The 72,089-nt window shown below is 42.5% G+C and overlaps 1 protein-coding gene across 5 annotated transcripts; it reads left to right on the top strand.

The window, feature by feature from the left end:
- Nucleotides 1-17,527: 17,527 nt before the first annotated feature.
- Nucleotides 17,528-63,776, top strand: PWWP2A (PWWP domain containing 2A). 5 transcript variants are annotated; one of them, XM_075009371.1, is made up of 3 exons: nucleotides 17,528-18,590; nucleotides 40,970-42,670; nucleotides 60,659-63,776. In XM_075009371.1, the coding sequence occupies exons 1-2, from the start codon at nucleotides 17,803-17,805 to the stop codon at nucleotides 42,654-42,656; spliced, it is 2,475 nt and encodes an 824-aa protein (XP_074865472.1). In that variant the 5' UTR covers nucleotides 17,528-17,802; the 3' UTR covers nucleotides 42,657-42,670; nucleotides 60,659-63,776. The 5 variants fall into 5 exon arrangements, with proteins under 5 accessions (XP_074865472.1, XP_074865474.1, XP_074865471.1 ...); XM_075009373.1 differs by lacking the exon at nucleotides 60,659-63,776 and adding an exon at nucleotides 50,214-52,970 and having other exon boundaries at nucleotides 40,970-41,940; XM_075009374.1 differs by having other exon boundaries at nucleotides 17,530-18,590; nucleotides 40,970-41,940; nucleotides 60,659-63,775.
- Nucleotides 63,777-72,089: the final 8,313 nt, after the last annotated feature.

Raw genomic sequence — 72,089 nt, 5'->3', positions numbered from 1 at the left:
GGCCTTTTGTTAATCCACAAGCGGCATGACTTTGAACAAGCTTCTGGCTGCATGGGGGAGGAGGGGCAGGGCTGAGCTCCCACATCATGTGCCAACAAAAATCAGCTCACGTGCGACTCTTGGCATCCATGCCAGGAGTTGCCGACCCCTGATTTAGTTTATGAAATGTTTTTAATTCCATGTTGAGCCTAAAATCTTTCATTCTTTATCGTGTTATTGACTGTCGATTAGAAGAGATCTTTGCTCCTTTGCCTATGCTACTTCAGTTTCTCTCTTCTGTCTCTTCTTGTTCAGGTGGTTGGATGCTTTACTTTATTATCACACAGGACAATTTTTATAGTAGCTCAATTATCAATTGTGTTGAATACAGGTATGTTATTGTATTGAAATGGCAACGAAGGGTCCTGTGGCACCTTATGGACTAACAGAAAAGTTTAGAGCATGAGCTTTCGTGAGTTAACTCACTTCTTCAGATGAATCTGAAGAAGTGAGTTAACTCACGAAAGCTCATGCTCTAAACTTTTCTGTTAGTCCATAAGGTGCCACAGGACCCTTCATTGCTGCTACAGATCCAGACTAACACGGCTACCCCTCTGATACTTGTGTTGAAATGATTACTGGGGGGAGAGAAATTTAGTGACCCTGTTCCACATCACAGTGCAATTCATATAATATACAAAGTAGTGCCTACCATCCAAATGGCTCCCAATGAACAACTAATTGATAGCACTGACACTTACGGTAATCATTTCACGCACCACCAATTTATAAGCAATTGTGTAAAATGCACACATGTTGCCCTAGGCAAAAATGACTGACTGCAAGTCCACATCCAGGTGAAATTATGGAAGAAATCCAAACTCCAGACTTCAAACACAGAGCAGCATGGGAACTTTGTACGCAAAGCAGATTGCTTGTAAGCAGATACCATGCTTGTGTAGTTTAAAACAAACCTAATTACAGTAAACCCTCAATTTTACGGCCCCCAGTTTAGAGGACTTCGGGAACAACAGATGTCCGCCAGCCCCACGCTTTTGTTCCTGAAGGCCGCTAAATCCACCAGCCCCCCACACCCACCAAAGAAAGTACATAAGGCGACTCACCTCATCCACTGGAGCCACTGCTGGAACCCTGGCTGCCACAGCTGGAACCTCTGCCACAGCATGGCCCGACACAACCACCAGAGCCGCCATGTGCTCCTCCCACCAGCAGTGGGGCACATAGATGGATGCTGTCTGCTCATGTACATGCCCCACCACTGGTGGGAGGAGCACGTGGTGGCTCCAGTGGTGGTGGCAGCTCCTTCAGGCTGTGGCGGCTTCAGTCACGCCAACTCCTGCTGCCCCAGCAGAGGCCCCAGCCATGGCAGACTCTCCATCCATGGTGGCAGACGTGGCAACTCCTGCTTCTGCGGCAGAGGCTCCGGCTGCAGCGGCAATGATGGCAGCTCTGGCTCCAGTAACTCCAGCAGGTTCGGTAAGTCTCCAGCATTTATGTGGGGGCAGGGGGACTAGAGGAGCCTGGCTGGAGGGGGATGCTAAAATCTTGGACTGAACAGACTTTTGGTTTTAACAGACAACCTTTCCCCCCATTAGTCCATTAAATTGAGGGTTTCCTGTGTTTTCATATAGTGTAATGGGGTGTACCCATCCCACACTGGCTGGCGGGGTGAGGGCCAGCCTTATTGTATGGGGAAGGCCCCACCCCCATGGCTCTGCTGGGCACACTGCAGCTGCAACCCTGGTATAAAGACCAGAGAAGCTGGTCAGTTGGGGCTGACCACCGGGGAGAAGGCGCTCCTGCTATAACTGGGGAGCAGCAGCTGCCAGAGAAGGACCAGCCAGAGCCTGAGCGGCACATCACAACTAGAAGAAGTAGGAAGTAGCCCAAGGCAGGGAGCCAGGAGGGGGCTTGTGAGCATGGCATGTTGTGGAAGGATCCCTTACTGAGCTGGTGGTTGGGGGACGCTCACCACCAACAGGCCCTGGGCAAGGGCCTGGTGGAGAGGGAGGGCCTGGGCTCACCTACCTTTCTGACTCCCAAAGGATGGGGAGCACTGACCTGCCAAGTCTGACTAGGCCACTGGGGCTTGACTGACTAGGCTGTAGAGGTGTGACTAAGGGTTGGAAACCCTCAGGAGAAGTGTGGGGCAGGAGGCCCCCCACACATAGTAAATCATATGAACTCGCCTTCTGCTCTCATCAGAAGAAGTTTTACTAGGGTCTCAGAGTGGTTTCCAGCCATGTTGAGAGCTGCAGATATGATCTTCACAGCATGGCAGCTGCAGGAAAACCACTGGGAGCAAAATTGAACACTGTATAAGGCTTTCATGGACCCTTTGATTCAGGGAATCGCTGTGCCCGCTGGATTGTACTTTTGAAGACTGGATATTCTAATAAATACATCAGTGTCCTAAAGTTGCTTCATGACGGCATGAAAGTGACTGTTGTGAGTAGTACTGGCTCCCAGAGTGAATCTTTCAAAGTACAAACAGGAGTTAAACAGGGCCGCATCATTGCCCCCCACCCCCTGGTTGTGGTTTTTATTGCCGTCATTCTTAATCTAATTGCTGGGAAGCTCCCGGCTGGCATTGAAATCATTTATAGAATGGATGGAAAGCTGTTATGTGCTTTAGGTACATTACTGTAACTTCTACATGTACTGCTTCAGTAGACTTCACATTCAGGATGGATGCTGACAACCAGGAGGTGGAACTCTGGTATATGATAAAAATGTAAGTGTTTCAGCCAATTAAATTGAAACTTCTGCATCTTTGGAAGTCAGTTGCCCAAAGGAGGAACTCCAGAAGTCTGAGTCTCTCTGATTCTGGCTTTCTGACAGGTATTTTTGCAGCTGCACATATATCAAGTTCAGCACTCAGCCTCCCTGTGAGACCCAATGGGCACAGTGTTGCTAGCAGTGTTTGTGAGATCCACCTCTCTGTTAAAGTGAGGGTAGCTCTATTCTGTTCTACTTGTTGACTATTAGATGCAGATCTTTGCGGTATAGACAAAACGTCAATGGAGTCCTGAGTAAGCCAGTACAGCAGCGAAAGGTATGTGTGTGTGGAGGGGACCCATAGCGTCAGATCTCCAGCAGCCTGCACAATCGTTCAAAGAGGCTATGTCTACACTGGAAGCATCTGTCTACAGAAGTTACTGTTGGAAGAGATGTTCTGACAAAACTTCTATCCACAGATCCTGTCTACACATAAAAGCGGACCGATCTTTTGATCCGCTCTTTTGACAAAAGGTCCCCCCAGAGCATATACATGGTTTGTTTGTTGATCGTTTCTGTCAATAAAAAGCCTTTTGTGTGTAGATGCTCCATGAATTTTGTCTACCCAACCCCAGTTTTGTCTACAAAACTCTGTACTGTAGATGCGCCCAGAAGGTAAAACTATAGCACCCTCCACCAGGAAAAGTACGTTGGCTGACTGACAGCAATTTTCACAACTCATCTCCCTGCAGAGTGCATAGGTATATTCCCATAACAAGTGACAATTTAGATTGATAAACTTGGCATTTTTCTTGTGCATGAGGGACCTTTCATTATTTTCATAAAAAGTGCAAAAGTACGCTAGGGAGGAAAGAAGAGCAAACGTGATGTATTTTTTCAGCATCAAAGGTGCTCGAAGTGCTTGTCTGTCATAATATCCTCATTTCTTGGCTTGGTAAACTATACACATCAGCTGAAGCCTGAAGAAATAAGGGTTGGAAATAAAATGATGCTATGGACTCTTTAAAAAAGTGTCAGAAATAAATATCTAGGTTTCTGAACACAGCAAACTGCATGTTTTTATTCTAATTTTAGCCACAGCAGTGGGACATCTGATAAAGGGATTAAATCTGTCCATCCATCTCTGAGACACTAGCATGCACAAATGGGCCATGACCTCTCCAGCTGTTATTAGTAATTTTTTTGTCTGGCTGCAAAAACGACAAGGGCTAAATTCATTCCTGATGTAACTCAAAGTCAGTAGAATTACATAAGGGATGAACATGCCCCGATTGTCTTTGTGTCACTGTGATTATATGGAATCAGAAGCAGCCAACTGTACTCAAAGTGATTTTTTTCCCTCACTTAATAACTGTCTCAGTCCTGATCACCAGCTATTTTTTTAACTCGATGTTTCAACTGGTTAGTGCTGGACGTTGAGGGTTGTGTTATAACCATTTGATATTGCTGCTGGCTGAAAACTGGGCAAGGGTCTGAAGAAGAGTGGTCAATAAAGGAAAGGCCTGAAAAAAAGGGGCACAAATAGTCATTTCCCCATCCATTTGAATTATCTTATAACTTTGCACCCTAAATGGACAACGCACCTAGCCAAGGCAGCAGGAAGTTTTTAGCACCATAAAGGCCATTTAGAGCATCCACAGCTCTGTCTCTTTGTTAGACTCACAAAAAAACAAAAAATGATTTCCAGGCTGTGAACTGAGAAGACCCAGTTACAAACCATATGAACTGAAAAAATGCCAACCTGCAGAGCTTGTGAATGACACAAAAAAAGTTGTTCACTGTAATTTGTGTGAATATCAGAGTCAAAATGAATCCAGAAGTGACGGACTATTACAATGCTTTTGAAAATCTGCTGGCAAAGGCAAATAAATTGAACTTTGCCCAAAGGTTTCTGAAACTTTACAGAGGTGCATGCTTCTCTGTTTTGACCCTGCATAACATCTAAACTGTAGAACTAAAAGGCTTGGCTCGTATGGCTAAGATAGTCAGACAGAACACATTTACTTTGTCCAGCCTTGCACATATTAATTAGCAAGGAAGCCGAGCATTTAAAGAGAAAAAGAGAAATTAATTTGCAATTTTAAGAACTAGACATGCCTAAAAAACTAATTCACCAGTCACTGGATCTTTGTTAATGACAATGCTTTATGCTTTCCATTTTCAAGATTTACAAACATTAACTACTAACCTCATACCACTTCTGTAGGGAAGGAAGCATTACTGGCCTTGTATCACAAATGGGGAAATGGAGGCAGCAATTAAATGACAGAATAAAGGTAATGGAGAAAGCCAAGGTCAGAACTGGGTTCCTAGGTCAGACTTGTCTACTTAGCTAAGTACAATGTTTTTATTTGATCACTCATGATTTTATTACGTTTTAGATTTTTAAGCTTCTGAAATGTGGTCGCTAAGGCTATGCCTTCTCTTCAAAGAGGGGTATTTTTATCTCCCAACACAGCTATCACAGTGTAAATCCCAGTAGAGACTAAGCACTGTCACTTTTTCTGGTGGTTAGTCATGAGCACTATCGCCCCTCCCTCCCACCTGGGTTTAACATCCACTAGCTTCATTAAGTTAACTCCTGTGTCTTGGTTCCACCTTTTACACCGATAGCTAGCTCACATTATGTAGCTCAATATAAAACATACACCTTCTTTTGCAGTGAAGACACAGGGATCATCTACAGTTGAAATGCAACATCGGTGCAGTTATACAGCTGTAGCACATCTGGTGAAGATGCTTTGGTGGTATGAGAGTATGAGGATATCAGGATGGGAGTATCGCCTGCCAGGATAGCACTGTCCATACTGGTGCTGACATCAGAGTAACTTGTGTGGTTCATTAGGTGATTTTTTCACACGCCCACGAGGTAAATTATATTGATGTATGTGGTAGTGTAAACCTGTCTGTAGCCAAAAGTTCAGGCTCTGTTGGTCTCAGTGTTAAAAGAGCGAGACTGCAGATGTCGACTATAATCTCTGGATACAATGTTATGCTTCTACAATTGGAGCCAGAAATACATAGTGCCCTGATGGTCTGTTGCTTGCAGGACACAGGAAGCTTTTGTAATTTGCTGAGAGAGATTTTCAAAGAAATGGTAAACCAAGACTTCAGCAGAGGGCACAAACAAACTTACAAGTGCTATAATGACAGCTGCACAACCTTTCAATGAATTTTTAATAGCACCTATAGGCAAACCATTGTTCTCAGTTCTGTACAGGTCTATATTGAGAGACTTTCCCACCCCAAGAGCTTGCAATCTATATTATAAAGCAGGCTAAAAACAATAACACATTGTTTGAATGAAGCCTCCCCACCTCCACCCCTTCCACACCTCATGGGTGCTTGGCAGCTTTGCTGCCTATTTGTCCAATACTGTCTCTATGCAAATTAGAGAACTGAAGACTCTGTCTACACTTATACTTGCTGCACAAAGATTTTGTTGTTCACCGGTTGGGTGCTTAGACCCACCCTCCCATGAATGACAGAGTTTTGCAACTGCAAGGGCATGTGTGAATTCTGCTTTATTGGCATGTGAAAGTGTTTTGTTGCAAAGGTACAGACAAAAAGCATTCATGTGCACCTACGTATAGCAATAGGGCTGTGTGTGGACACAGCCTTGTTGCTAAAATCTGTGTAGTATAGGCACACCCTAAGTCGGATGCAGTTCTGTGTAGGAGCAGTAAAATTTACATGCACATGCAAAGCTATTTAATGAATGTTGACTGATATGCAGAGATTTTAATAAATAATGGACAGTAGCACAGAGTCAGTGCTTCTTGTGCTCTCATTTCATTAAAGGACAGAATGTGATATTCAACAGTTGATGTTTCATTTCGTACAGGTCAGGGGTTAGTAACCCTAGGCATGGGTGCCAAGGGTGGCACATCAGCTGATTTTGATCAGCACATGAGGTAGGAGCTCAGCCCCACTCATCCTCCCCCATGCTGCCTGTGGATTAACAAAAGACCAGCTAATGATACCAAACACCACCTAAATGGTAAAACTCTGCATTGTAATTTATTTGTTAATGAAGCTCTTGCAAGTAGGACTATTAGTGACTTTAAAAGTATCACTAGCCCTCAGATCACATGTAAAGGTCAAAAGCTCAAATTTCAGCACTCTGCCTCGGAAAGGTTGCTGACCGCTGCTATGGGGTGAATAGGTTACCCAAAACAGGGAACTATTCAGAGACCCAAAGAGTCTGTTTTACTGCAAATGCTGCCCTTGCTTCCGGCATTGTTGGTCCTTCTCATTTTTTCAGAAACACTACTTCCACCAGTTTACTTCTGAAAACGGCACTGCAGCAGCAGGAGGTGGCTTGGCTGATTGAGCAAAACAATTCCCAGAACAATTGCTTTTCGGAGGCAATGCTGTCAAGAATGATGTTACTGCGCAAAGGCTCATGGAGCACAGCAATGTCACAGTACACGATGATACATCTGCTCCGTGGTGGACAGTAACATCCCCCTGAAGTGCACACGTGTCTCTAAACTTTTCTTTTCGTGAATTTAGTTCTGGTTAACTGTCCTGGATTCAGCACCCTAGAGCAAAACCCCATGGAACTGAAAAGAAAGGAAATGTACAGAAATTAGTAGGGCAAGTTTCCTTTCTAGAGCTACTGTGCCTCCTTCCTCTCAGGAGATGAACCTAGTTGTATCTTGCGTAGATAATCTTTTACTTATTTGCTGGAACTACCCAACATGTGCATCAGTCGCCTACTTGAGTGCAAGGTTTTGATGATGTGGCCATTTATCCATTATGGAGTGACTGGAAACATTGATTGACTTCCTATAAATCATTAATTGGCAACAGTTTTGGGTCACTATAATACTAAGCTGCATTCTAAACTGTGATCTAGGAATTAAAGGCTCTGTTTAGCTAGCAGTCCCTCAGGCTGCACAGACTATGCCCCCCTAATATTTTTACACTTACTCATACTGTTACTTGAGTGCCAACAATGTATTTGGCCCTGTACAGGACTTAGCAAAAAATTCTCTGTCCCATGGATTTTACCATCTTCATCCCTGTCTTGTTTAGAAAGATCAGTAGACTGAGCTGTTCCATTGCTGGGCAGTATGTAGCTATGTAAATTTTTCTCTCATTCACATTCATCTGGTTCCAGCTCAGAGTAATTTCTGGATCAGCTGTAGCTCCATTCATTGAATACCATTGTGAACACATTTCATTTCCAGGGTAAATTTAGGGCATGCTAGGAGACCCAGAGCAAGGTATTAATTTAAACAATGTCTCCTCTCTCCCTTTCTCTCTTTTCTCTTACAAAGTTGGCATGGGAAAGGCATTTAACTAATGTGGACAATCTAAATTATTGCTTTGTGAAGCACTTTAAGATTCGGTGATTGTAATGAGTAATTTAAATACCAGCTCAATGCAATATTTATAAGTAGGCAGATAATTACTAACTCCACTAAAAATTAAAAAGCATTATTTAAAAAGGCCAAAACTTAAATACATGACCTCAAGAATTATGCAAATGAACTAAATATACTTGAGAGATGTTGATCTCTGGTCTGTTTAGAAATAAGAAGAGCTTGTTTAATGCCCATCTTGAAGATAATTTGTACATGACTAAGAGTAATCTTTATGACAAAAGTAACTAGACAGAAGCTGGTGTGAATAACAGCTATTTATATGGTACAAGTATAGGTACCGAAATAAGGGAATTAAAGAGAGTGGTCTGAGAAAGGACCTGAGGCTCAGCTGCTCAGTTGATGTAAATCCACATAACTCATTTAACTTTCATAGAGCTGTCCTGATTGACACCAGTTGCGGAACTAGCCTTGGTCATAAGACGTCCTGGATGTTTTTTAACAACAAAAACAACGAGAAGTCCCGTGGCATCTTATAGACTAACAGATTTATTGGAGCATAAGCTTTCATGGGCAAAGACTCACTTCATCAGATGGATGTTTTTTTACCACTCTGGCAATGTTTTGCTGCATAACTTTCAGCAAGTCACTGGCTCCAAATTGTCCAAATGGTCAGAATTTTGGGTGCTAAAGATTTTCTGTGACCAACTTGAAGCTTAAGCTTCAAAAATGCTGAGCACCCAGAACTCCATATAAAGCCACTGTGAAATGAGTGTTGTCCCACAGGAATGTGGTGAGGTTTCACTCATGTGTTTGTCTGAATATTGCTCAAAAAGAGAGCCATATGTTCATGTAATGTAAATAAAGGAGGGGAAATAGGGAACAACTTATACCTCCAGATCAGTGGCATTGCTATGGGCACCCTCATGGGTCCACAGTATGTTAACATTTTTATGGCTGGCTTTAGGCCAACATTTCCTCAGCACTTGTCCCCTATTACCTATCCCTCCTTTACTTACACTACACCCATGACATCTTTATCATTTGGGCCCCTGGTAAAGAGACTCTGGAAGAATTCCACAGAGATTTTAATAACCTGCACCCCCACCATCAATGTCAGCCTTGACCATTCCACATGAGAGATCCATTTCCTGGACACCACAATACAAATCACTGATGGCCAAATCAATATCACTGCCTACCAGAAACCCAGTGACTCCTACACTTACCTGCATGCCCCCATTTTTCATCTAGGACACACCACACAATTCACCGTTTATAGTCAAGCCCTTATATACTACCGCATCTGCTCCAATCCTACTGACAGAGACCAAAAACTTCAAGATCTCTACCAAGCATGCATAAAACTTAATTACCCACTGAGAAAAGTAAATAACTAAAAAAACCCCCAAAAAAACGAAAACAGGTTGACAGGTCTAGATGAATACCCAGAAACCAGTTACTCCAAGAATGTCAATAGCAGAACACCACTTATCATTACCTATAGCCCCCAACTCAAACCCCTCCAGCACATTATCAACAACCTATAACTATGCTGGAACATGATACTACACTCTGAGAAGCTCTGGGTGAGAGGCCTGTTCTCTGCTACAAACAGCCACCTAACCTCAGGAAAATTCTCACTAGCAACCAAAAGTCACACCACAATAATACTAATCCTGGAATTCTTCCTTGCAACAAACCCCGTTGCCAACTTTGTCCACATATTTATTCTGGAGACGCCATCATTGGACCAAATCACATCATTTCCAAGATCAGGGGGTCATGATCCTGTACCTCATCCAATGTTATATATGCCATCATGTGCCAGCAATGCTCCTCTATGTATGTTGGACAGACTGGACAATCACTTTGTCAAAGAATGAATGGACACAAAGCAGAAGTTAAGAGTCTGAATACACATAAACCTGTCAGTGAGCATTTCAATGAAGTGGGCTATACTGTTAAAGACCTGAGAATATGCATTTTAAAACAAAGAGACTTTAACACCAGCTTATAAAGCGAAATATCTGAACTGTAGTTTATGCTCAAATTTTATACTTTGCTCCTTGGCCTCAATAGAGATAGTAATTACCTTAGGCATTACAAAGACAGCTTCCCCACCTTTGATTTTTGAGGTGATCTCAGGCAAATCACTTAACTTAATAGACACTTGCAGCAAGTAATTTTCTCCCCCGTTCTACTGACCCTTCACTCCCCGCCTTCTGTCCTATGTAGCTGATTTGTCAGTTTTCATTTCAATTTTTTTTGTTTGTATCTCTCTGTTATATAATCATCACACCAATGCACTTTCATTTCCGATACCGCACTATCTCTGGAGCTGAAGAAGTGGATCTGCCCCACAAAATCTCATAATAAATTATTTTGTTGGTCTTTAAAGTGCTACAGCTCTGCTTCTGTGTTTTGTTAATACACAGACTAACATGGCTACCTCGCTGTTACTATATTTGTATGCAGTGTATGCTGACTTTGAAGTGGACAAAGCCTGGTGGTAGTCAGAGATTTTGTCTACAGTGCACTATTGGTATGAAAACGTTTGTCCTTCAGGAGTATGAAAAAACAAACACACTGAATGACTAAAGTTTTAATGACAAGAAGCGCTGGTGTGAGTACCGCTTTATTGGCAGAAGCCACTGTCCCATTGACAAACTTCCTTCATTTGGGATGGTTTTATTTTGTCATCAGGAGAGCTCTCCTGGAGACAAAAACCAGTGTAATGGGCATCTTGCACAACTGCGCCACTGTGAGGTGCACAGAGGAGACACAGCCTAAGGCCAGATCTACGCTAGACCTGAAAGTCAATCCTAGATATGCAATTCCAGCTATGACAGTTGTGTAGCTGGAATCGAGGTATCTTGGATTAATTTATCTGGTTGTCTTTAAAAAGGACAAAAAAGTTCTCCTGTCAACCTCCATTACGCCTTGCATTAATGAGGAGTACGGGGGTCGCCTGTTAAGCCCTGATAGTTTGATTTCATCTGTCCCCTCTAGGTGCAGGAAATCAAACCCTTGAAGAGTGACCCTGACCAAGTCAATCTCCCAGTAAGTATAGACATACCTTCAGTGAGGTAGCTATTATGCCAATGTAACACCTTTAAATCCGAAACTGCATCTACATTAGGAGGGCTTGTCAGTACAGATATACAAGTAAAGTTATGCCAGCAAACCCACTGTAGTGTCACCCAGGCCTACGCTACCAAATTTCGTCTGTGTAGTTGTGTCAGAAAGGATGTGAAAAAAGAATACGCTCTACTTGATGTAGCTATGCCAGCAAAACCACCGACATAGATGTAGCTGTAGTTTTAGACATGGCCCTAGAAAAGATATCTATTAACCTACCTTTGCCATTACCCTAGTACATACAATTTCCATGCACCCCACCTCACACCATAAATATCCCCTATAAAACCATACATAAAATACCTTTGTCTTGTCTGTATTGATCTTATTTGCACGGATGAGTGTTTCCCAATGACAGTGACATGTGTAGATGTGCTGCCTCACAGATACACTCCCAGACTTTCTTTTTCTACATGCAGTTCAACTCAGTAATACTTGATTGCTATGACAAGCTTCTATGCCAGTGTTGCTACTGTACATGTACATCTGAACACAAACTCACACACATACATTCACAGTCACACTTCTCGGCATACACACAATCATCTATCTCTCTGTCTCTCTCACATAAATACACACTCATATCTGTGTCTTTAACCCACACTACACCAATGGTCAATCACTCGGCATGTTTATACTACTATGGTTGACACAAATTACATGGCATAAAGCTGCCACAATTAGTATATTGCTCGTGCGCATGCATACTTGGTTCCTTCCTTTAGCTTGGCACTTACTCTCCAGAAGTGCATATGTCAATGTATAGTGCAATGCCCCATGGGTAGGTGTTCCACGGTACAACGTGTTATCATCCATCTCACTGTCTTTTGAGAAGTTCTGGCAATACATGGTGGACCAGAAACAAGTTATGCTGGTGTGACTGGGAGCAAAGGCTCAATTTCCCATCATGCAATTATCTCCATTCCTCAAAGTCATAATTTTAATGCCTTTTAAAAAAATACCATGATCCAATGGCCCTCTTTACTATCATCTGTAACATATGCTAAAGCCTTCTGCACGGCTCTTCATTATGATCATAAACTGTGCTTTTTTTTGTGCCATTACTTGCTGGTACAGAAAACTCTTTCATATCTAGCATTCTATCATCTGGAACTCTCAAATAACTGGCATTTTAACCATAAATAAATTTTAGTTACATTTTCCATAAGTGCAGTGTAGTGAAAGTAAATACAAATAGGTACAGCAAATCCAGTATAAGTTTACAGTGTACAATACTCCTGTTGTTGGTAAGTGAAGTACTCTGCATACATTTTTGCTTGTTTCTTAATATCTAATCTTGTTTAGCTTTAGTGTTATGCATTGCTAGGTACACCTTTCTGTTATCCAGAATATTAGCATATCCAGCAACCTCCCGGGCCCTGGGGGTGCCCGATATGAAAGAATTTACTGTACTGACTATCAGCACATTGGCAGACCCAGCCATGGGGTTGGTTGGGACGGTGGGAGAGGAGGGCCACTGAGTGCTGGCTCTTCTTGTATTTTTTTTAAACAAAAAAATCACTGGTCATAAGCATTGCAAGCACAATACTTCAGCAAATTTGCAGAGTCATAAGAAGAACCAAATCTGTTGGGGACGTGATCATTTATTGGAGGACGAATTGCTGTGATTGCTGCTGGTTGCCTGTAGTGCTGATAAATGGTGGAGTGTCACTTCTGGGCCTGAGAAACAAGCACTGGCTGGTGAGATTGTATTGGAATGCGGGTTTGAAATGATGAGCAGTGGGTACTGGAACTTTTTGCGCAGGGCCACATTCCTGGATGTGTGTGCCAAGCCTCACCCCAGCCTTCAAACACAGCGAGAGCTGTACTGACAGTGAAGGAGCAAATGGTGATGACATTGTGGGAACTTGCATAACTGGTGTGCTTGTGATCAGTGATAAGTCATTCTGGAATTGGAAAAGCCATTGAGGTGGCCATTGTGATGCTAGTGTGCAGGGCTAGGAGTCATCTCCTGCTATGTAGGACTGTGACTTTCAGCAACATGCAAGACATGAGTCTCTAGCAATAGGATTTCCAAATTCATTAGTTCTGTTCTCTCCCTATAAAAACTAATTTCTTTTCTTCCCTTGCAGTCATCAATATCCTCCTCCTATTTGCTGCTTTCTGTATTATTCACATCATAGCAATGCCTAGGGACACTAAGAAGAGAACAGGGCCATGCTGTGTTAGGTAACACAAAAAACAATCCCAGCCTGAATGAGTTTTCAGACTAGGTTTATTACAGGATGAAAGAGCAGGATGAAGCAGGAAGGTGATGGTCAATGTGCACCTAAAGGGACAAACACAGTAAAACAAGAAAGTTCTTGCATAGCAAGTCTCTTTATCACTAGCCTCTGGCACAACATACCTCCAAACACACGAATAGTCTGTGCTACTGTATTCCTGCCTCTGCTGGTAGATCACAGTGGCATACATATTTGTTTACATCTTTTCACAAACACTTGGCTTTTGAAATGTAAATGAAACTGTAAAAATCCTTTTACATTCATTCTCAGGACTGCTGGAAACTCTGTTAAGTATAATTGATGTCAATGTTAGCATTGTTATAGATGCTATATGCCATAAGCAACACTTCCGGCAAAGGAGGGTGATTTCTGAAAGCAACGCTGCTGTTTTGGAAGAGGAATTTTTCCATGTTACTCCCATCCTTTGGAAGTCTGAATTTAACATAACAAAGAGCCTGTGGGGCTGAGCTACTGGATCTCAATGTCCTATTAGTTCAATGGTCGAGTAGCCTTTTGCATTGGTTGTTGACTTGCAGGCTCAGAAATTATTGCTATTCTGTTCTACTATGCCCTGGCTACTCTACAGAAATGAACTGTGGCTAACTGCACTGATGGGATATCTCTGGTCTAAGCACCAATGGTACAGTGTATCCACACTAACCATGTTGTTTTGTGATAAAAACCAGGCCAGTTTTGGCCTCATTTGCAGAAGTGGTGTTTTACAGCTTTGCTATTGCCCTATTCCCTGGGTACCTTTCACAATTCCTATCATAGACTTCTAGAATTTATTTTTGTGCTGCTTTCACTGATGAGTAATACCTTGCCCTGCTACAGTTGCTTAATTGAGTAAGGTGGAAAGCTCCTGATTGTGGTGACTGATCTGAGTTTTTTAGGAGTCTCTCATTTGTTGTCACAGTCCTGGGGAGCAGACATTAAATGAGAAGGAACAGCAGAGACCTATTTCCCCTTTCATGACCAACCCTCAGCTCCTGTGTCCTCTGAAAAGAAAAATATTTCTGAATCATTCATAGCCTTTGAAAACTTTCTGGGGCAGTGTTATTTTGTTCCCAGCACACATACCCGAATATACAGAACAATTGTGAAATACAAGACGGCGATCTCACATCAGAAGTGAAACTGAAATCATTGCACTGGAGCAGGGTTTGAAGTTAAGGTGTTAGTCATTCAGCAGCACCACACATCTCATTATTCTGTGGAATACTGGGAACAGACATATTTAGCTCTGGGGGTTCCTAGGTGGTTGCCCCTCTTTCAAAGCATGGTAGCCTCAGGAAGGAGTATGCATGCCTTTAAAAATATGGCCCAACACAATATTTAGAGATGGTTTAGGCACTAATATTAACTCAGGACCTACATTTCCAAGGGCATTTTCTGTCTTTATCACTTTACAAACTATGTGAAGCTGCTGAAAGCACTACAACGTAATTCACTGTTGCCCTGCAGCTTGCACAGTCAGTAACACCAGAGCAAAGTGAATGTAAAGCATTATCAAATTGGAAGGGTATTTTATGCTTTCCTTGCATTTGAGCGAGTCACTATAAATGATGGAGGGCACTGGGAAGGTGAATCAGTCCCATGGTCCTTGTGACTACAATGGGACTATGTACGAGGCAGAATGCTGTGTTTGGCAGCATTTGCAGGATCAGATTCTGTTTACATACAGACCTCTCCAGCTCCTCTCCCTCTTCTTTTGCAGAGGGAACCTGCGAAGCCCAGCTTTTGGTTTATAAGGTTTTATAAGAAAGATTATGTGCAATATGTACTGCTATAATTTCATGAAACTCAATTTTCCCAGTGTGGAAAGATTAAAGGCAGTGTATACAACTAGACTTTGAAACTGCAGAAGGATTTGCTCCAGCATTCTTTTGTCAGAATTTTACTATTCCCTCACTCCCATTGTTTTAGATCAGTTGCTTTCTTATTACTGCCTGAGAGGTGGCTACATTTCAGTGATGCTATAAACCACTTTAGAATCCTTCAAAAATAACTGTACATTTATTATTAAAATTATACATTTAAAAAAAACTCAAAGTATTAGAGATTCGGGTTTTATTTTTGCACACTTTCACAATTTCACTCTGTGCTGCTAATCTTCTCTTCTCTTGGTGGTCACTCACTAATGAGGACGTCTTCTTGTCACCCTCCTATTTGTGAGTCCGTTGATGGCTGACCAGCCAAATTCTGGAGCTGCAGGTCTTATCACAGAAAGGACAGGTGTTGATAGCTGTTGGAGGGGTGCAGGACAGTTTTTGCCACTCTTTCTTCTTCTCCACCTCTCCTCATCTGCACTGTGGCAGGACCTCTCCAACTACGTCACTGCCTCATGGATTACTGCTCTCCACTGGGGATGGTCCTTTGAAAGGTTCTTCCAAGTGTTGACACTGAAGATGCACTTTTTCATGTGTGCCTTCAGCATGTCCTTAAGTCACTTCCTCTGACCCTCAGTGCTCCTCCATCCTTCCTTCAACTTGGAAAACAGAATAGCTGGGTCTACGCTACAGAGCTCTGTCAACAGAAGAGGCCTTATTTCAACAAAAGCAGGGAGCTTCCACACTATGAATGTGTTGTCGAGAATCTGTTGACAGAATGCAGCAGTCTTCCCAGCAGAATTCTGTCTTGACTGTACAAGGCAAAGCACCTCTTTGTCAACAAACAATAGTGTAGACACTCTGGAGGGCCCTGTGTCGACAGATTGGGCTTCCACTTCTTCAGGATGCCCTGTTTGCAGAGTTTCTGGTTGGCTGTTCTATCAACAGAGGGCTGGGCAGTCTGGTCGTTCTCTGTCGACAGCGGGTGTTGACAGGGGGGGCCTGTATTAGGTATGGACATGTTCTGTAGACAGAAGCTCTGTCAGGAAATATCTCATGACTGATTTCTTTTGACAGAACTCTGTAGTGTAGATACAACTAATCTGTTTTTGGAGGCATGGATCAGACCAGTCCAATGAAATTGTTGGTTAATGGTAATGGCTTCAATGCTGGTCATGTTTGACTCTTCCAGGATGCTAGTGTTCATATGCCTATCCTTTCAAAAGATATTTAGGTTTCAACACCAATGATATTGTTCAGATATGCCAGTAGTTTATTCCTATAATTGCATTGGGAGGGGAGTTTCAAAGCCTACAAATGACTTTCATGCTAAGCATCTCTCCTCCTTGTATCCTTTCTGTCATATATCTTCTTCTGTCCTTTAACCCTCCATCTAGCTTCTCCTCTTCATCCCTCCACATGCAGTCCACTTATCAAAATATAAGATTACGGCTGATTTACAGCATTCCAAGGGTGATGAATCTGGGGAGGAATAACCAAAACTGGCAACGCTCACATAGTTTCTGGGAAGGCTGATTCAAAGAGTCATATAAGCTAAACAGTACAAGAGTCATTTCCTTTCTTTCCCGCCTTCTCCTTTGACGGAGTCTTTCCTACATTTCCTTTTAGTGTTTAATATTTCACCTTTTAGAAAATATTATAGTTCACGTCCCCTCTCCCTGCTAGACAATCTTTTCCAGCCATTCTTCTTTACTGATTTGGCCACTTATTTTTGACTTCAGTATTTTTTCCTTTTCTGGTCCCATATCTCTCCATTTCTGGACCCCTTTCGCTATGAATCTTGCTCACCCTCCTAATGTGTCAAGTATCAGAGGGGTAGCCATGTTAGTCTGGATCTGTAACAGCAACAAAGGGTCCTTATAGACTAACAGAAAAGTTTTGAGCATGAGCTTTCGTTAGCACAGACTCACTTCATCAGATGCTGCATCAGATCCTCCTAATGTGGGTGCCCTAAAACAAGAGTTGACAGATCATTGTTAGTTGTGTGGAAGCAACACCAGAATGAAAATCAGGACACCAAGGTGCTAGGTGCTGCATGGCCAGGAACACACAGTCCCTGCCCCAATAGTCTCCTAATCTTGAATATTAGTCTACCACCCTCTACTGCAAGTGAGTTAACGCCCCACCTGCCCACTCTTGTCCCCCTTTCCCCGCTTCCTCTCCCTCCCACTCAGCCAGGAACCTCCCTGGAAACTTCACCCCTCGTCTAAGGCGCCCCCAACTCAATTTGATAGACGTAACTCTGCACCAATTAACAGCCTCTCAGCGGGCTGATGGAGGCGGGGAGTCTTCCCCCCCACCAATAGCAAAACACTACTGGCTCAAGCAGGCCCCTTTGATCTTTAGAGGTGTTAAACTCGGCCCTTTCTTCCGCTTTCCGACCTCTGACTGAATGAAATCTCTGCTGCCCAATGGGAAGTTTTGTTTAGGCTCGATGGACTTTTATTCTCTCCAATGGGCGCTTAGAATCTTGCCGCGGCCTCCAATGAGCTGTCAATGATACTCTCACGGGGCGGGCTCTCCTTCCTAGGCGGGCGGAGAAGGCCGCGGTTATCGATCCGGCTGCTGGAGGGAGGCGGCGGCGAAGCAGCAGAGAAAATGGCGGCCATGGCTGCGGAGGCGGCGGCGACTGCCGCGGTCCCGGGTGACGGGGCAGCCGGCGAAGCTGAGCCCGAGCTAGAGCCCATCCCGGGCAGCGAGGCCGGCGCAGACCCCCTCCCCGCTGTCAGCGAGGCCGTGGAGTCGGCCGCGCCTGACGGGGATGAGGCCGACGGGGCAAAGCCCGCGCCGGGGGAGGCCGAGGAGCCGCTGCCGCCCGTAGAGCTCGCCCGGAGCTCGGCCAGGACCCAGGAGCCCCAGCCTGAGAGGACGGAGCCGGAGGCGGAGCTGGGTTCGCTGCAGGCCGAGCCCAGAGGAGCGCCCAGCCCGGAGCCGGAGGAGGCGCCGCAGCCCTGCCCGCCGTCTGCTGGGCACCCTGAACTTCCCGAGGAGGAGCCGCAGCCCTGCCCGCCGGCTGCGGGGGCCCCCGTGGAGCCGGAGCCCGGGGAGGAGCCGGGCCGGCCGGAGGAGGAGGAGCCGGATGCTGCTGATGCTGCGGCTGCAAAGCCGGAGCCCCCGGCCGCCGGCTCCCCGGTGGTCCCGGCTGGGATGGAGGCGGAGGCTCCGCTGCTGCCTGGCTCGGAGGTGCGGGTCACCCTGGACCACATCATAGAGGACGCGCTGGTGGTGTCGTTCCGGCTCGGGGAGAAGCTCTTCTCCGGGGTCCTCATGGACCTCTCCAAAAGGTGAGATGCCGCAGGGGAGCCTGCCCGGACCCCGCCCGGCCGGGAGAACAGCTGCTCCCGGCCGGGGGCGATGAGCCCCGCGGGGGAGTCCCCCGCCCTGAAGTCGAGACCCTCAGGGGAGAGAGCGGGCCCGGGCTCCGCAGGTCCCCATCGCCGTCTCCTCCCCTCCGCGTTGGGAGATGGAGTTGGGGGAGCCAGGCTCTGCGCAGTCCTTGGCCCGCCATCCTTCCTGGAGATGGAGGCGGGGTGCTTGGAGCCCCTTCAGCTCTGCCTCGTGGTGCGAGGGAAGAAGAAGTGCCCAGTATTAATTTCTCCCTATCTAAACAATCCAGTCCTCACCGCAGGGTAAGTCCGAGGCTGCCGGCCATGGAGGGTAGGAGCGGTGGCCCCGCAGCCTCGTTGCACTGAGACAATACCTAACAGCACCTTCTCCGTCCGCCAGTTCTGATGCGCTGTAGCCTCTGCTGCTGCCACGCACGCTCTCTGGTCCTCTGGCCTACTACTGAGTTAAAGGTAAGGGAGAGGACCTTTCCTTTGAAGTAATAAAGTAAGATAAAAGCTGGTCGCTGACCAACACCCATTCCTTCCTCCCCCTTCCGATTGTGTTGACTTTTTTTTTTAAATGAAAAGAGCTGTTGTTTATGGGAATTAGAAAATATGAGACAGGCAGGAAGAGCACATGGTCATTTTCCTTTAACACAGGATTCATCTTGGGCCTCCCTAATCCTACCCTGCTGGTTACAGTCATGAATTTGATTTGCAGAGAATTGGCCTTAGCCTCCCCCGATCACAGGTGTTCAGAACCAGAGTTCTGTTTTGGGTACTCATCTTTAGCTCACAACTTGCCAAGTGACTTCATTGTTGTAATCCAAAGAGACATAGGGTTTTCAAAAGTCAACAGCCTTCAAACTGAAGGCTATATTGGAACCCTGAGTTGTTTACTACTAGAGTTGTGCCTTGTGGATGGGGAGAGGCTAAGTGTTTTTCCCATGAACCAGACTTTCTCTTAAAGGAGTCAATGTCCATTTAGTAAATCTGGGCCTGAAGAGACAGTTTTGTCAAGTCCATCTTTGGGGAAACTCTCATTTTGATGGGAGAAGAATTGTTCAAAAAAGGAAGGTATCTGAGGATATAAATGCCTTTCTTTCTTTGGTGCTTGTAGACTTCAGCATTAAGCAAGTACAGAACAATATTAAAATAGCCCAGTCATTCTCTCTACCTGTGTGAAGTGAAGTGCAAAGAGTAAACAATACAAACCTTGCAGGATGACAAGTATCCGAGAGGTAGCGCAGTTTGTCTGTATCTTCAAGGACAGCAAGAAGTTCTGTGGCACCTTATAGACTAACATATTTTGGAGCATAAGCTTTCGTGGGCAAAGAAATGGGCCCATGAAAGCTTATGTTCCAAAATATCTGTTAGTCCATAAGGTGCCCCAGGACGACTTGTTGTGTTTAGACATAAACCTTGGAGAACAGGATTGCAAAATTTCTTACTACAGTAAATTCTGTGTTTTATCTGGTATTCGATCAGCCAGAACTCTCATCTCACTGGCATAGCTCCATCAAACCCCAAACCCTGATGCGACTTCTCTGACAGAGTAAGAAGTAGAGCAGAACTGAGCGCATGAGCAATGCTCTGCCCCTTGGAGGCTGGTCCACTCAGCACGTGTCCTGTGTCCCTCCATGTTACATGTGTGTGCAACTCTCCTGCCTGGTGTCTGCATCCCAGAGCTGCTCCTTGTGCAGTATGGCCATGTGCAAGCCCCACAGGTGGCTCTTCGCCATCAGGACCAACAAGGTAGTGGAATAACAGTTGAGCATGAGTCCACGCTTGGGGTTCGGGGGGAGAGGGGGAAGCTGAATTTTGTTGTTTGATGGGGATGCTGATCCCCAGTTCCCACCTATGTCTCCCCCTAGCTGATCTCTCTTAACTGGAATATTTGAACATCTGGCACCGTCCAGGTCCTGGGGTTGCTGGGTATGAAGGAATTTACTGTATCTGGTGATGCAAGATAGTGGTATGGCATAAAGAATTTGTATCAGCTTTAAGAAATTATTCACCTATGCAGTCTCTCAGTTCTTAGTGCTTCTTCTAGAAATCAGACCAGTGGTTTCGTGCAGTCTTGCTTTGGGCTCAACTTGGATTTTGGGGGAGTGGGGGGGGGCAGATATATTTAGAGAGGTTGATAAGTTCCATGAGCCAGTTACAAACATCATAACAAAATGTGGAAGCTAATTCTACAACTTGAAACTAAACCATGCATTGAAAAGTCTTAGACATTTTTACGTTTCATTAAATTGCTTTAAAGCTGATCTTTAAGGGTGCACATTTCTAGTGTGAAATAGTGAAAAGCCCCAAAATAGTGATGGGCATAACCAGCTGCGATCTGGTTAACTTATTTTTTAATTCTATTCTTTTGTAGATCTGAAGTCCAGACCCTCTGAGTTGCTGGCCCTCACTCTGTTCATTTACTTGCACTATGTGGGTGTCAAAGCACTTTCTATTAAATGACTCTGGATCCTGTATGTATAAGTAAGGAAAATCCTGATTTCTTTCCCTCCTGTACAAAAAAACAAAAACAAAACAAAACAAATTACTTTCTTTTTTTTAAATACATACATTTGACCCAGTGAATCCACTTAGATGTAAATGCCTTGGGATTTTTGGGTACAAAAATTGTCTCAACACTGATGATCCTCCAATGTGTGGATCTCAATACTCCTTTCTGGCACAGAGCTATCTGCACAGAAGCACTGTGTCTTAATATGAGTGAGGAAGTGCTCCTTGATTCCTTAGTTGTGTGACTTCAGTGGATGCATGCTTCCAAATTGTCCCAAACCCCATCACAGAGGGCTTTGTGGACAAGGTAATATAGCAAAAGGGTTTGTATTACCTGTTCTTATGGGCTGATGAGGGAATGAGGTATCTTCTGTGTCACGTGTTTGCCCATATGCATCCTGGGTTTAACCCAAAGAGGGACCATCCATGGATATAGGAGGTGCAGTTTGGACTCTTCTTAAAACAAAAACCTGGGAGTGGCTAGGGATGAGAATTGGATTTTCTAGCATACAGGCTCTGCTGTGACTTGCTAATATTACCAGTGAATGTGAGTTGGCAAGCAAGTTCTGGACTCAAATCCCCAAAAGAAGAATAGAGGAGTAAGTTTAACTTTTTTAGAAATGTGCTCAGCACTTGTTCTTTATAGACTACTTGAACACTTAAGTGTTAAAAACATCCTCCTAGATAAACTCAACATTTGTGCTATTTTTGTCTTGCTGCATTTGCTTACCTAGATTTTTATGCTTTGGTGGCCTGTTATTGCCTTAGGATGTTGCTGTCAGTATCAGAAAACTCTGGTGTCTCCGTTTCTTTTATGGGGGTATATAATTTAGCAGGACTTGGTTTAAACATCAATAGTTATACAATTTTTTTAACTAACCTCTTTTTTGGGAGTGTCTGTTTACTAAATGGTGCAGTTTTTTACAGGACTTTGAAGGGCAAACCTAAATCAAAAGCCACACAAGTTCTAACATGGGTTCACTTGAAATGGAAGAAATCTTGATACAGAAAATGCCTGTTGGCATTTTGCTCCCACCAGTTCATCTAGATGTGTGGGAATTTTTCTAAACTTCTGTAGTTCAGATATGGCCATTGCCTGTAAATCTGCTTGTCCTATAGTGGAGATCGTAGACTTGTCAGTTCCTGTGAAAGTCAAGTCAATATTTATAAGCATAGAAAAAGGTAATCTAGTTCACTTTGGGTTTTTTTGTTTTTGTTTGTTTTTAATGGTGACCAGTATCTTCAGTTACAGGTGTTAACTCACAGTGATCACCTTATTCTTTGCAGAATCAGGATTAATAGCAATTATGTTCTAGCACTGTGGTGTTCAATTGAAATTTACTCAGTCAACGTTGCCCTCTAGCTAGGTGTGCCCCTTCCTGGCAGATTACTTATGTGGTACAAGACACACTGGGGCTAGAACTTCCATGGCTGCCTGGGGCCAGAGCCACAGTGCAGTTGGAGCTGCGGCATGAGCTGCCCAGGGCCAGAGCTGCACCTCAGCTGGAGCCACCAGCGCCAGAGGAGCCACTGTTGCTATCTCGTGCTTGTCTCACCACGTGGTGGGACACGTGTGGCGGGGTGCCCCACGAGTGCAGCTCTCCTCAGCCCCATTCACCACCCTACGCTGCCCTGTTTGCCACGTGGCACACAGGGAGCATATGGGACACCATGGTTCCAGCAAATGGAAATGAGACTGCTGTTTGCTTCGTAGCTTGGCAATGAGTGTGAGGGTTAACTTGTATGTAAAAACACAAAACCAAAACAAGAACAACAACAACAAAAATCCATGCATTCTCTTCAGGCAAGTTCAAAACCAAAAATTGCTGACCTCATTCTCCTTCTGCTTACGCTCCTGCACAGCCTGCTGCTGATTTGAATTCCAATAGTTTTGCTGCGATTATCTGTATGTTTCCTCTTGATATCACTTAAGGAAGGTAATGCTTGAGAGCTCCTTCCCTAGTACACAAATGGTGTTATCAGACTAATGCATGAGATGGGAATTTCACCTCTCAAAAACAAACTGATTGTGCACTTAGTGACCTTTAGAGAGGTTTTCTCTGACACTTCTTAATTCTAGTAATATCATTTGCCATCTGCAAAAATTGCTGGACACAGTGTCCTTTTAAATTAATGCATTTCTGACCATGGCAGCCATTCTGAGAATTTTATTATATGGCATGCAGGTGTATTGGTTTCTGATACGCTGGTACCACTTGCTGGCTCAGAATTGCTTAAAGGCTCAATGCACCTGGAGGAAGCAGGCATTAGGAAGTACAGATTGAATTTCTGTAATCTGGAATGCTCATTTGGCAGCATTCCTAATCTGGCATGATTGTAGTTAGCCGGATGACCATGTTTCTCACACTCCCATAAAGTTTGTTTCCAGCCAGCAGTCCTGACTCTGTGTTCTGTATTATTGTTTAGCTGTAGCTTACCCGTAAATGTCATCTAAGAGCTCAGTAAGCAGTGGAAGTGTTGGTAATGTGTTAGACAATATCGACTGCTTGATGAGAGAGGTTCAACATGACAACACGTCTTTATCTTATGAGGGCGTGCAAGAGTTCTTTATCCTTTTGGAACACTACTTCAGGATTGAAATCTTCAGTGGGCAGGGTCTTAGACTTTTTTCAACAGGGAAGTCGTAACTTGTCCCTCCTGTCTAGTTTAAAAAAAAAAAATCCACTTATGAGCAGTCACAGAATCTTTAGCCTAACAATAGAAAGCTTTTGTTTCTAGCCCTGGTATATCATGGTATACTTAAACTTAGAAATCGCAACTCTGTCATGAGTGTGTTTTCCCTTTTTGAATTTCATCATAGCAGCTCTGGAAAGAACAATTTTGAGAACTAGAAACCAAAGTCTTCTGCCATTTGAAAACTTAGGATACCAAAATTCAGAGGAGAGAGCATTAATATCTAAAAGTCTGAGATACTGTCAGACAGAGTTATATGAAAACATGTAAGAAAATGATGTTTAAATGATTTTCAAAGTAGAGCTGTCATGTAACTTACCCTTTTGGCTTCACTGAAATGTATAAAATATTCAACTTTTTGTAAAATTACTATTTTGTTTGGTACAGTGTTCTCTCCCAGTGATATCACAACAGTGGTTAGCCTTAGGTCTTCCTCATCTTGTAAAACTTCTGTTTCTGTGCAGAAGGATATTGTAGACTCTGGTGAGATTACATGAACTGTCACAGTTAGTTCAACAACTGTCAAACATGGCAGGCTTGTGTTTAAGTAATGCATGAACTTTGGAAAGTTAAAGTGACTTTTTCTCCTTTAACACCAAGCAAAAGTGAAGAGTATGGTTAAACTTGAATATTACACTTCTAATAATCGAACATTGTAGTAATATCGGTAAATTCTTCAGAATGTTTTTGTAATTGAAGGGGGTAAAGAAATTTCTCCAGGATTTTAAAAAATTAAGTTTGTTTTTTTTTTTTAAAAAGCCGATATGAGAAAAGTTGTCCAAATCCTATATTGTGTTGAACAGCTGCTTAGATTTTGGTGTGGGTAGGAGCTACAGTGCAGGTTGATACTGTCTTAGTTTTATTTAACTAGTGAAGTTTTACAAAGTTATTATTCAGTCACAAAAATCCGTGGAGGAAAAACACCAACAACTGTTCATCTTTTGATTTTACTGCTTCTCCTTCTTTCCTTACCTAATCTGCAAGGTGTCACTCAGGCTTGGTCTAAACTAGCCAGGTAAGTCAATTGTAAATACACTCATCCCTCGCCTTACAAGCACAGTTGGTTCCCAACTTTCTGCTCGAAGGCAGAAACTTGTAAGGGGGACACTAAATTCCTATTAAATTACATGTAAAATTTCTGATTAGTTCCTAGGGCTCCCAACTGGGAGAAGGAGTGGCAGCAGGTGGCGCTGCTTTTGAAAGGTGAGTGAACCTTGGGTTGGGGAGGCTTAAAGGCTGGGGGTAGTTTAGGGCTGTGGGGAGGGAGGGTTAAAATCTGGTGGCAGGCTGAGGGGCAGGGCAGGCTGTCTCGCTGCGGGCTGGTAAGGGGGTCTGGCTGCCATGGTTTGTGGCTGTGGGGCCGGCAGGGGTCAGGCCGCTGGGGTTAGAGGCGGGGGGGAAGGGGGTCTGGCTGCGGGGCCGCGGGGGTTACAGGTGGCTGCAGAGCCATCTGGCTGGGCAGGGGGGATGTCTGGCCACGGGGGGGTACAGGCAGCCGCGGAGCGGTATGGGCGGCCACAGGAGGTCTGGCCGCAGTTTACAGGTGCTGATAGTGGTGCGGGGGGTTCCAGGCAGCTGCCAAGCAGTACAGGCGTCCGCAGGGGCGTCTGGCCATGGGGGGTTACTGGTGGCTGGGGGGCGGGTCTGGCCTCGGGGCCATGGGAGGGTCTGGTCCCGGGGCCGTGGGGGATACAGGCAGCATGGAGCATTCTGGCTGTGCTGGGGGGGAGCGGTCTGGCCTCAGGGCTGGGGGGGTCTGGCCTGGGGTGTACAAGCGGTGGAGGTGGAGGTGGGGGTCAGGCTGCGGGGCATACAGACAGCCTTGAGCTCAGGCTGCGGGGCCCGCAGGGGGGTCAGGCGGCGTGGGGGGATATAGGCTGTGGGGCCGGTAAAGCAGGTCTGACTGACACGGAGTAGGGCTGTGGGGAGGGGGTGTCAGGTGGCGGAGGGTTCTGGCCATGGGGCCAGAAGGGGCATCAGGCTGCCGCAGTTTGGGGCTGTGGGGCTGGTGGGGGCAGTCAGACTAGGGTGTTGGAGCCGGGGGGAGGAGGATAAGGCTTGTGTGAGTGGGGGAAGTTCACTTGTAGAGTGAACTAGGGTAGGTAAGTGTGTCCCTCATTTAAGCGAGTTCTAGTAAATGAAGTACTTTAACATGGGATGAGTGTATACAGTTCTCGCTATGGCAGCTGAGTAGCTAGAATCAGCTTATTTACAGTCAATTTACCTGGCCATCCTCACAGAAGGAAGTTGGAGTCTCCCATTGACCTTCCTTACTCCTTGCAATATTGAAGAGTAAAGGGGTTGCATGCAGACCCCCGGAAGAGATGTGCAAAATCGAACTATCCGGCATGTGAAATCAAACTCTGAAAGATCAACCCTGACCATAGTGTAGACTGTAGATGTACCCTAAGGTTATGGCTGCACTGCAGTTTAACATGGTATAAATTATGTCACTTAAGTTATGACTTAGCCACCTGGGTGAATGATATAACTTAAGCACTGCTGTAGACAGCAGTACATTGCTTCTCCTTCCCTCACTATATACACTTACCATGGCTTGCGGGGCTTAGATCAGGGGTTGGCAACCACGATAGTACGAAGTGCCATATTTTCCAGTTAGGTGAAAAAAAAACACCTCAAATCAAGAGCTGCAATGCACATCAATGAGAAGGTACACAATAAATAAAATCAAACCATACTTTTTTAACCCCTATTTTAAGAACAGTGCACACACATTGATTTGTAATATGATACATGTTTACTGCAGGGTGTTCACAAACTTCTTACATAGTCTATTTCCTCATGCTTTACATGTGTTTCTACCACTGCCTTCCTGACTTTTACTCCCAAACCTTCTCTCTCTCTCTCTCTCTCTCTCTGGAGGATGCTACAAGGAGTTATCCAGTGTTTTGAGATCACATACTGTTTGCTGTTTAGATATGTGGGGTGATTTTTGGGCTTGTAGATGTTTGCTGTTTATCACAAATAATCTGGAAAGCTTTTTTTTTTTACTTTGCAGTTATAGTGTTGGGAGCCATAAAGAAGTCCTTAAAGGGCTGCAGCTTGCAGACCCCTGGCCTGGAGTAATTAAACTGAAGGGAGTCATTGACTTAGAGCAGCTGTGCAGGGAGCTTATGGGGCACAGCTGTAGCTCAGTAAGATCATGAGTGTAGCCATAGCTTAAGAGTCACAGTCTCTTTCTGGTGACTAAAAAATATGGAAAAACACAGTTTTTCGGATTTGTGAAAAATCCAGGTAGGACAAGTTGTTTAGCAAATATCCACAAAATATCAGGCTTCTCTGCAGTGTCTGTTCTTTGTTCCACCATTAAAATGGACGGTTGGGTGCTATTGTAATGCAGATAAAAGTACTCATGGAGATGTCAGTTGTGGGTGGATTGGCTCTTTCAGTTAAAGTGAAGATGCATGGAGTTGTCTCCACTATGGGATGGAGCAGTGCTGCAGTGATTGCTCCAGCGGCAGTTGAGGAGTTGACAAGTTTTTTTTCCTGTTAATTCCCCACAGAGTGGACCCCATGGTAAGTAGATTTAACCTACATCAGTCTGAGTTACGCTACTAATATACTTCAAATTGCATAGCTCAGATCACCCTGCCCTATGAAAATTACAACGTGCTCTTCCCCAAAAGCCTAGCTCCAATTATAAAGCAATGTTTTTGGAAGTTTAAATAAATCAGTTTATCAAATTAAAATTAATTTTAAAATGAGTCTGAGATATTATGTGCCCTGGGGCAGGCAAAATACAGCCTGTGGGCTGGATCTGGACTGCCAGATCCAGCCCACACCACCACAATACAGCCCAGTGAGAGTCTGTCTGCCTGCCACATTCCTACTTGATGCCCAAAGTGGCCTGTTGTGGGGGCCATGTGCTTACTGTGTGCTAGTGGGGATAGGAGGGTACAACTTCACATGCTGTCCCTGCCTTCAATGACATCTCACAGCTCCAAATTGTTGGGAAGCTGGCCAATGAGAGCTGCCTGGGCTGTATTTGCAGTGGAGGTAGTACACGGAAGGCTCTTCCCCAGCGTGTGATATGCTGGAAGCATATGAGGCCCAACAGCCAGCTGCTTTGAGCAGTATGCGGGGATGTGACAGGTTGGGAGGCTGCCTGAGGATCATGCAGGGCTGCTGATCGGGAGTCACTGAAGGGGAGCTTGCTGGAGTCTGCACATGTCACCCCACTCCCTTTTGTTTACCAACTGCTTCCACCTGCACGCCCTACCTCAGGTCACAACCCAAACCCCAGTTCTTAGCTGCCGTCCGTGACAGGTGTGATTTCCTAGTCTGCGGAGCAGCAAGGAGCTGGGAACTAGGTGACAGCCTGGTTACCCTCCCCTTTCAAAGTTGAGAAACCATTCCTGTCCAGGGCAGAAGCAGCCTTGGTCAGTTCCCCAGCTCTTTAAGGGAGGGGAGCCGGGAGCCAGGCAGCAGCCTGGCTCCCAGCTCCCCATCCCTTGCGGGACCTGGGAAACTGACCAGCTTAGTTTCCCGGGTCCCCTGAGTGGCAGGGAGTTGGGAACCAAGCGGTCGCCATGTGCTGATCAGTTGCCTGGGTCCTGTAAGCAGTGGGGAGACTGAACTGACTTAGTGGGCTGGTCAGTTTCCTGCCTCCTGTAAGCCCAAGGGAGCTGGGAACCAGGATGCGGTCTGGTTCCCATCTCCCCTTGGCTTGTGTGAAAATTTGAGTTATGTGGGGGGTTGCAGGAATGCAACCGCCACATAACCTGAGGTTTTACTGTACAATGCTAAAAGTTGAAAATGAAGTAAGAATTCAGTTGACGTTAATTTTTAGGTCCTTAAAATATTGCAGGGCAGCATTTTCGAAGTTTCTGGAATAATTATATATTTTAATTAGAAAGGAAATTCCCAGACAAACTACACTGAGGTGAAGTGAAGGTCAAGCACATAAGTCAGTGATTTTTTTTTTTTTAAATTGGTTAAATGACTATAATCCATGTAACCTGTTGAACACACAAACCAGGGTGGGAACCCCTGGCCACAGTCTGCAGCTGGCCTGTGACTGGCCTGGGTCCAGCACCCAAGGCTCAGGTCTCCCCTCCCCAGCATCTAGCACAGGGCAGGGCAGAGGATTGTGGAGCTCCAAGCCTTGCGGGTCAGAGTCAGGGAAGGCAGGGCTGGATCCAGCCAATGGTCTCTTCTTGGTGAGAGCAGGAAGTGGCATCAGTGCTGCACTTCCTCCTCCTCCTCCTGGGGGAATAGCAGCACAGCACTGCCTGCACGCTTTTCCCTGCCTCTCTGATTGACCAGAATTACATCCAATCAGAGCAGCGGTAGCAGAGAAGTGGCATGTCTGGGAGCTCTGGGGGGAAAGCCTCACCAGACAGTGCTTCTGCTTGCTGCTGTTCCCCCAGTTGGGGGGGGAGGTGGTGCTTGTAGGTAAGTACTCACCCTCCCCCACACCCAAAATCCATACAGTTCCTGCAACCCCCCTGCTCAGACTTGTCCCCGCCGCTTGCTCCTGCTCCTCTTCTGTCCAGACAGCCCCATCCCCATTCTGCTTCTGCACCCTACCCCAGCCCCCTTTTTCCCTGACCCACCATCTTCCCAGCAGCCCCCCCACACACACTCTGAGCCCCCCATCTTGTTGGTACCAACACCAAGACTTGAAAAGAGTCTGGCCTGGGGAAACCTCAGGCCCCCCCACCCACTTCCCTGTCCATGGGGCTGGAGTGTGAGGGAAGTGAGGTGTCTCAGTTGGGGCCATATCAATGAGATTTTGTTTTGTTTTTGGTGTCTCACTTTTATGTAGCCCCCACTCGTGTGTGTGGATCAGTGGCCCCTGACCCAATAAAGATTCCCTGCTCCTGACTTAACCCAATTAAAGAATGTCTGCTAAAAGGTGTTGCACAATTTTAACAAAACCACCTTACAGTGATGTCAAGTTAATAGGTGTGAAAGCTGTATCAAATCAGAGTCCCTACTACTGTGTCATGACAGAACAAAATGGGTGTACTTGGTATCCAGGTTAAAGTTTAAAAATAAAAAAAAAAAAAAGGGTTTCAGAACTGATGTATTTTTTACTCAGTGTCACCTGGCTTCCAGACATGCTCATGTGGAGATACAACTGCAGAAAACTTTACATGTGCCTTCCTTCCAGTTTTTCCAGGAGAGGGGAGGGGCTATATTCACACACATGAGGTTAGGACCCACCTCATACACACACCCTTCAGATTTTTCTGAGGAAGGCCTGGTTTCTGTATAGTGAATGTGGTTTCATGATGCTGCAGTTGGCTGCTGCCTGAGGGGTCCCCCTGTTTCAAAGATCAGAGGGGTAGCTGTGTTAGTCTGGATCTGTAGAGCAACGAAGGGTCCTGTGGCACCTTATAGACTAACAGAAAAGTTTAGAGCATGAGCTTTCGTGAGTTAACTCACTTCTTCAGATGCTGGATGCATACCAGAACAGACTCTGGTATGGCTGTGGTCTGAAGAAGTGGGTCTGTCCCACGAAAGCTCACCTAATAAATTATTTTGTTAGTTTTTAAAGTGCTACTTGACTGCTTTTTGTTTCAAAGAGGTTTGCACTCTGAAATAATACAACTTCTATCTAGTTGTTACATAAGTATTTTCTATGTGTAGTCATTATGCTACTTGCCTGTCACTCTTCAGCATGGCAGGATCTTATGAGGGTGGGAATGGGGCAGAGACAGACATTTATTCCTTTGTACATAAGGAGAGCTACCTGCAAGCAGCTTGGTGATTTCTAAAAATTGGTGTGCTATGTAAAGCCCAGTCTTGACTTTCAGAAAGCCCTATTGAGTTTTGAGCCATACCCTTTAGACAAATGTAACTCTTAATCTCTGATGCAACTTCATTGAAACACTCAACTCACTATTTAACAGTAGAAATTGTTGACATCAGTTGGAAGCTGTTGACATGCTCAGAAGTTATACCAAATAAAGACTTGATTGTCATTTACAAATTAGTGGAATATGTTATCAAATGTTTTGTTTACATGTAAAGTCCATCAGTCCAATGTTGTATGTTCAATGCAGCCATAATTACTACTGGAAAATCCTAAAAAACAATTTTTGGAGTGGTGAAAGGCGTTGGCCCCTTATGTGCTGTTTCTACAAGAATGGCGATAAATAAGCCATCTTTTTGCACCTTTGACTAAATTAAATGCTGCATTTTCTGACTTGTGCACTTTGATGCCATGATGTTCTTGGTAGAAAGAAATGCGAAAACAGTGAACATCTACTCAGTACGTTATTCAGGTGGATACTTAGTATATATTTAGGTAGATAAATTCTACACTACACAGAATAATAGTGAAATATTTGAGGTGTGTTCTAAATGTGTGTCCTATGCTTGGTGTTAAGTAGCTAACATAATACCTATGCACATGCATGTTCCATATACTGTGGAATATTTCTGTGCATAAACAGACTGGAGCTTTTCAAACCAAATTCCTTCAAATTTTAAGGAAAATATTTCAATGTGGTACATACATGAAACCATTAAAGGTGATCAGAATTAAGTGGTGCTGAATATTTTGCCGTGCAGCCGGAATGTTAGAGCCTGTATGTTTGAACCTTAAACCAAATTATTCTTGCCTTGGCTTTTATAGAATACATATAAGGAATACGGTACAGGGGTTGAACAACAAAAACATGAATGACAGAATATTTTAGTTTATAAACAGCATTGTGTGCTGACTAGTGATAGCATGCTAGAGGTCAGTTGTCTCCTTGTAAATGATGTGTTAAATCAAATCTGATACTTCCCTGAAATCAGTTTTATGTCAAGCTAGTATGAAATTGTAAGTCCTTTTAAGAAACTGAGGACATGGCTCACATTCAAACATTAGATTTAAAACTAGTCTCTGCTGGAGGTGTTGTTACTTTTTTCCTTTCACTCCCTTCCTGCCCCCAATGTAGTTTGCAAGTGCTGAAAAGGTTCACTTAAGTCCTACCCATTAAAGTAAACCCCCATGCCATCATGCATTGTTTGCATATTTGGGTGCATATGTTAAGATTAAAGAACACTGCAGATACCTATGAAGTCCTAAATAGGTTGTAGAACCTATAACCTATACCCACATTTTTTTGCTCTATCTTGACTTAATTTGGGTGCAGACAGAGACACATATATTTCATGTTCTTGGGGCAGCTCGCACTGCCTGAGAACAAACTGCTGAAGTTGAATATTGTTTTCTCTTCACTATCCTCCAGAGTACTTGAATTTTGATAAACTGCTATGACACCAAAAAGAAGCAAAGCTTACATAAATTTATAAGAGATCTCTGCAGCTTTTGGGTTTATGGATGCCACATAATCAGTGTATGCATAATTAAAAGGAACACATAGCTCAAAGTGCTCATTAACTCTCATACCTCAAATGACTTGACCAGTGGTGACTTAAAAAACTTAGTGACAGAGTAAGCTTGGCAGCGTTAGAAATGGCCTTTCTTTTAAAAGTAAGGCTGTTTATGCTCCTGTAAGAGCAGGTCTACAGTAAAGCGGAAGATCAAATTAAGGTACGCAACTCCAGCTATGCTGATTATGTAGCTGAAGTGCACATGCTTTCATTCGGGCTTCTGTGACATCTCCCAGTGATTTTTCCCTTATTCTAATGCATGACAGGAGTTCTGATTTAGGTGCCCTATGAGTTCGATTTAGCCTGTCCTGGGGCGGTAAGGAAAACTCTGGAAGATTGCCAGCGGTAATATTGATCTTCCTGGGAGTGTAGACTTAGCCTAAGTGTTCTTATTTTGGCTGTGCCCTACTTGTGCCACATCATGTTTGAATCATTCTTTGCTCTTCTCTAGATTTACTAAATCTCTGCATTCCCCTCGTGTCCTAAGTTAGTGTTTCTCAGACTGGGGTCTAGGTCCCTAGAGAGTCCAGGGGTCTTGCTGATCAATTCCCCATCCACGAATGCTTAAAGTCTGGCTGCGTAGTGGGGTGAAGGCAGCTTTGTACCTGCCCTGACTCCGCATGTCTCCAGAAGCAGCTCGCATGTTCCTGTGGTCCCTGGGCAAAATGGGGGGGGTCTTCGCATACTGCCCCCCGCCCCAAGTACTGGTTCTGCATCTCCAGTTGGCTAGTGACTGCAGCCAGTAGGAGCAGTGTGGGTGGTGCCCATTGACCCCTGTTCAGGAGCCACTGCCAGGGGCATGTGTTGCATTCATTTTATGGAACCACAGGAGATAAACACTGTCTGGCAAGAGCCTGTACCTGCATCCCCTTCATATACACCAACCCCTGCCCCAGTCTGGAGCTTGCACCCTGCTCTCCCTCGTGCATCCACACTCCCTCCTGGAGCCTACATCCCACTCTGCATCTCAGATACCAGTCCCAGTCTGGTGGGGGTGGGGCTTTGGAAAGGGGTGTGACAGGGACTTGGCCTTGGAAGGGAGCAGAGAATGGGCCAAGCAGGGGGAGGTGGAGTTCAGGTATCCCTGGAAAAAATTAAATGAAAATGAAGGTCCTTGGGTTTCTGTAGTTTGAGAACTGTTGCCCTAAGCACATCAGATCCTTAACAGCAGTAATGGTCATGCATCCAGTTCATAATCTCAGAGGCTGAAATGACTTTTGACTGATATGTAACAGAGAGGTAGCCATGTAAGTCTGTACTCTAGCAGAAGTGCAGCACTTTTGACTGATATATTAGGCTTCTTACTTAAATGTAGCGGTGCATTGCAGTAAAATGTTCATAAGAATAGTAAAGTCTTCCTTTAGCTTTATAAGGCTGAAATGAGAGGATGGGTGCTGGTTCCTGGTCTGTCACAACCCTTCAGGAAAGCCAGTGTACCCAGCCCTCTGACAAGAATTCCTTAGTAGATGACATGTGCTGGCATAGCAGTTTCATTTTCTACATCAGTGCTTCCTGATCTAGGTGACTGTTGGTGTTTTGTTTTTGACAGAGAAAGGCCCAGTACACATCTTAGAGGCTCATGTCAGCTAAAGATCGGATCTGTATTACACCAGGTATTAGCCATGACCTAGCTAATGTTCAGGTTTTTGGTTTCCAACCATACAGTTTGTGTCTTTTTTGCCTCCCCTCTGCCTCCCTCAGGCTCTGGGAGGGAGGGCCAGAAATGAGGGCTGGGAGGGGGTTGCTGGGTATCAGGATGATGGGGATGCAGAGTTTGGGCAGGAGGAAGGGTGCCAGAGGGATCTAGGGGTGTGGGGTCTGAGCAGGATGGCAGGTGCTGAAGTTCCCTGAAGTGCAGGGTCTGAGTGGAAGGGTGAAGGAGGGGCTGGGAGTGGAGTTCTTACCTGATGCAACTCCCTGTCGTTGTTGAGTAATTACATCAAAATGAACAAAAATCAGTGGATGATATTGTCCCATCAACAATATTAAACTGCCATGAGTGCAGTCAGGTACCAATACTAAAGTTTACTTTTGTTTTTTATCAGAAGAAAGTAATACTGTACCTGAGACAGGTTCTTTCTGCTGGGAATGCTCTTGCTTAATTTTTCTATTGAATTTGGGTAGAAGGACAAACTTTAAGCTATCACTTGCAGTGTTTGTCACTTCACATTTATTTTAAACTGAATGGATAGACAGGCCTTATTTATGAATTTGGTTTTGGTTGTTCCTTATAACCTTTAGATATACATGATGTACTTCAATTGAGAGCATAGCTCAGTAAAGGTGTCTCATGATATCAAGGCTAATCTGAAGAGTGGTGATGCACTTGTGATCCTCCTTCACCTTTGCTAATGCTAATTAACCAAAACACTTTTGTTTTTACAGTTTGCATACACGTAGAAATTCTACCAGAATTTAAAACCATTTGCTCTGTGGTTCCTTTGAAACACTCTAGTTTACATAATGCAAAGAAACTGTGAGTGAAGCAAATAGACTTAGCAGAACAGTTTTTGAGGTCTTGTGAATAGTGAGTGACCACAGAAATACAGTTGGGGGTTGATTTTTATTTTTTTTATTCAGTATGTTGTGGTATTTCATGCTTTAAATTAATGAGAACTAAGTAATATTTGGCAAGTTACTTGATTAATTATTCTTACTGTATTCCTTAAGTTTGCTAGATCTGTTCCCTTTGCTTTTTTCTCTTTTTCCCTGTCATGTAATGGGAAAGAAATGCCACATTTGTCATCCTCAGTGTTGTCCTTTCTTCCTTTATCTGTCACCCCTGTACTCCTTCCAGTTCTCTCCTTCCCAAGCCTTTCCACTGCAATTCTCTTTTCTAATTTCTTCTGCCACTCTCTTCCTTTCTCCCACCTGCACACTCTCCCTACCCAGGCATCCAGACGTAGGGTTTGGGAACTTTACTTGATGCCTAATAACAAACAAACTAAACCAATTATTGACAGAAAGCTAAAAGAGATGGATTGTAGACCGTTTCTGTGGAGTAATATTCATGTAAAAAGCCATCTCCCCTCTAGCTGTTGGGGAAAATGGGCTGTATCTGAACCTGGGTTGGGAGCTTCATCTTTTAAGTAATAAGGGGCCAAATTGTGGCTCCACTTACTTCTGTACTAGAATGGTAGACTCTTCAATGGTGTTGCCTTATCCCATGCTTGAAAACATTGAGGGAAGTCTTGACTAATGTTAAAATACTGTAAACCATGTCTTACCGTAGAAAGTTACACCAAACTATGTAATGCCCCTTCCTGGTGTATCCATTAATAAGCACTGAATTTTACAAAGAAGAACCACAGCTTCAAAGTGGACTCTTGAGTTGGTCCGACCCTTCGCAGAGCTGACACTTAGGTCCAGTGTTTATTACCATGATTATGCGATGCTTGTCTGAAACAAACACAAAAAAACCTAATTGCATGGAGACACACATCCTCAAAACTAGCTATTGGTGCTGTTTCCAAACTGTCTCCTTGGAATTGGAGGTAAGTAGTAGACCTGGGTGGGAAATAGTTTTTTGTTTGTTTGTTTTTAATGTCAGATGGGGAGTGAAACCCAGCAAAACAGAGTATAATTAATTCCTATATTAAGTTGCAGTCCTTCATTGTTTTTGTTTGGGAAAGAACCTCTTAAATAACCCAATATCATCTAATGTCGATATAGTTGTCCTCTTTAGGAAACATACATGGGTTATTTGCTCTCTAAGGCAAAGAAAAGTATAGAACTGGAACCAGGACCTAGGGATGAGTTGAGATGGGGGAGGTAGAGTGTAAATGGCTACTTTGTGATCCTTTCCTATCCAGGTGTTGCATCCTGACAATGTAACCATCTCAATCTGGCCTGGTAGCTCCTTGGGGCTGAAACATACCTGAAACAGGTGCATGAAGGAGTACGTAGATGTGGGATGAGTGAATGTAACTAAGAGAAGGAGGAATTGAGGAGACAAGATAGGCTTTTTACAATGTACAGATAATTTTTGTGGTTGTAGAAATGTAAGAGAGAAATATGGATGAAACGCACAGTTGTGCCTGTGGTTAAAGGATGGCATTCCTCTGGTGTCAGAGGTCAGCATCTGGCTGGCTGATTAACCCTATGTACCATATTTGAGAAGAGACCTGGGTTAATCATCTGTAAATTGAACAGCAGGAAATGGAGACAGGGAGCTAGCCAGCAGGGCCTGGAACTACTGTTGGAAGGAATTGCTCCAGGGAACAAAATGGACAGAAGGAAGAATGAGAAGTCCTATTATCACAAAGATTCTTAGGTAAAAGTTCAGGAACTTACAGGCTTGAGGGACAGACTTAGAAGTTTTGTTTTTGTTTTTGTTGAGATTTTGAAATAAAAGAATCTGCAAGAACTGATCCTGGTGGAGATGACCTCCTTGGGACTCTGTGAGAAGGTTCACAGGGAGGGTGCTGACCATAATAAGCCTGGGTCCATCCAGAAAAGAAGGCTATAAGATAGATCTCAATCATCTAGTAAAAGAGGTATAAAGAGAGAACACAAAAGATTTTCTTCCTGTTTGTTCTAATGTCTTAAAAATATTAACTAAAAAAAAAAACTAACCTAGGATTTTTAGTTACCATTGTCAAAAGTACAGCTGTCTTGTCCTTTAAATTACATGGCCATGGCAGTTTATTCCCTACTTTATGTTGTTTGGTAGGAGTACTTCTTTGGGTAATGGCTATAGCTAATATCTTATCTCTAACTGATCAGAAAGTGGATATAGAAACTAAAGTTTTTTGATGGCAATGACAAATTTTCCCTCTAATCTTTTCTATCCATGTGCAGAATAAAAATTTTGTGTGTCGTCAGGTATGTGTGAATGTGCACCACCAAGAGAAACAGAATGAGCTGTAGGTAGTCTGCTACTCAGCTGAGTGAAGTTTGAATTTCTTCTGAGCTGAAACACAAGCGCACAGTTTACAGTGAACTCTGGCAGTGGCTGTGAATGCAGTCAAAAAATCCATTTTAAGTATTATGAATTTAGTGGTTAGTTGATACTGTAAACACTTTCTTAAAATTTACCTTTGCTGTGAACAAGTTAACTCTAAGCGTCAACAGGTCCAAAAGTAATGGTTGATTTGGTGGAATTTTTAAGGCAGATACTCAGATTTCTAAAATTAGTCCCTAGCGGATTTATGCCAAGTGTACTCTTTCTTGAAATAATTGTAGAGGTATTTGTCCTTTTCTCTGTGTGTGTGTGTGTATGGTACTGTGTCTGAAGCCTTCAATAATATATTAGAGAAATAGTTAAAATGAACAGTGTAGTTCTGAATTAATGGAAGAGCATCTCAACTTTAGATCGCAAGCAGGTATTTCAGGGGGCTCCGAATTTTGAAGAGAAGGCAGTGTAATTTCCTTTCCTACACATCCATTAACGTGTAAAGGTGCACTGTCGTGCTTAAACTGTTATGTCAGGTGGTGTTTTGGTAACAATCATGACTATGTCAATGTCAGTTTTCTCTGTTTTTGGGTGTTCATTTTTGGTACTTTTTTTTGAAACCAAACTCCATTTATTGGTTGCTGTTCTCTGTGCCATTATTTATGGTAGGGGTGAAGATCCTATAGCCCTGGCCTCAGCTTGTCTGGATCTGGTCTGCGAGGCTCAGACCCCTCCCCCATGTACCTGCAGTGGGGAACCCAGGCTGGCTTGCCAACTTTCCACCCCGCAAGGATGGTGTTCTTACTCCAGCTGCCTACTGCCTGTTCCTGTACCTTCCCTCCCACGCATACCCCCATCCTGCTCCGTGGCAGTCCCCTTCTGCACATTGAACCCTGATCTCCCCTCATTTTTGGACCCACCCCAGGTCCCTCAAGAGCTTATCTGACCTAGGGGGAAGTCCTGAACCTCGGTCCGCCCTTCTTCACCCCCAGCCATTTGGGCTGGAGCATGGGAGATTGAAGTGTCTCAGTTGGGCCATAGCAGTGAGGGTTTTTTCCCCCTCTCACTTTTATGTGGCCGCCCAACCCAAGGAAGGGTCCCAACCCCAATTTATGGTCTATGACTGGGAGGAATAATTGCCCATGTGAGTTTGGATAGGGTGCGTTCATTTCAGCAGTGTTTTAGGTTTGCTTTGTGTGTAACATGCAACTTTTTTACCACACTTTATCAGTATGCCGTAGAGTAAATTATTAAAGACTTGTCTTGACAATGTAAAGAAGCTTCTAGCACATACAATATAATAAAGCAGCAGTAAATAAAAATCACAACGTAGGCATTTATTTAAATGTCCTATTTCTTACAATAGTCTGAAACATTCAGCATACTTGGCATTTAGTTAAGTGACACTGGTCTGTTAAATACCCAGCTTCATTTATTGCAATTATTTACTGCTTCATGTTGAAAATAAAATGGTACAGCCAATGCTATGGGCTTGTCTTAAACAGCAACGTTTAGCTTGTTAGTTTACTCAGTGAGGTTGGATTAGCAACCAGTGATTGTAACTTGTATTATCTTCATTTAGCTTGTGTGAAGCTCAGTAGCACTTAAGCTTGAAACCATAATACTGCTAAGTCACTGTTTCTTAAACGTTTTGAGACCACACAACACCAAACAATAATATTTTTATGCAGAAAACATTCTTTAATTAAAAAAAAATGGCAACATATATAGCAAACCAAAATGAAGTAATTTAATCAAGTATCTAGCAATGAAGAAATAACATTGTGTTTGGTTTTAATAACAGAAAACATATGCCATCAGTGTATTTTTCCAAATGGTCATAGCACACCTGCAAGTTGTACACAGAACACCAGTGTTCCGCAGAGCATACTTTAAGAAACACTGATCTAGCAAGCTTGAGTTTAAAATGCCATGTAAGTTAGAAATCTTATGTGTGGATGAGACTGAAAACTTTAGGGAGCAAAACTTGAGTTATACCTTAAGCTAATTTTCCATAAAGACAGTCTGTGTATTGTTTATTTAAAATGTAAGCATAATGGGAAAAGGATTTAACATTACATGAATTAGTTTTCTTTAGGAATAGTTGAAAGTGAGTAGGTGGTTATGAAACTTGGAATTTTATTAAGTATTGATCAAGTACTGTTCTTAATGAAGACTTATATGAAGCATGAAGTTTGCTAACACTTAAATTTTTCTTTATTCATTGTGCCAGATACTAGCATATACATAGTGAATACTTTTGAAACCTACTGAATCTGCTTTGAGAACTCTAGAAAAAAGTTAGTTCTAAATATTTTTGTGCTGCACAAAATACTTGTAGGAGTTATGTACATTAATTGGATTAGAATAAAATTTAATTTGTACTGACTTTCTGGGGAAGTGATAAATCCACTCTCCTTTGGAATTGGATATCTCTCAGCATTCATTTTCTGTATAACTACAAAAGTAGCTTCCATTAGTGAGATATTGAGACTGGAGTACTCTGTGGCTGTGGTACACTACGGTACTCTGTTGACAGAAGTCACTGTCGGAAGTGATTTCCCAACAAAACTTCTGTCAACAGAGTGCAGCCACACACAAAAGCCAATCAGAAGAGCACTCCGCTCTGTCAACAGAGCAGTCGGACTGACCAGCTGCTCTTTCAACAAAACAGACACCTGAAAGCGCAGGAGACAGGGCTTCCCATTGTTCTGGATGCCCTGTCTATCGAGAAAAGGCCCTTCAGAGCATCCACACAGCTGTTTTGTCGACACAGTCCGTCGACAGCAGAGTTATGTCTCAGGGCTGAGAGGCAGAATGCTGCCAGTAAAAGTACTGAGTTTTGTCAACAACCTGTTGACAAAACACGTTTGGTGTGTGGATGTTCCATCAGTTTTGCTAACAAAACCAGGGTTTTGTCAGCAAAACTTGCTAGTGTAATTGCAGCCTTTGAGTTTAGAGCTGCTTGTGGTAATCACTTAAATTGTAGCCATTGCACAAATTGTTACTACTGCTTGAGATTTGTTCATGAATCTTGAGCCTGTGTTTGACTTATACTAACTATATATTGTTAAACAGACAAAGCCAATGTGGTCTTTGGAGGAAAAATAAAATTATATTCTTAGAGAATGGATAGCATTCTGCCCATGGGCCCCATACCACCTATCAGGATTCTGTGTGTGACCCATGAAACATTTTGTTTGTCATTGCCTGTGCATATGATTGGCAGAGGTGATTTATATCTGTATAGGTGGTTTTCTTTCTTTCCCACAGGTATTACTAAAGTAACACATAAAGCAAGGGCATGTGAAGGGAGGTGCATGTTCATTGCATGCAGTGTTGACTGTAAGACCTGTGCATTCTGTTTGCATTCATTTAAAGCATTTGTGTGGTTCAGTCGGCACACCCTGCAAAGCACAGTTAGCAAAACTACTCTGTCCTGGTAGACCATCTTTGTTACAACAATCTTGTGGCCCGTTGAGATGGAGGACCACTCATGGTGCCTACTCACTGGTGGTGTTGCCTGTAAGATGAGCACTTGAGCAGCTACCCAGGAGAGATTCTGGTGCCACCAAGCTGATCAGCAGAGTGCCCACAGCAGGCAGCATGTGTTTCTGCTGATGGTGCACATCCACACATGCCTTGGTACACAAGACAAAATTTATTCCACCCCCAAGAATGGAAATAATTAGAGGGAAACACTGCTCACTAGTCTAGATTACCCACTGCTGTTCTGGAGAGGTGGCCAGAATGTTTTATGGCTAGAATGTTTCTTAAAATAACAGTTCCTTAGCATGGCCATCTTTTAAAAAATATGTGTTTCAGTGTAATAAAAAGTGAAGGCACTTAAAATTCTTTTTTTTTTTTCTTCTTTAAGGTTTGGACCCCATGGAATCCCTGTGACCATATTTCCTAAAAGGGAGTACAAGGATAAACCTGAAGCCATGCAGCTACAAAGTAAACCATTCCAAGATGACACCCAGTTTAAGTGTGAAGCCAGTGGTGCAGTCCCTGATGACTCTTCGTCTCCCATTCAGTCATCAGAACCTAGCCTCGCTAAAAGCCTATGGACTTCTAAACCACCTCCCCTCTTCCATGAGGGAGCGCCATATCCTCCTCCTTTGTTTATCAGGGACACATATAACCAATCAATACCTCAGCCTCCACCCCGAAAAATTAAGCGGCCCAAGCGGAAAATGTACAGGGAGGAACCCACTTCTATTATGAATGCTATCAAATTACGACCCAGGCAGGTCTTATGTGACAAATGTAAAAACAGTGTTGTTGCAGAAAAAAAAGAAATTAAAAAAAGTGGCAATGCAAGTGACTGCTCAAAATATGAGGATCACAAAAAGCGAAGAAATGAGAGTGTGACTACTGTGAATAAAAAACTTAAAACTGACCACAAAGTAGATGGAAAAAGCCAAAATGAAAGCCAGAAAAGGCATGCTGTGGTCAAAGTTTCAAATGTTGCCCATAGTAGAAGCAAAGTAGTTAAAGTTTCTGCCCAAGCAAACACTTCAAAAGCTCAGTTAAGTACTAAGAAAGTTCTCCAGAGCAAAAACATGGATCATGCAAAAGCTCGGGAAGTTTTGAAAATGGCCAAAGAGAAGGCACACAAGAAACAGAGTGCAACTTCCACTTCCAAAAATGCACATTCAAAGGTCCACTTCACACGGCGTCTTCAGAACACCAGCTCAGGTTCCCTCCCACCCCGATTGCGTTTAAAACCACAAAGGTACCGAAATGAAGAAAATGACTCCTCTCTCAAGACAGGACTTGAGAAAATACGGAGTGGCAAGATAGCAACTAAACCACAGTCTCGCTGCTCCTCCACCCGCTCAGCAGGTGAGGCCCCTTCAGAAAATCAGAGCCCCTCAAAAAGCCCTGAAGAGGCCAGCAGTGAGGTTCAGGACACAAGTGAAGTGCATGTAACTGTTGATCAGGATGAACACCAGACACTGGGCAAGAGAGGCAGCAAAAGCAATATAACAGTTTACATGACCCTTAATCAAAAGAAATCTGACTCTTCCAGTGCATCAGTGTGTAGTAGTGATAGCACAGATGATTTGAAATCCACCAACTCTGAGTGTAGTTCTACTGAAAGTTTTGATTTTCCTCCAGGCAGCATGCATGCACCTTCCTCCTCTTCTTCCTCCTCTTCAAAGGAAGAGAAAAAGCTCAGTAATTCCGTGAAAATGAAAGTCTTTTCCAAAAACGTCTCTAAATGTGTCACACCAGATGGCAGGACCATATGTGTAGGTGACATTGTTTGGGCCAAGATTTATGGCTTCCCTTGGTGGCCAGCCCGTATTCTTACTATAACTGTGAGCCGGAAAGATAATGGCCTTTTAGTTCGACAGGAGGCCCGCATTTCATGGTTTGGGTCCCCAACAACATCTTTTCTTGCTCTTTCACAACTGTCCCCCTTTTTAGAAAACTTTCAGTCGCGCTTTAATAAGAAGAGAAAGGGCCTTTACCGCAAGGCCATAACAGAGGCAGCGAAGGCTGCTAAGCAGCTGACTCCTGAGGTTCGGGCCCTACTGACTCAGTTTGAAACGTGAACGTGGAAAGTAAGGTAGGCAAGAATTTGGAAGCTCCTCAAAATTTATAGCCTAGCTAGAGAACTACCATGATGGACTTGGCCAATTCAAAACATTGCACTCAGTTGGCTGCTCTTTTTATACTAAAATTGTTCTGATTTGTAGCAGTTTCTTAAAAGTTAAACTAAACAAATTGAACATGCAATCAAAATTAATCTAAAATAAGAACACCAGTATTTTTCAAGTGAGTATCTTTTTTTAAATTAAAAATTCCTCAAATATCCCATGCATAGGAGCCATAGCCTCAGCTGAAAGGCAGTTTATTTGCAGGGAATTTTTAGTAGTTTCTAGTTGGTATGTACCTAGTCACTATGTGGCAAAGGGTAAACAAAGGATGGAAGTAATAGCTGTGACCTGGGCAGCCCACTGGGGACGTGCAGAAGCTTACGCCCTATTTATATTGGCCTTTAAACCTTGTTTCAAAACTTCTGCATTAAGTAGCTTCTATACATATAGATATTCAGTATGAATGGGGCCAAAGTGAGTTTGGACTGTATTTAAAAAAAACTGCTTGGTTCCATCCACACTGACCCGTTTAAATCATGTTGGAAATCAATTTAATTAAACCCTTTAAACAGAGTTTAAAGACCAGATTAAATGGGCCTTGTGGACCACGTTTTTTCCCCCAGACACTCAGCCGTTCTATGCACACAGGGGCACAAGTATGACACTTCAGGGTCTGACAAGCCTGTTGCCCAAAGGCGAAGCTGAAAAGTTACTCAGTATTTTGGGATCAAGGGCTGTTAATGCTGCATAGGTGTGAATCATAACTTCCTGTCTTTCTTCCACTGAAAAGTCTTCCAGGCAACTTGCCTGGGAGTTTAGAGCAAGAGAGGTTTTGTTTGAATGTGTAAATATTTGATTGCTAAAATAGTCAGTCAGATTTTCTTCTGACTGTTTATTCCTAAATTCTTAGGATACGTCCTAGTAAATTACACTTTGTGAATTGTCAGATGTGTAATTGTTGCATTTTGGATGTACCTAACTTCATTTTTTTAATATTTCCGTTTTAAGGTATCTGTTTGCAGGTCAGAAAATGAGAATATGTAATTGTGTAATGCTCTGAAATGTACAAAAATTGTAAATAAAATTGACTAAATCTGAATTACTTGTGTGTGTTTCTCAAAAAGCTTTGAAAATTTTTAGGTGTTAGTTTTTGTGTACGAGATACTTAGAGGAGTCACCCCCTTTAAAATATAAATTTTCTCTTTTAGCACTTTAAAAAGATCATTTGCTGTAAAGTACTGTTGGTTTCTAATTTTGAGACTAAGGATTCATCTATTTAACCCAAAACTGGCTCTTGTCTGAAATAAAGCTTGTCAAATTATTTCTCCAGAAATTCAGTTCTTTCATAGATTTTGAATAAAGACAGAAAACATGACCTATACAGTAGAGAAATGTTTTCAATCACCATTTTTTCCATCTGTCAAAAGCTAATCAAATGCATTCTCCACTATTCTTAGCTACTCTTGCATGTGTGTTGCTCAGTTTTGGGCACTTTCATGCAGTTGATTTACACTTTTCTTTCCTAATTTTGGTCTATACCTGACCATTTGAATTAATATCTTTTTTTTTCCTGTTCAAGCTTTGCACAGTCTTGTGAAAAATTTGGCTGTCTTCATTCCAAAACAGTTCCTACCCCAAGTTTTCTGTTTTGCCCATATAAGCAAAGCAGAGATGAGGAATACAGATTTAAACATGAATTAAATATAGTTGTAAAACTAAAATACAGAGAGCTAGGTTTTAGTGATTGAACCCGTTAAAGATTTTTTATAGTGATTCAGTTTTAGAAGATTAAAATGCTGCCTTGCAACTGCCAAGTTAGTTGACTTCCAAAACTGTGAATTTCTTCCTACCTTGTTCAGTTACTCTGATAATCTGGTTTGCATAACTATTAAATATCTAGTGTGTTTTGGAAAAAAAAAAAAGACATGTACAAATGCTGGTCCAAATGGTTTTGGCTCAGCTTTCCGAAGGATCTGACTGTAATCTCTGTGTTAGATGCTGTTTAACATTCCAACTAGTTTTGGGGAAAAAAACCTAACAGTTAAATTGCAAGAGGTCAGTCAATGCTTTTTGAATATAATAAACACACAATGAAATTTTTCATAATGTGAAATCCTGTTTCACTCTTGTATTTATATATTCTTTCCTGCAAACAGAAACAATTACATTATTTCAGTAAATAAGCCTTACTTTGTGATTTAAAGCAGGTGGTTTTCAGAAGCCAAAAAATTCACACAACGTGGGGATTTTTGTCTGTATAGAGCAGATTGATATCTAATTTGTCAGGCAGCACAAAATGAACTGATTCCGCATCATAAAAAGCTGTATGATGTTCTGAGCCAAAGATCTGAGGTAGACTACTTGGGTAATGAACCAGCTGCAACTTCTTTAAATATTTAGACCTTTGGCTAGTATCTTCTGTAATACCATATAAGAGTAGCATAGCGTATATAATCAGTGTGCTCAAAGACTTTGTTCACTGAGATGGAAAAGAAACAATCTTGCAACTTTTAAGTTCACAAGAACCTTTGTGTGCATGTCTTCTCTAATGTCTGGTCATCATGACACACTCTCTAGTGAACTTTTTTCTCTAATACAGATAGCACAAATATTGCACATATAATTTAAGGAACAAAATCTGTTCTTCAGGCTAATACTTGATCTCAAGCTAAAACTTGTCAGTTCTTTGCACCACACCAATATAAATTACCTAAAATGCTTGCTTAGGTGTACTTATAATTTTCACCACTCTTGTCTTGTAAATCATGGGAAGGTAGTTGTGGGTCCTGCATCTGTTCAAAGGTTAAATGGAGTTGGGGGAAGAGCAAATGTCAAGGATTATTAAAATTTTTAAACAGCGTCTGTCCCTCAGACATTATTATGCTGTCCCTGGGGATTATTACTTCATGGAAAAATTAAGGTTAATCCAGTGCTCCCTGCTCTGTGACTGCCAGAAATTCTTTAATATTCTCACCTGATCCCAATGGATATTTTCACTGAACACAGGCTGTGCTGTACCTGTGATTTTCAGTATATTCACAGTCTCATCTAAATCATAGATTATTTTAATGATTCACAAATAACTGATGATGGATGCGTTTTGCAGTGCATCTTGGTAATTGTGTACTTGTGGTAATTAATCTGTGTAATTGTTAGTGCACATGGTACTGCTGGAATCCTAGAATGATAGAAGGGACTGCAAGGGTCATCTAGTTGAACCTCCTGTCAAGATCCAGGATTTGTTGTGTCTAAACCATCTAAGACAAATGGCTATCCAGCATCCTTTTCCAAACCACCAGCGACGGAGCTACCTCTACCTCCCTAAGCAGTCTTTTACTTTGTCATATTGTTCTTAGGACATATTTCCTGAGGTTTAAGCTAAATCTCCTATGCTGTAGTTTGACCCTAATGCCTCTTTTTCCACCATCTGTGTGGCAAGAGAGAGAACTTTTCTCCATCTTTTTTTATGGCCAGCTTTCAAGTATTTGAAGGCTGCTGTCATGCCTCATTCAGTCTCCTCTTTTGCAAAGGTTCCATCAGCCTTTATTTGTATGTCTTGCATTTTATCCCTTTGATCATCTTTGTTGCCTACCTCTGGGTCCTCTTCAGTATTTCCACATCCTCTCTGTGTATTGGTGACCAAAATTGGACACTGTACTCCAGCTGAGGCCTAACTGACACTAAAGTGAAAATGTACTATTTGATTATCTCTCAGCAGCCTGTGCATTATGAAGGATTTGATTATCTTGCCGGCCTGCAAAGCCCAAGAATATACATCACAGCTAGTGGATTATGGGGTTTGCAGTTCTTCCTTTCTTTTTCAGTACATTTATCATCTACCCAAATTATTTCAGGTGAGAAAATAGGCAGCTGTCAACCACGAGTGAGGATACAAAACATAACTATGCTTCGAAGGAATTTCTCTGAATTTAGGCGAAAAGCACTAAATGTGAATGGGGAGAGACTGTAATCCCAATAATTACCTGTAAATGCCATTGTCTGATAGATTTGGAGTAAAAATATGGTCATTTCTCTGCATACAACATTGAATGTGAACTTTGTTTGCATCTTCTGTAGACCACACTCTACAGGAAATTAAAAAACAAATGTAAGAACTACTTTAAATCTCTTTGAACTATAAGTTTCAAAATATGTCAGCATTTAAATTGGTTCATCAGATTTGACTATGCCATAGATAATTATTTAAAAGACAAAATTCATGCTACTTAGCTTCTAACATCTGACTAGTAAAACAGTTTCTTCATTTTCAGCATTGAAAGGATTTTTATTTGACTAAACAGTATGAGGTCACAGAGACTTCAGCAAGATGCTTTAGGGTACAACAAAACCATGTTATCTTTAAAAAGTTGTGTTTTAATGAACTCTCACCTTAATGAACTATCGCAAAGGAAAATTGACATGAGACTTGAAATGTATAATGCAGCGGTGGGCAGCCCGTGGGCTGCATGTTGCCCACTGGGACTGTACCTGTGGCTGGCAGAAACCTGGCTGGCCCACATGCCTGTTGTGCACTTGGACACTGGAGCCCCACACTTTCTAAGCCTCCTCCCTTCCCCCAGCACTTTTGGAGTGCGTGAATCACCTGATTTGTGCTCCGTCCCCACTCCTCCTCCTCCCTTCCAGAGCCAGAGTGCCATGAATCAGTTGTTTGTGGCATTCCATCTTTGGGGAGAAGGGGGAGGAGCAGGGAGGAAGCATGAATTAGGCAATTTGTATGCTCCAAAAGTGCTGTGAGGGGAAGGAGCAGATTACTGTGGGTCTCTGCTGCACAAGAGGCATGGAGGAGGTAGTGAGATGGTGGGCCACAGGTGGAGCCCCAGTGGACCACAGGCTGCTGTGGCTTACTGAGGTGAAGTAGGGCCACTCATGCAGTCCACCCTCTGTTTCTGGCTGCCCTTGCCTGGTGTCATGCCTACAGTGCCGTACAATCTACTCAACTTTCTTGAATTTTGAAATGCCATGTGACTTTCTGTACATGCTGTGCTTCTTCTTTTACTTCTGGATATACAACAGGAGCACTTAATTGGATCTGAGTAGCAATAGGAAGGTGTTTTATGATGTCTTCAAGAATTATTACTCAGCCTCCTGGGTGTTTTCTGAAGCATTCTATGGAAACAGAATTGGGCTGTTTACTGAGGAGAGCAGGAAGCAAGCTAATAAACAAGAACAAGCAATGAAGCACAAAAAATTAATTTAGCTTCTGTCTCCTTTCATATACAACTTCTCATTCATTCAAATGGATAATTACAAGAAGGGACAAAACATACTTAAGCTTATTCAGGCAAATACATGAATAGGACCACCAGAATGACATGCAGGATCAAGAATGATATTTGAAGGAGTGGTTTTGAGTGGCTCACAGGGGAATAGTTTGTTACATCGTCAGAAGCTTACTGTGCCCACTGCTTTATCAGCAGAATTTCTTAACTGATCTCAGAAGTGGGGTTTTTTATGCCCACAGGAGAACTCCTGTCAACATACAGCATCTTCACCATATGCAGTGCAGCAGTATCAGTACAGCTGCGGTGCTGCATGTGTAGACGTGGCTTAAGATGACTCCTTCATTTGTGGAGATTGCCCACATCACTCTTCTTTGTGCTGGGGGAGAGCTCATGCTTCAGGGTTGCTACTACTCATACTGTGCAGGTGCATTCTGGATGTTGATTTTTATCCCTCCCCTCTGCACCATGTTCTTCAGCCTGGTGATTGAAGTAAAGCATTGTAAGGTGCAGTTTGGACCAAAGGGGAAGCAGGTGTCAAATTGTGACTCTGCAACTCCATGTGGTTCCCAGTGTGCTCCTGGGGTAGCCCAGAGCTGACTGATAACTCGTCTGTGGGGTGGAGTTTCAGGTCCTGCTCCTGAATTATCTGTCATCAGTAACAGAGTCTGCAGCTGGAATGTGGTTGGTGATGCATGAACTAAATCCAGCGTACTGTATTTTCTTTGCAGTGATGACAGTCTATAAAACTGTATAACACTGACTTACTCTGATGTAGCACAAATCTCTCGGGTAAGAAGATGCCATTTTACAAGAAGGCTGGAACAATTTATAGTGGGAAATGCTGAGCTGTACCTTCCTTTTATCCCTGTCCATTCCTTTGGCCAAGAGTGGAGACCTGGAGCCAGCGGCAGTGGGGCAAGAGGCTGGGATTCTTAGTAGGGGGGTGATGGCTTGGATCAATATTCCCTCTAACCTTCTCCATCCATGTGTGGAATACTTTTCTAAGTACCCTGAGACATGCAAATATGCACCACCAGTAGGTGCTTTGCTAATCAGTTGGGTGGCATTTGAATCTCTTGAGGTGCTGCACAAGTGCATAGCTTGCAGGGAAGACTGGCTGGGACCATAGGTGATGGAGGATCCCAGACATGGCTTAGTGGTTGAGGGCCTGGTGCAGGACAACACTGGGCACAATGTCTGGGGGCTGCAGCACCCCTACACATCCTACTTTTTATCACATTTCATGTTATTGCTTTTTGGACCCTAACTCTGCCCAGAGTTTTTGCTGGGATATGGAAAAGATATTTCTGTTTATTTGGGATTTGATTATGCCTGTTCCACATTTCATAATTATGGATATTATGAAATAAGTTCTGATAGTTCCTCTGAAGATGAGTCAAATTGTAGCTGTCTAAGAAGTATTAGCTGGAGTCTGAGCCAAGGTGTAATGATGTCTTCACTAAAGTGTGGTCAAACTGCAGCTCCCAAACCACTTGCAGCTCTTCTGCGGTTAAAGTTTCACATCATCCTTCCCTGAATCTCCACCTACCAGACAGGGTGGGATTGGCAGAGGCAGCTCAGGGATTCAGTTTGGCATGGTGGATGCATCTGGTGTGTTTCAGGAGTGGAGCAAAAGCACAAAGCGCCCCTGCAGGTGCCTCCTGTGGTATTGAAGTCCCAACACACACACACACACACACACACACACACACACACACACACACACACACACACACACACACACACACACACACACACACACACACACACACACACACACACACACACACACACACACACACACACACACACACAGTAGAAGCTTGCACAGTGCACCTAGTTCTTGAATTTCTGATTATTATTGTATGCACACACACACACACACACACACACACACAGTAGAAGCTTGCACAGTGCACCTAGTTCTTGAATTTCTGATTATTATTGTATGCAGCTCAATAGACTAGTAAGTTTGGCCACACTGCAGGCTTGCCTGCTTTTTGGTTCTGTCAAAAACTGAAGAAATATTTTTGTTAAAGGCCAATAAAAAGTGAAGACAGAAACTGTTTCTTCAGATTATACTGGCCTCTGTGTGAATTTAAGCACTTCAAAGAATATTAAATGATGTGCAATTCCTTGTGGTCTTTCTGAGATAAAACTCATTATTTGTGTTGATGCATATGGTGCATGTTAAGACTTGTTCTTCTAAAACATCCAGCACTAAAATGAGCCTTATGTACTATTTTAACATTAACTACCCTTGTTTTAGTTTTAGCTTCCTTTACAACTGTGTACGGCTGTACGATACAACAGAGAAGCCTTTGGGAAAATGCAGCAGACCTGAACGATCAGTCAAAGAGGGACAGATGATAGTAGGGACAGAGCAGTAACTGAACTGATGGGCAGAATACTTCCAAGAGCTTCTCAACAGATGAGTCCCAGAAAATCCACCAGACACCCAGGCAGCAGAAATCAGTCTTCTAATACAGCAAACTGACCAGAGAGATCAGGAAGGCCATCTTGAAAGCAAAAAAATGGCAAAGCCGCAGGCCCAGATGACATTCCTGCAGAAACCCTCAAAGCAAACATAGATGCCACAGTAGAAATGCTGTTTGCTGTGTTTGAAAAGGGCTGGGAAGAAGAGGATATACTAACAGACTGGAAGAAAGGCTACCTTATAAAGATCCCAAAGAAGGGCAGCTTAAGCAACTGTGAGGACTATGGAGAAATCACACTTGTGCCAGTGCCAGGAGGATCTTCAACAGGCTCATCCTGGAAAGAATGAAAAACATAGCGGACCCAGAGCTGAGAGACCAGCAAGCAAGCTGGCTTTCGACATCATAGGTCATGCGTTGACCAGATTGCAACATTATGAATTACATTGGATCACATCTATAGAATGGAATTCACCACTTTACAACAACTTCATTGACTGCGAGAAAGCCTTTGACAGCATACACAGGGAAACTCTCTGGCAGCTGCTCTGGCATTACAGCAAATCAACCAGGTTTAGTTAGCCTCATTTAGAACTCTTACGAAGGAATGACCTGAAAAGTTTACCGTGTCGGACGGTTCAGAAGGAGTTTCAAAATGAAGATTGGAGTCTGACAAGGCTGCTTGTTGTCACCATTTCTCTTTCTCCTGGTGATAGATTGGGTAATGAAGATGACAGCAGGGAAAAGAAATGTGATCAACTGGACACTGTGGACCCAGCTGGGCGATCTGGACTTCACTGATGACCTGGTATTTCTGTCCCCCAGCCACAGACAGATGCAAGAGAAGATGTCAGATCTTGACATCTCAGCTACAGTTGCCTTAAATATCCACAAGGGAAACACTAAGACCTTGAAAATCAAAACAAAAAGCAGTCAAGTAGCACTTTAAAGACTAGCAGAATAGTTTATTATCTTATAGTGTATAGACTAGCACGGCTTCCTCTCTGTTACTATTCACCTTGAAAATCAGCATTAGTAGCATGTAGCCATCATGCTTGGTGGAAGGGCACTGGAAGCAGTTGAGCTCTTCACACACCTGGGCAGCAACATCAGTAAAATGTGGGACCCTGATGCTGATGTGAGCGAGGATTGGGAAAGCAAGAACAAATTTTCTTCTCATGAAATACATCCGGAATTCTAAGTAGATGAGAACTTAGACTAAGATAAGGATATTCAACTCCAATGTCAAATCAGTCCTCCTGTACGGAGCAGAAACTTGGAGACCAACAAAGATGACTGTCAAAAAAAAAAATCCAGATGTTATCAATAACCTCCTCCAGAAAATCCTCTGGATCCATTGGCTATACACTATCAACAACCAAGACCTGTGGCAACTGACTCAGTAGTATACTGTCACAGAAGAAATCAGGAAGAGAAGATGGTGTTGGATTGGACTTACCCTCAGAAAACCAACCAGCAACATCACAAGGCAAGCCTTAATTTAGAACCCACAAGGAAAGGAAGACACTCAAGAAACACCTGGCTTAGAGACCTGAAGGCAAACACTAAAATGTCGGAATACACCTGGTAAGAACTGGAAAAATTGCCCAGGACAGGGGACACAGGCAAATGGTTGTCAATGACCTGTGCTCCAAGATGTAGTAGTGGAAGAAGCTTGCTGATGTCTTTCTGTCCTAAGTGTAGTACCTTTTGGAGATTTAGATTTGGTTGGTTGGAATGCATACCTTCTCAAAGAAGTACTTTTCATAGGAAGGTAAATGCATACAGCAATTTTAATTATAGCTAGTGGAACTAGAAATGGACCAGTTACCTTTTGCTGATGGATTGAAACCATTGGATCCATCAAGGACATCCATGAAATCTTAGTTTAAAGGTGACTGACAAAATGAAGATAAAATTCATTGCACAGTTTTTATGCATTAAGGGTATTCGTACATTGTCTCCCATTGGAGAAGTTATTTGCTCTCCTTTTTTATTAGAAATGATACGACATATTTTTGCTTAAGGATTTCTTGGTAGCTTGTGAAATTCTAGCATCAAAATAGACTGAAACATAAGTAATTGTAAGAAGAAGATATTTTTCCTCAGATTTGGTGGTTGTGGTGTTGATGACAATCTTTTTTAACTCAGCTTCCTGGAAGACAATGGGAAGAAAAGCTTTGCAACCAAGGACTCAGGAAGCTTCCACTTCTATCCTTTAGTTTTCTATGGAGTCACCAAGAATACAAGGGAGACAAAACTTGATATAAAAATAAATGAGTCTTCTCTAAAATAATAAAAAGTTTCATGTCATTTTATATGCAAAGGAGAAAAAAGGGTGCAAACACATTTACTGTCTTTGGAGACTACCTTTAAAAATGTAAATAAAAATGGTTTAGGGCCAGCACTTGCTTGTAGGCCAGAATATCATGCTAACATGATATTTTGCTGGGATTTTGTGAGATGTTTAAAAAATCAATGTCTACATGCCATTAAAATTCAATGGGAATTAGGCATTTCTCTTTAGACTCCTTAGAAAATCCTGGCTTTTACTATGTTTTGGAAGTTCTTCACAGTGTGTGTGTGTTTGAGTGAGGGACAACTGATGTTAAATAAGGAAAATATCTGTCTCTTGGTGGGTCAGCTGACTGTTCTTCCTCCAAGGATGTCTTACTTTTTTCTGGTTCATTAACTGGAGAATAAAGTTAATCTAATTCCAAAAACTACATTAGTTAAGAGATGGGTGTTTATAAACTAGTAACAGCAATCCAGTGTACTGCTTCTGCTGGTGTGTATTTTATATGTAGCAAAACTTTATACTTAGCTGTCTATGCAGAAACAAGTGATTTGGTAGTTGTAAGTGGTAGTGTAAATTTTTGGGCTTCCACTTGAGAACTTTTTGTTTTCAGGAACACCAGCAGGGATATTGAGGTTTTAACTTTCATTATCATTCTGAGCTGCTTTTTTGTTTTTCCGCCTCTTCCCTTTGCTGACTGCCATTGTCTCTGCTACCACTCAGGACAGAGTAAGTAGTTTGCACACATTGGATACAAGCCCTCTTGTAGAGATTCTACACTTAAAAATAATTAGGACCTGTATTGCAGTGATGAAGCTACATTAGTGCTAAGCTACAGTTGTAGGCATGGGGTCAGGTGGAGCAGGTTTACATGATACACTACTAAAAGTGCCTAAGCCCTGTTTACATTAGTTCTGCAACAATAGTTTGCAGCTGCTTTGATAATTATACGAAGTTTTCTAGTGTGGACAAGGGCAAAGAATCTTGCACTACTTTTGGCCATAGCTTCAATGGTCCACATAAATTGTCCCACCCTCCGGCCTAGATTGCAACATAGCAGTGAAGTACTGCACTGTCAGAATGTTTTAGCTATCAAAGAATTTCAAATAACTGATTATAAGATGCAGTAAAACCTCCTGAATGAAATATCTTATATAACAAACAGCTTCATTCTCCCAGGAGTCATGGCATGGCTGCTTGGAAGTATAGAAGTATTCTTCTCTGAAGAACCAATCACGCTTCATTCTTTTCAGGAACTCCAGTTTTCAGACATTCTTTGTTACTTTTGTCCTTTATACCATTAATCAGCATCTTGCATAACTCAGAAGGATAAGAGATGTTCCTCTGTGATATTTGTTTTGCAGGTCCTGGAAGTAGAGTAGGAAATGTGTGACAGCACATATGTGGTTTCATTTTATAGTTAGTACATTTTAAAGAGACTGTGATTCTCTGCTCTTGGTCTGTTAGCATAACCTGTACACCGATGTGTGGTTAACTGTCCCATGTAGTGGCACCTAGACCACTTAACAGAGAAAGAGTAAGTGTCCTCTCCAGGCTGAACTGAGTGCCATCTAGCCTTTAGCTCAAGCTGTAGTGGTACCTGCACTAAGCTCCAGATGGCCCAGGTTCCAGAGTTCCTGTGAGCAGTTACATTGGGCCATGTCTACAAGCAAAAGTACCATGTAGGTAAATTGATCTAGAAACCAGCCAAGTTAATTCGGGGCAGCCCTGTGTTGGGAAGGTCTAGGGATGGTTTAAGTTTAATTCCTGAATTACTGATTGTCCTATTAAGACCAGTGTAAAGGTACCTTACAAGAGTGCCCTGGTTTGACTACATTGGTTTCAAAGTCAATTTAGTTAAATCAGTATATGCATAGACAAGGTCTCCAGAGCCAATGTTCATTTTTCTTTTCACTCTACTGTTTTCTCATTATCAGGAGCTTATATTAAATCTGCTTGCTGCAGCATAAGGAACCATTTACTGCGTGATCTAGAAAATGAATCACAGTTGATTTACTGGATGGTGGTTCCAGGCTATTTTTCAGTAATGCTGGTGGCGGTGTAGCTAATACATCTGGTATGCCCTTCTGATGGTTTTGAATCAGGGTTTGAGGCAGTAAGAAAAGAAATTCTGCAATGATAAGAACTTATTTCTATAGAACTGATTTGTTAGGCATGGGCTGGGTGAATCCTTTTGTTTGTACAACATTTAGCACTGTAGAACCCAACTTGATTATTATTTTTAGGCATTACAGTAATATACATGTTTAATAAGAATAGTCAGTAATAGCTTTATTGAACAGGGGTGTTCTGATAGTAAGACATCCTTAGTAAAATTTCTCACTGAGGTTAATAAAATGCTGGTTTAGACCTTCAGCTGGAACAGTAATCACTTTAGTATATAAAAGTGAAAAACATTGTCATCAGTCACTGGGAGACCCATTGCAAATTCTTGAACTCTGCAAATTAGCAAATGAACAAGCCCAGGGAAACAAAGACACTTCATCACAAAATGTACCTTAATTGTTTTGTCAGTTGCAGATTAGTTTTAATTATTTATTTATAATATTACTTCACATTCCTGTGATATTAGTTCGGGAGCGCTTTAAAATCCCTGCTCTTCAGTCGTTAGTGGGAGTGAGGTGAGATCATCGGTTTTTGGGTGGGTGGATTAGTAAGGTTTTACTATATTCAGAAGCATTACTTTTTATAAATGTCTTTTTCTGGATTTTAGTTTGTCTTTTTACTAAAGATCTTTGCCTTAAATCAGGACCTTTATTTCCTAAGAGAGCAACTGCCTCATTTTTTGCTTTTTCAGCATGTGTGATCATAATTTTCTGTCATCGCATATTCACTTCAACGGACATTGATATCTGAGGCAGAACATTTTAACCTCAACTCAAGAATTGTTTTGAAGAACCATATGCTCTCTTAAAAAAATAAAAGTAATTTGTGTTTTTATGTGATTTCTGTTAATAAAGAATGAGAGGGAAAATATAGAAACTGATAAGTCTATATTTACCATCTTTTGGTTTTTAAAGCAAATTACGATTAAGACAAGTTTTAGTGCTTTGTAAAATACGGCATTACAGTATCATGAAATATTTTTCTGCTAGGCAAGACGGAATCTCAGCCTCCTATTTTATAGGACTTTCAAACTCTGAAAAACAGGTTGGTGTCCTTCCCGTGAGCCTCCTTGCAAGCAAGAGCAACAGGTATTTATGGCTACGTCTACACGTGCCCCAAACTTCGAAATGGCCATGCAAATGGCCATTTCGAAGTTTACTAATGAAGCGCTGAAATGCATATTCAGCGCTTCATTAGCATGCGGGCGGCAGCGGCGCTTCGAAATTGGCGCGCCTTGCCGCCGCGCGTCGCGTCCAGACGGGGCTCCTTTTCTAAAGGGCCCCGCCTACTTCGAAGTCCCCTTATTCCCATGAGCTCATGGGAAGTAGGTGGCGTCCTTTCGAAAAGGAGCCCCGTCTGGACGCGCCGCGCGGCGGCAAGGTGCGTCAATTTCGAAGCGCCGCTGCCGCCCGCATGCTAATGAAGCGCTGAATATGCATTTCAGCGCTTCATTAGTAAACTTTGAAATGGCCATTTGCATGGCCATTTCGAAGTTTGGGGCACCTGTAGACACGGCCTATGTGATGGCCTTTCTTAGGAAGCAAGAAAATTCTAGGACAGTGAACACAGTGGGCTTGTGTACACTAGCCCCCTCTTCAAAGGGGGCATGTAAATGAGCTAGATCGTGGAATAGCAATGAGGTGCTGCACTGTGTAGCTGCAGGCACTCCGAAGTACCTGCACAACTTCCAAGTGCCCTTAGTCCCAAAACATTTTGAGGTGTAAGTGAGGGTTAATCACAGATGTACGTTAACAGCCACTTTGTCACAGCAGCAAGTCAGCTGTTTAATTGCTACACTCTATAATATAGTGAAAAACCAAATACATGGACCTGATTAACTTCTGTCTTGCTCTTTATGTTGACTTTTGCGCTAGTGCAAAGTCAACAGTGCCAGGTGGGCAGTGAATCAAGCACTTCAACTTTCACTTATTTTAGATAATTACTTTGTCTAATAAAACATTCAGTAAAGGTCACACTGGATCTAACGCAAAGTTTTTCTTTGTGTATAAATATATAAATGATGATTGCTAGATTCTAATTCTGTTTGCTAAATGTTACTGCCATGAGAGAGATGTGAGCCCTGCAGGTCTAATCTAGTTTAAGCTCTTAAAAGTTTGCTGATGCCTCCCTATTTGCCATTTGGTTGTCAGTAATTTCCTGTGCAGTGTCATTCTCTCTGTAAAAGTAAAGAAATATGCTCAGAAGATACTCAGGAAGACCAGGCAACTGAACTGTGATTAAAAAATAAAAAAAATTATAATAATAAAAAAAAGCAGCCATTGTGAATAAATGCTCAATTTTTGTTAACTTGGTTTTTTTCTACCATAGGTCTCAACAAATGACCGCATATTACATCAGACAGTGATGAGTCCTGCTGATCCCTTACAGTATCTGACAGACCACTGTGGATTCAGAATGGGGGCATTAAAGTTAACAGTGAATTGGCAGGTCTGTCTATTTTAAGCCCCTCCTAAAGTGAACAAGGCATTATGTCATTAATTAATCATACCCCCAAAAGGAGTTAGGTTAGAGCGAATGAATTCAACACTTAATTTCTGACTTCCATTTGAACTTGGTGCATCAGTACCTCTTGTACAGACAGTACGTTACAGCTATTTCCACTGACACATATTTGGTGATAAGGATGATGTATATAAACTTCAGCTTATTCAAGAAAATTTCCTTTTCAGATTCGTGATCATACTGAACACAGAGCTCTGGGTAAAGATAAAAATGTATAATAAATAGAGTATTGTGTCTTTTAAGAGGAGGATCTTAACCTTTTTGTGGTGTAAACCACATCTTCATAGAGCCAGTCTTGTGGACACCTGCCCTTTGATTTGTGGTTATGTGGATTACCTCTTCCTGCCATTGGCAGATGTATAACATACTGGTGGCTACTACAGCAATACCTTATCTAGATAAGTAAAGTTAGCTTATCTAGACAAGTAAAGTATTTAATGTTTTTTTAAGTTGCATTTAATGTTACTTTGCAGCTGGACATGAGGAGAAGTAAAGTTGTGTGACCAGCCAGATCTCTGCAAGCCAATAAAAAGTGGTCCATGGACCACAGCGTGGGATCCACTGTTCAAAGATCACGTTCAGTTGCCTTTTAAAGATTGATACATTGTTTTTCTTCCTATGGTCCTGGTCCAGAAGAGCACCCGTATTCAGGATAGCCCTTCACTTTAAGCATGTGCTTAATCTCACTGTAATCTATGGAATTTGAAGCACATGCTGACAATTAAGGAGCTGCTTAAGTGCTTTCTTGAACTAAAGCCCAAATTAGTATTTGCTGCTTGGAAAAGGTATTTATGTTTGATAAACACACGTTCATATTTTTATGCATTTTTTCTGAAAGATTTTTTATAGGCCAGTGATGCATGTTTCTGACTTAATGATAAATAGAGCTTATTTTATATGTGCTTGCTTTTACGTCACAAGAAAAAGAGTTATGGCTTATGGACTTGGAGGAATTTGATCCAATATTATTCTATTTTATTGGGCCTAGTAAACCAGACTTGCTTTGGGTTGTTCTAAAAGTAATCTATGGAATTGTGGTCTGCCAGTATAGAATAGCTTGTGAAATATCTTAAAAGACATGGGGCTAGACGAATGCTTTTTTTGAGTCACTGAAGATGACATGTAAATTCTGACAAGAGAAGATGATTTGAAATTTCCAGTTGTAATCATTGTGTTACAACGAAGCTTTTATGAGCTGACTTGTGCAATAGCAAGAGTTCCATGTATTTCTGATGTAACCGATTCTACTAACTCAAGAGTAGGATGTTACGAAAATGTTACTTGGGAGGGCAGGTGTCAAAAAGTAAAGGCAAAACTGTGCTCCACAAGGGTCCAAAATACTGTTAAGCATCATGCAAAGGAAGTATATGAACTTAAACAGAGCTAATACTAACATTCTGTAGCACTAGTAAAGGCAAGCAGAAAACCACCTGGTTTGTAAATGCCATTTACCCATTACTTATTTTAAACAAAGTAATGTTAGGGTACAGCTTAGGATCATTGGACTAAATTCTGCATGTATTTACTCCTGTGAAGTTAATTGACTGATGGTGGCAGCGTAGTTAAGAGTAACTGAAGGCTGAACTTGGAATATGGAATATTAGCTGTTCATCTGCTGACTGATTTTTAAAATACAGTGTTCCTCTTCCATATGTGTTTGTGCTGCTGGGTTTTTTTATGAAGGCAATTTAAACATGTTAGGAAAAACTGTAATCTTATGTGTTTGTAGCACTGATGGCATTTCTGATAAGAATTTGTTTCTGTAATACTTATGGAGGTTACCATCACAGAGATTTCCTGAGTGCAGTGATGCTAATTAATACAATGCTTTTCTAATCCTAGGCTGCTTCTACAGGCCTTTTTGCTGCCCTGGGCCTGCCAGCCACGGAAGTGCAAGACTTGTACTGTGTATTAGGCAACCTGTCACATTTTTGAGATTAGATAGTCTATTTTAACATATTTGGAAAGCAAATGTAAGTTTTTCTTAGTACTCTGTGCACAGTGGTTTTTCTAGTAACAGTAAATGTCACTTGCTTTCACTTGCAAATACACTGCAAAAGTCAGATCTTGCTACCTATGTGGAAGTGTAAGATGAGCATTTTTTTCTTTGTAGAAGCTCTACTTTTTTAGTTCATTCATTTCTGAAGGGCACGTGGACTCTTCTTGCGAACATAGAACATAATATTCAAAAGGAGGACATATCAGACGTTAAAGCCTAATGCAACAGAGATTTAGCCAAAATGCCAAGATGCAGCAATTGAGTGTATCTCAACTTGGACCCGCAGTTCTCCTTGCTTCCTCCCCTTTGTGCCCAAATGCTTCCAAATTCTTACAGCATCTGACTTTCTTTTACTGCAGGGCAGAGGACATAAAAACGATCTGTTCTTCAAACTTTCTACTTTCCAAACACGTAGGCATCTTCAAACTGAGATGTTCCTAAATATAGACTTCTTGCCCACTCCTGTGTCAGATCATTTTCCTTCTGTTTTTCATTCCTGTCGTCTCATCCCACCCACTGTAACTTCTCAAGTTCCTGTTCTCTGAGGTTACATCTTTTCAGCAACAGTCTTAGGCCCACACATGGTCCTTGTGTTGGAGAGAGTAGAAAACATGTGTCTCTGTCTAAAGCAATTCTAGTCTAAGCAAGAACCAGTGGGATTGTAAAAAGAGTCAGCACAACTGGACAGGATTTCTTGGAACCACCTTCACTTCCTAATCATACCAAAATGGCAAAGACTGTTCTATAACACTGAATCTTTGTAGTACTCTAGCTGGTTAGCTCCTGGTGATGGTGTTTATTGCTTGGACTGCTCCCATTCAGTTGCCATTTTCCTGTGTGTGTCATGCGACAATTGCAGACCATGAACCAAGTGGTTGCTGAAAGGCAGCATGGTCAAGTAGTTTTCTTTTCACTGCTCCATTGCATGCTTTTAATTCTCTTACAAATGTATTGACACTGAGTTATTTATCAGTGAGTTATATGTGGTCCTGATAGGCATTGCATATTAATCATTCCTATTTGATTAGCTACCCGTAAGCTTCTCTGAAAATTTCAATTAATGCTTGAATTTAGAGAGAATTTAGAATGGGCTGGGAGGATGGTTTGGGCTTTAATTCCAAACAGATGAGTGATTTGTTCACTTGTATATGTGTTACAACAATTTTAAGGTCGCTCCTTTTCCCTCCTTCCCCTCCCCCCACTTCTCTTACTTTGGAATCCACAAAATGTAACAGATGAGATAATAACTGTTCTGACAGCTTCAGGTTCTGCTTACCACATATGCAATACCCTGGAAGAAGTTTAACCATTTTCCCTTTCTCTCCCCTTTTCAGCTCAGAGACACTAGGCACCTGCTGTTTTTATAGAACTTCACCACACTGCCAAGAAGAAAACCAGCTCATCAGGAAGGACAAACAATTGAGACTGAATTGTCATATTTTGCCCCCTGGTATTTTCACCAAGTAGTAAACAGAGGGAAAAGAGGGCAGGGTGAATGTGTTAAACAAACAAAACCACCCCTACAACCCAACTGGGGCACCTGTATCTATTGTACATTTTATTTCAAATTTAAAAAGATGTTAAGAAATATTTTATAAAACTTTTTTTTTTTTGCAATAATTGACGCATGAGATGGGGAGAGACTATATAAAGTGTACATGCAAGGAACCACTTGAATTATTAGTATGAAGAATCACTGCGAATATTTTTTTTTAAATGTGACAGTCTAATCCATATGTTTGACAAGCCCCAGTGATGGAGCCAATTGCCTGAAAAAATGACTGTAACTTTTGTACTTTTGTTTTGATTCTTAACTTTAGCACTGCATTTTCCATTCTACAAGGCTTAGTTAGTATTTAGTCTGCGTGTTAGCAGAGCTGTAACCTGTGATCTAAAGCATGTGCAAAATCAGCTGTTTTGTAAAATATGAACAGTCTTGTTAAGTGAAACCAATGTTTCCCAGAAAGATGATGGCAGGATGACAACAGCAACTCAAGAGCTCTTGTTTATGGCAAAAATCCTCCCCTGTGAAGTTGTTCTTTACTTATGCTGATGTGACACTATGGGAACAGAGGGTGGTTTGAAATATGCACCAAGAAGTGCTACATCTCTGACAGTAGAGTCATTTTGATTTACTTGTGATGCTACAGCAGTATGGGATTTAAGAATGGATACTGTGAAGATAGGATAGCAGTCATTTGCCAGGTCTTTGGTTTTTTCCCACTTTCAGAACAAAATAGGTCTCATGCAGACAGCTAGTACAGCAAGAGTTTCCACTAGTGTTCCTAATGATAGTTGATTTCATAGAAATGAAGGGCTAGAAGGGACCTCAAGAGTCCAGCCCCCTTAATTTACATTGTATCAGCTGCGTCGGATACCATTAAATCAAAATTAGAATGTCAAATCTTCTATCCTCTTTCTTCCTTTCTCCAAAAGATGTTTAGTAATAGTTATTTCAGCTGAAGCTAGTGAATGTTGAGCATACTGCTAGAATTAGGCTTATTAATTTATTTGCTGCGGATAGTTTTTAATATTGTGCACACATTTTCCTGACTATATGATTTCCTGTACTGGTCTTAATAATAGAAGGGGATTCACTGGATGCCTGACTTGGGAGAATAAGTATTTATTTTGGAGAAATGAAAACGTGCACATAATCTAAAGCGCTAATAAAGTACAAGTTCCTCTTTCCATGGAAATGCAAAGGCTTGTACTAAACTCTTTTCCTACTTATTAATGGTCTGATCTCATCAGGGAATGTAAGATATCTTTGTACAGGTTATTTGAAAATAGAGCACCTTTTCCAAGGGACTCTGGTTTCCAAAGGCATAAATAGGGTTTCATAACCTCTGTGCATGGATCATGAATTAAGTAGTCTTTAATGTTGAAATCATGGTGACCATAACTGTATAGCTTTCCCGCTTTGCTTTGATTTTTGGTAACTCATTGATATGTTTAGTAGAGGGAGGGGAAACAATAATCCGAATCGAGGAAAGTGATCCTGGTTGGTACATGCAATTGAAGGCAGTTCTATATTAGAGATTTAGTGCCTATTGTAGTTTGATTAGTGGTAACTTAATTTATTTATAAAATCAGAAACTGAAACCATAGCACCTGTCTTTCCAGAACAATTTTAGCTGCACATTGTTCTTGTACAGTAGATTTAAATTATACTACTTTTCATAATAAATTGCAGATTTTTTTAAAAAATAGAGAGTAGTATTATTGTTTTCCTTTTAATGTAGTCAAAGCAGAGGATCAGCAGTCTGGTCATTTTGGGCCACTGCCCAAAATATTAGTAGGATTTATTATAAATTGAGGCATCTTGCTCTTAGACTACACCTGCACTACAAACAAGGTGTGTGATTCCCAGTTTGCATACACATCATGCTCATTCTCATTGAGTGTAAATAGCAGTGTTAGCTGCATTAACATGTGTAGCAACAGCTTAGTGGGGCCTAGTACGAACCCACCCGTTTCAAGTTGTGTAGTCAGAGCAACTCAGTCATGCTGCCACTGTGGCTGCCATGCTACCACACTTACATATACCACACTTACATAGCTATTTATGCTGGTGCAAGTAGATTTCTATGCAATTTGGGAATCACATACCAAGCTTAGAGTGTAGCCATAGCCTTACAGTGGATGGGACGTAGTGCAGTGAGCTAATGTGCTAGCCTTTTACCTCTGGAGACCAAATCCTGCTTGTTTTACAAGTAGTTCATGGGGGTGGGGTGTCTCCTCCCACTTAAAAACATTTTTATTCACATGAAAACGACAAAACTCACAAGACAACATGGCACAAAACAGTTTCTGCTCAGGAAAAAGGCCCAGGACTGTACTAGCAGGGTTATTCCGTGCTGGGATTGAAATGATTGATGTTGTGTATGGAAGCCAGTAGTGCCTGCCTGACATCTGACTCTTAACTGGTGCTCTTATTGCTTCTCCTTCGTGAGCACTAGCATACATCAGTTAGAGTATTACTAAACATTAGTGTATGAGAGAAATGCAGGTCTCTGCATTGGAGAATATGGGTGATTTAAGCAAATAAAATGTTTAAAAAATAGTCAAGGTAGCTAACTGTATTTGCTCATAATAATGAGTTTGTTTTCATGGAAGTGATGCAGCCATTTTGTTTGAAACCAGATTTTCATTTTGAAATGAAACTGTCAGGGATATTTTAATGATTGAGGAGTACAGTAATGTATTGCTTTTCACTTTTTGGCTTTAGTTGCTTAATATTTAAGCTTCGCTTCATGCTACCTTTTTATCTGTATACTGAATGGTCACTATGCCTCCTTCATTTTGTAGACTTGAATGAGGGGAAGAATGATTCACTTTTAAGGTTTGTTCAGAGATAAATGTTAAAGAATGTTGTGTAACATTTATTCAAATAAAGCCTTGAATTTTTTCAGCACTTGTGGAAGGGAAATGATGTGGAATAACATTCCTATGCTAAAATTTTCCTTTGTTCCAGAAGTCCAGAACCAACAGGCTTTGATTAAATCTTGTCTGCTACATTTCCTTAATTAGACTGAGGATGCTGATCTGCTCTTGGGAGTGCATCCTCCAGAGTGAATTCCCACTCAACTAACACTGGTTGTCCTTAAGTTTGGTCCATGGCAGCTCGTGCATGTTAAAGCTTTCTTGACCAAATGGCTGCTTTCCACAAGAAATGGTAAAAGCCCCTGCATAGACAATGGGGAAAGATACTGTGCACCATGGAGATGCAAAGACAAAACGTGATGACTGTGATCCAGGGATGCAGGCATGGAGCACTGGGTACAACTTAAGATGGAGGTGCACCATGGCAGACTGGGATTCCTGCCACAGTGGGTCATGAAGGCTGCATCCTCTGCATTGGCCACGGCAATGGGGAGTGGCATAAGAGCTCTGTGCAACCCATGAATCCCCTTGTGGTGTGGGAAATCCTCTGGTGACCAGCTAAAGTGGTCTTTGGTACCATTTTGTGCTGACAATGTTGCAGAAAGCTGCTGAAACACAAGAAAGAGCAGAGGCCTTTGAGGAACAAGTTCTGCATACTGATCTGTTACTGGCTTCTTAATTGCGATATTAACACAAGTAATCCTCACTGTAGTAGCACTATGATGAAAATTAATTCATCTGTTGCAGGTAAAGGTAACGGAAACTTTCTCCATTTAGGTAGGAAACTGCCCCCATTGAGTTGCATTATCTCAGTTTTCTCTGAAGGTGGTGAACTGGTTATGCTGTGATGGTTAACTAAAAAAAAAAAAAAGGCACATTTGCAGCACTGGGATCAAAGCAGGGTCAAGTTATTGCTTGTCTCCTCAAATGCCAAAATCTATAGAAACTCTACCAGCTGATAAAATGAAAATATGGTCTCAATTCCTGTAAATTCAAACTTCAATACTTAGGAAGACTTACACCTCTTTTATTTGTGTCTCAGTTAATCAAGTATAAAGCAAACTATTCAGGTAATAATCTATTTAGAAGTGTATGTTAAGCATGTTAGTGACAAATCATTTTCCTCTTTCAGTGGTGTACAATTTTTCGGATGTGACAGATCAATACAGTGTAACTGGTTACTTGTTGGTAATACATTCAAATGAATTTCAAAGTTGGAGTTAAATGAGTATGTGCCCAGTCTTTCATGACAGCTACCTTGCATCTGTCCCACATCCTATCAAACATTTTGGTTCCCAATGTAATTGTGAAGTGCATCATATCTGCCCCCCTCAGTGTCTTGTGTAGAGACGAAATAGGGTATTTGTTGTGTAAATATTCCATTTTTTACTCTTACTTTGATTGTAGGAACTCCCATTTTTCTTTTTGTCCTATTAGTCATTCATTCTTTCAGCAGTGTCTTTTATTTTGGTTTTATTTCATTAGGCTTACGGTTCAGAGAAGAAATCTTGCTAAAATGCAATTGGTCACTCAGAACTTCTTTATGGCATTGGCTATATAGTCATCACTGGGAGTCATCTGCTTATGCTACATGGCTACAGAGCCCTTGAGAGTAGTTAACTGTATCTATTTCACAGACTAGTACTTACACTGATTAATTCTCACTCCAGTAGCACTATAATGAAGGTATAAATGTAACACCAGTGATGGTGTCATCTAGACTTCTGTTTATTGCTCCCTGGAAGCATCGATGAGGTGATGCTTAATGAGAATAGAGTACGGTGTGTGAGAGCTGTGACTGCAGGAAGATTTTCTAAGTACTTGCCAGCTAACTAGTAGTAAGCAGGTATGAAGGGGTAGAGTTTGCACTGAGGGTAACAGGGAAATGGAGTCCATCAAGGCCAGCCTTCAGTCATGCAGGAAGAGCTATAGAAAGAGAGGGACTATGGTAAAAGTCAGAGAATATTGGATGACCTCCATACGCGCAAATTAGAGATCATCTGGTAAGCAATGCAGTACCAGAACTGCATTATAGAAATCTTCATCCATATCCTCAGATGCAGCCAAGGAACAGAAAGAGATGAAATAGGTGGTTTTATCACATTTTCGTGCTTCCCGGGCTGAGGTAGTTCTCCAGATACAGGCTCGTAGTCTGGCTCCTCGTGACTCTATGAAGTGGGAAGCCTGGTGATTGCTGAGCCATTTCTGTGCCCCTTTTCCTCACCCATACCCTCCCCACCAGCTGCAGGGGATAGTGGAAACGCCAACTGAAGCAATTAGCTATGGTTCATTATAGTATATATCAGTCCTAATGCAGAGAAGAATTTGGGCCAGAAACCATCTTTCTTCACCCTCAGACAAGCAGCAGAGAAATACACATATTGACATGCTCTGTATGCATGTGTGCAAGCACACAATTGAGAATGGCAATAGAGTTACCTAGCTGTATCAGCAGATCTGCAAGCAACTGTTGGACTATCAATAGGCCAAGGTGAGCTTTCATATTAACTGCCACACCCTCTTTTCTTTCTTGCTCGCTTGTCCTCCCTAATGTCGTTTTTAAAAGGATTTGTCAGTCACCTTCTTCCCACTTATCTCTACGTGCCGGAAGTCTGCATAATGATTCTTAAAAGGAAGTGGACACAGCGATACAGTATGCTGCAAGTCACAAGAAAAAGGAACAAACTGGGTTCCTCTTGTAGAAAGAGCTAATACTGTAACTGCGGGCTGCAGCCCAGGTTATAACGCTGTGTGGGACTCTCGCCCTTGCCCCTGTAGTTCAGTGATCTTTGGCTTTACTTCTAATACAGCCCCCTCTTGAAACAGGTAATGACATTCGCAAAAGGAGCAATGCCAGTTTGTAACAGGACTACATGTGTTTTTAGATTTAGTTGATTTTCAAATTAGTTTGAATTTTCAATGCTGAAAATTCACAGTGGCAATTCTGAAATTTCTACCTGTCATCTTAGGCTTCTGACTCCAGCTGAGGGTTCAGGAACTTGGATTTTCAAAATGCAGGTGTCCGTAATTACTGAAATGTCTGAGAGAGGTAGCCACGTTGGTCTAGCTCTTTGCAAAACAAAGCAAGCAGTCCCGTAGCACCTTAAAGGCTAACAATATTATTTGTTGGGTAATGAGCTGTTGTGGAAAAGACCCACTCTTTTGCTCCAGAAGCTGAAGAAGTGGGGCTTTCCCATGAATGTTCATTATAAATAATATTGTTATTCTTTAAGGTGCTACAGGACTGCTTGCTTTGCTCTGTAATTACTGGTGCTTAACTGTGGCTGTCAGTCCACTTTTTTGGTAAATGCTGAGGCTCTGGGCCTTAGGTAATAAGCAGGGAGGCAGGGACTGTGTACTTCAATGTGTAATAGGAAAAATCCCCCAGCCTTAAGAGACATGCAAGATATCAGCAACACCAACCTTGCTCAGCTGGATACAAGTACACAGAGGAAAGACATTTTGCAGAAAACAGGACCAGCTAATGGGCTGCTGTGGCATACTTTCACCTCAAATCATTCATTTCCAGTAGAACAAGATCACATCAAAAACTATTTTTTACCAGCAGGGGCTTGGCCTAAGGACTGTGATATTACCCCAGAGGGCACAATCCTGCTGATGTTGGGCAAGCTCTGGTCCATGAGCTGCAGTGGGAGGGAGAAATGGTGCTGCTTATAGTAGTTAATTTTGTAAAATGTTTTGGGACAGAGGCATGCATGTGTATTTGTTTTATGTAGAGTGAGCACTGTAGTTGCCATTGAATTTGCATGCTACTTCCTCTAGCTAACTACAACCAGGCTGAGAAAAGTGCCAGAATCTAAAATTTCCATATTGAAATGTGACTGGGTGTTTCTAACCCATGCCCTAAGTATAAAACATGATGCACTAGAAAATGCTGCACTTAGATAAACAGAACAGCCCCCCCCCACCCCCTGGGGAATATGCTTGCACAAGTTTTTTGGTGGATAGTTTGCTGGGCATCTGTCCAGGGCTTAACACTACGCTCAGAAAGCTGTTCTAGCAGCTAACCACAAAGGACATTCAGCCCCAAGGACACTGAATTGACTAAAATAGCATCTTTGCTGCCCCCTCAGTTGATTGATTTTATCAGTCTAACACTGTTGTGTTATACTACTAGAGCTAGTGCAGGAGGTCACACATTTTCTACATCCAAGCTCTAGGACATATTTTACATTCTAATACCAGAAGCTACTCAGAAAAAGACCTTGAACAATGTGTAAATATTTATATCCATGGCTAACTCTAAGGCTCTGAAAAGACTGCTTGGGCTGCAGCTGGGTGCTAACAATGAGTCATGTTCGTCATCTGCTTTACTTTAGGAACCAACTGTCAATCCAGTCACCTAAAGAAGGGTTTGAAAGACTCACCGTGCTGCACCCAGCAAGTAGTACAAATAGAAGTCAGGTTTCCAATGCTGCTTGGGGCCAGACTGGCTTACATGTCTTAGTGGAGCTAATAAAAGGCAAACCTACTATTTCAGGCCCCCAAACCACATACGTTCACTTACCTGAGTATCAGTTTTTTTAATTCTATCTCACCGAGCTAACTACTACAGAAAGAAAGAAAACTGAGGCATGGACTTCCAAGTTTGAGTCACAATTGAAAATGGTCACAATTGTAGGTGGAGGGGTTCCCACTGAACCTGCACTGTGTGAGTCAGTGTTCTCTGGAAGCTGAATGCTTGGGTGACTGCTCAACAGTTGACCTTAGGAGCCCTTAAAGTAGGCAGCATGGATCCTGTAACGTGGAGTAATTGCTTAGCAAATCAACCTGTCATCTAAATTTGACCCAATATCCTAGTGCAGACCAGGCCTGAGATGATTAGCGCCCTTGTTCTCAAAGATACATGCAATCCCATACATTTCCACCCCTCACTAGAATGGGTCCCAGTGCTCCTCAGAAACCTTCAGCTTCACACCGTTTCCACAGCCCCTGACTACCACAATACTTTTTGCCTTTCATCCACAGGCCAGAAGGATCTCCCCGATCACTTGGACTTTCCTCCTCTTTAGTTCTCTTTCAAGGCAACTTCAAGATAAATCTACACTGCTGAGTTTTACTGAGGAAACTAATGTAAACAGGCAGCAGTCGCCACAGCATGTTTACCCATGTTGTCTGTTAACAGCCCACATCTTTAGCTCCCTTGTTGACTGTGAGTTTAATGCATTGAGGGGGCTCAGTGTCTAGTGACACCATCTGTTGCTATGTGTGGTAGGACCTCAGAACAGAGCGCAGAGCATTTTCAGTCTATGTAAAATGTCCTGGCGGTCACTCTTTTGCTCAGGGGCTTTCAGGGCGCTTTCACCATTTTTCCAACCACCATTCCCTGCTGGATTCTGCAGTGAGAGAGAATTGATCACGCACTTCTCTGATGTGCTGTGTTAACTGTTGCTGGGCTCTAGCATATGGCTGTGGAGAGCAGGTGCTCAGTCTTACAGGCTAGCTCCGCAGAGCTATAGGCAGCTTAGAGAAACACAGCCAGACTCCCACATTTTCATGCCTACAGCTCTTCATTCCTTCCTTTGGATTACTTCCTCTGTGCCCCCAGGACTCTTGGTGTCAGGGGTGGAGTCAGTGCTCAGGCTTGCACCCAGCTCCTTCAGAGAAACATCAGGTCTTTCGTGAAGCACCAGCGCATCAATTCACCTCAAAAGCGTTCAATGGGCTTGTCTGAGTTCTTTAATCTTTTCTCTGTAGTGCAGCATGGCCCATTCACCTCCCTTCTCACCCAAGGCTTGAGAAGCGTGGCCAGACCCATCTCAGTTCTTAAGGGTCATCCACACCTGGAACTGAATAGACTCCTCTCCCCACACACTGATCAGACCCAACAGCACCTGAGACGATACCATCAGACAATGGCATACTGAGCCAGCCCTGGGGAAGGGGGTTGTTATCAGGTGCTCACACAGCAGGACAACAGATTTAAATTTTGTGGGGTTTGCAAGGGGTGGGGTAATTGGTCACCTGGCTGCAGGGCAGGGGACTTCAAACTGCTCATCCACTTCCTGCAAACCAAAAATTAGCAAAAAGAAAAAAAGCCATCTTCACACAACTACATTGCATGGCTGATGACAACACAGGGTGGGGAAAAGACATAAGTCCCTTGTGGGGCTGGAAGTCTGTCAACAAAAAGGGCCATTTTTTTGCCCACAAGAAAAGTCACATTGCAGTGGGAACACACACTCGCTTTTGTTGACAAAAGGCACTTTTCCTTGATGAAACTTGCCGAGGTAGACAAGTCCTCTAATTTATAATTTGTGTAATCCCACATGATGCTGTATCAGCACTAATGTGTTTCATCACCAGGGGAAACCTGCCATGGCAAACTTTTTTGTCTGATCAGAGACTGGGAGCTTAACCCACAATGCAAAGGGCAGCAGGAACTGCGGGACAGGTATCCACAATGAATTGCTGACAGAGTCAGAGCTGCCCACCCTAATGAGAAAGCACTCTGCCAATGCCGTGTGACAGGGTGGACATGCACCCTTGAAATCACAAAGTCCGGTGCTTTTTAAAAAAAAAAAAGAGAGAGAGAGAGAGAGAGAGAGAGAGAGAGACTGAGAAATTGACCTTAACAAATTCAGTCTAGTTTCTGACTATAGCCATGCCATTCGTTGCAGACTAGCTAGAGCAGCCAGGCAGCTATTAATTAGCACAGCAAGGGATGGGAATTAAGACAACAGATGCATCTTAAACTCACCATACTATAAAAAAACTGAACTGATATGGCAAAGAATATGAAGTGACAAAATTTCAGTAGCTTATGTACCACTGCAAAGAGCCTAAGGAACAAACAGGAGGAAATGAAAATTCTCCTTGGTGAGAAGAAAATTAATATAATTGACATCCTGCATACCTGGAATGACAAGCTAAGATGTCCTAGGAACAACAAGTTAAAAGAGGTAAGTGAAAAGAAGTAAGTAGCTATCAAGGTACCCTTTTTTGTACAAAAAAAAAAAAAAAAGTGTGTGTGTAGGAAGGAGCCAGTACTCGGCCAGCTTCGGCCCCTCCCTCCAGCCAATGCCATGGTTGGGGCTGCTGAGGTGGTGGCACTTGGTACTGGCAAGTACTGTCACAAAAAAGCACTGGCCATCACTCTGTTATTAATTTAGCATTTTAAGTAAGTGATGCTCTCTCATTAGTGGTAATTTAAAAACTGCATCCAGGTTTTGGCCTTACTATTATAAAATTGAATCAAAATAGACAAACATACATTAGGTACAAGCTAGGATTCTCCCATCCCCCCAAAAAATTCCAACTGAAACCCCAAAATATTTGACTAGAACATCTGCAAAAGCACTTTAAACCTTTCCTATAGTCAGAAACCCCAATACAGCTTGAAGAGCTTTTGCAGTCACTTTAACATCATTAATATTAGCATCTCATTATCCTAGCACCAGAAAGCTACTTTGTGAAGCCCACAACATGTACTGAATCCAGGCCAGGAAATACTAACTTTGAAATCAGTAACATACCAAAAATATTAAGGCAGCTGCATGGAGCTTCCAACTAGTCTCCTGAGAATATGAAGATAAAGTAGAGAACCTCTGGTGCCAGAGGCTACGTCTACACGTGAAGCCAACATTGAAATAGCATCGATGTAGCAACATCGAAATAGGCTATTTCGATGAATAACGTCTACACGTCCTCCAGGGCTGGCAACGTTGACGTTCAACTTCGACGTTGCGCGGCACCACATTGAAATAGGCGCTGCGAGGGTACGTCTACACGCCAAAGTAGCACACATCAAAATAAGGGTGCCAGGCACAGCTGCAGACACGGTCACAGGGTGGACTCAACAGCAAGCCGCTCCCTTAAAGGGCCCCTCCCAGACACAGTTGCACTAAACACCACAAGATCCACAGAGCCGACAACTGGTTGCAGACCCTGTGCCTGCAGCATGGATCCCCAGCTGCCGCAGCAGCAGCCAGAAGCCCTGGGCTAAGGGCTGCTGCCCACGGTGACCATAGAGCCCCGCAGGGGCTGGAGAGAGAGCATCTCTCAACCCCCCAGCTGATGGCCGCCATGGAGGACCCAGCAATTTCGATGTTGCGGGACGCAGATCGTCTACACGGTCCCTACTTCGACGTAGGGCGCTATTCCGATCCCCTCATGAAGTTAGCGACTTTGACGTCTCGCTGCCTAACGTCGAAGTTAACTTCGAAATAGCGCCCGACGCGTGTAGCCGCGACGGGTGCTATTTCGAAGTTAGTGCCGCTACTTCGAAGTAGCGTGCACGTGTAGACACAGCTAGAGTGTCCAAGAAAAAAAAAATCATGATAGAAAGTCTATAATAAGATAACATTTGGCGTAAAAGCCTTGCAATTTTTTTTAAAAGCAGTCTCTTGCAAAGTTGCT

Source organism: Carettochelys insculpta, chromosome 15 (assembly GCF_033958435.1).
Source record: "Carettochelys insculpta isolate YL-2023 chromosome 15, ASM3395843v1, whole genome shotgun sequence".
NCBI lineage: Eukaryota > Metazoa > Chordata > Testudines > Carettochelyidae > Carettochelys > Carettochelys insculpta.
Note: the sequence above shows the minus strand (reverse complement) of the source record. Positions and strands in the feature narration are given on the sequence as shown.

Excerpts from the sequence above, each read along its gene's own strand:
- PWWP2A (XM_075009371.1), top strand. The coding sequence starts at position 17,803 with ATGATACTCTCACGGGGCGGGCTCTCCTTCCTAGGCGGGCGGAGAAGG. Across the intron at positions 18,591-40,969 it reads CTCATGGACCTCTCCAAAAG|GTTTGGACCCCATGGAATCC; the intron begins GTGAGATGCCGC and ends TTCTTCTTTAAG.